The following is a 69616-nucleotide window of genomic DNA, read 5'->3' on the forward strand; positions in this document are numbered from 1 at the left end:
GCAGCTGCAGAAATGAAGGACTCTGTTGAAGTGTGGAGAAGCAAGAACGTAGACAGCGCCTTGTGTTTGGGAGTCAGCAGCTGCTGGACTTTTGCGATTGCTTTCACTGTGCACTGAATGCCAGGACGGCACGTGCACGCTGAAACAACGAGCTGGGCAAGAGTAATCGAAAGATCACGGCCGTCAGAAAACAGCTTATATATTGCCCTGGAAAGAGTACTGTTTTTGGAGTTTGCAATAAAATCGTGTTTCTGGGCAAGGGAGGCATAAGTGCGCTGCGCTCCTAAGCTATCTCCCTGCGAGACACACTGCCAAAGCTTTTCGCTATGATGCAGTCTAGTGCAGACGCACACTACGGCTCTCCGGAGCTGTCCGAAGCGAAGAGCCGGTGGTCGGCGTCTTTCGGCTGAAGCGGCGCTTCGGAGCGTACGGCTGCCGCTCCGCTGTTGTGTGCGCGAAGCAGCCGCTTCTCCTGCTCCGGGAGCCGGACAGAGCGGTAGCTTGCACGAGGGCGAAGAACGTTGCCGCAGGGAGATGACATTGTGTGCACAGCCTTGCGACTGCTAGAGGACGGTGGCTAAAGCTCCATGCCTTTTCAATGCACTGCTGGCATGCTTTATTGAAGTTGTTCCGAGACAACTTTCCTGGGTTTTGGCTTAGTCCTGATGCAGCCCCTCCTGGGAAATTGGTGCTCGTCCCAGAAGGCTCGAGATGCAGAAAACTCGATGGCAGCTGCAGAAATGAAGGACTCTGTTGAAGTGTGGAGAAGCAAGAACGTAGACAGCGCCTTGTGTTTGGGAGTCAGCAGCTGCTGGACTTTTGCGATTGCTTTCACTGTGCACTGAATGCCAGGACGGCACGTGCACGCTGAAACAACGAGCTGGGCAAGAGTAATCGAAAGATCACGGCCGTCAGAAAACAGCTTATATATTGCCCTGGAAAGAGTACTGTTTTTGGAGTTTGCAATAAAATCGTGTTTCTGGGCAAGGGAGGCATAAGTGCGCTGCGCTCCTAAGCTATCTCCCTGCGAGACACACTGCCAAAGCTTTTCGCTATGATGCAGTCTAGTGCAGACGCACACTACGGCTCTCCGGAGCTGTCCGAAGCGAAGAGCCGGTGGTCGGCGTCTTTCGGCTGAAGCAGCGCTTCGGAGCGTACGGCTGCCGCTCCGCTGTTGTGTGCGCGAAGCAGCCGCTTCTCCTGCTCCGGGAGCCGGACAGAGCGGTAGCTTGCACGAGGGCGAAGAACGTTGCCGCAGGGAGACGACATTGTGTGCACAGCCTTGCGACTGCTAGAGGACGGTGGCTAAAGCTACCTGCCTTTTCAATGCACTGCTGGCATGCTTTATTGAAGGTGTTCCGAGACAACTTTCCTGGGTTTTGACTTCGTCCTGATTCAGCCCCTCTTGGGAAATTGGTGCTCGTCCCAGAAGGCTCGAGATACAGAAAACTCGATGGCAGCTGCAGAAATGAAGGGCTGCGTTGAGTTGTCGAGAAGCAAGAACGTTGACAAGCGCCTTGTGTTTGGGAGTCAGCAGCTGCTGGACTTTTGCGATTGCTTTCACTGTGCACTGAATGCCAGGACGGCACGTGCACGCTGAAACAACGAGCTGCGCAAGAGTAATCGAAAGATCACGGCCGTCAGAAAACAGCTTATATATTGCCCTGGAAAGAGTAGTGTTTTTAGAGTGTGCAGCAAATCCGTGTTTCTGGGCAAGGGAGGCATAAGTGCGCTGCGCTCCTAAGCTATCTCCCTGCGAGACACACTGCCAAAGCTTTTCGCTATGATGCAGTCTAGTGCAGACGCACACTACGGCTCTCCGAAGCTTTCCGAAGCGAAGAGCCGGTGGTCGGCGTCTTTCGGCCGAAGCAGCGCTTCGGAGCGTACGGCTGCCGCTCCGCTGTTGTGTGCGCGAAGCAGCCGCTTCTCCTGCTCTCGGAGCCGGACAGAGCGGTAGCTTGTACGGGGGCGAAGAACGAAGCCGAAGAGCACCGGGCTTTTGCGCAGACCCTAAGGACTGCTACTGGACGGTGGTGGCCGCTCGCCTGCCTCTTCAATTCCCTTCTAGCATCCTTATGGAAGGTGTTCCAGGACAATTTTCTGGAGTTTTGAATTCCTCCTGATGCAGCCCCTCCTGGGAAACTCGTGCTCGTCCTCTGAGTCTCCGACATGCAGAGACCTCGATGGCAACTGCAGAAATGAAGGGCTGCGTTGAGTTGTCGAGAAGCAAGAACATAGCCAGCGCCTTGTGTTTGGGAGTCAGCAGCTGCTGGACTTTTGCGATTGCTTTCACTGTGCACTGAATGCCAGGACGGCATGTGCACGTTAAAGCAACGAGCTGGGCAAGAGCAGGGAGAGAGCACGGCCATCAGAGAGCATCTGGCATCTTGCCCTGGAAAGGGCAGTGTTTTTAGTGTGTGCTGTAAAATCGTGTTTCTGGGCAAGGGAGGCATAAGTGCGCTGCGCTCCTAAGCTATCTCCCTGCGAGACACACTGCCATAGCTTTTCGCTATGATGCAGTCTAGTGCAGACGCACACTACGGCTCTCCGGAGCTGTCCGAAGCAAAGCGCCGGTGGCCGGCGTCTTTCGGCTGAAGCAGCGCTTCGGAGCGTAGGGCTGCCGCTCCGCTGTTGTGTGCGCGAAGCAGCCGCTTCTCCTGCTCCTGGAGCCGGACAGAGCGGTAGCTTGTACGAGGGCGAAGAACGTTGCCGCAGGGAGACGACGTTGTGTGCACAGCCTTGCGACTGCTAGAGGACGGTGGCTAAAGCTACCTGCCTTTTCAATGCACTGCTGGCATGCTTTATTGAAGGTGTTCCGAGACAACTTTCCTGGGTTTTGACTTCGTCCTGATGCAGCCCCTCCTGGGAAATTGGTGCTCGTCCCAGAAGGCTCGAGATGCAGAAAACTCGATGGCAGCTGCAGAAATGAAGGACTCTGTTGAAGTGTGGAGAAGCAAGAACGTAGACAGCGCCTTGTGTTTGGGAGTCAGCAGCTGCTGGACTTTTGCGATTGCTTTCACTGTGCACTGAATGCCAGGACGGCACATGCACGCTGAAACAACGAGCTGGGCAAGAGTGGGCAGAAGTGAACGGGCGTCAGACAGCAGCTTACATAGTACCATGGAAAGAGCAGTGTTTTTAGAGTGTGCAGCAAATCCGTGTTTCTGGGCAAGGGAGGCATAAGTGCGCTGCGCTCCTAAGGTATCTCCCTGCGAGACACACTGTCAAAGCTTTTCGCTATGATGCAGTCTAGTGCAGACGCACACTACGGCTCTCGGCTGCTGTCCGAAGCGAAGAGCCGGTGGTCGGCGTCTTTCGGCTGAAGCAGCGCTTCGGAGCGTACGGCTGCCGCTCCGCTGTTGTGTGCGCGAAGCAGCCGCTTCTCCTGCTCCGGGAGCCGGACAGAGCGGTAGCTTGCACGAGGGCGAAGAACGTTGCCGCAGGGAGACGACATTGTGTGCACAGCCTTGCGACTGCTAGAGGACGGTGGCTAAAGCTCCATGCCTTTTCAATGCACTGCTGGCATGCTTTATTGAAGGTGTTCCGAGACAACTTTCCTGGGTTTTGGCTTAGTCCTGATGCAGCCCCTCTTGGGAAATTGGTGCTCGTCCCAGAAGGCTCGAGATGCAGAAAACTCGATGGCAGCTGCAGAAATGAAGGACTCTGTTGAAGTGTGGAGAAGCAAGAACGTAGACAGCGCCTTGTGTTTGGGAGTCAGCAGCTGCTGGACTTTTGCGATTGCTTTCACTGTGCACTGAATGCCAGGACGGCACATGCACGCTGAAACAACGAGCTGGGCAAGAGTAATCGAAAGATCACGGCCGTCAGAAAACAGCTTATATATTGCCCTGGAAAGAGTACTGTTTTTGGAGTTTGCAATAAAATCGTGTTTCTGGGCAAGGGAGGCATAAGTGCGCTGCGCTCCTAAGCTATCTCCCTGCGAGACACACTGCCAAAGCTTTTCGCTATGATGCAGTCTAGTGCAGACGCACACTACGGCTCTCCGAAGCTTTCCGAAGCGAAGAGCCGGTGGTCGGCGTCTTTCGGCTGAAGCAGCGCTTCGGATCGTAGGGCTGCCGCTCCGCTGTTGTGTGCGCGAAGCAGCCGCTTCTCCTGCTCTCGGAGCCGGACAGAGCGGTAGCTTGTACGGGGGCGAAGAACGAAGCCGAAGAGCACCGGGCTTTTGCGCAGACCCTAAGGACTGCTACTGGACGGTGGTGGCCGCTCGCCTGCCTCTTCAATTCCCTTCTAGCATCCTTATGGAAGGTGTTCCAGGACAATTTTCTGGAGTTTTGAATTCCTCCTGATGCAGCCCCTCCTGGGAAACTCGTGCTCGTCCTCTGAGTCTCCGACATGCAGAGACCTCGATGGCAACTGCAGAAATGAAGGGCTGCGTTGAGTTGTCGAGAAGCAAGAACATAGCCAGCGCCTTGTGTTTGGGAGTCAGCAGCTGCTGGACTTTTGCGATTGCTTTCACTGTGCACTGAATGCCAGGACGGCATGTGCACGTTAAAACAACGAGCTGGGCAAGAGCAGGGAGAGAGCACGGCCATCAGAGAGCATCTGGCATCTTGCCCTGGAAAGGGCAGTGTTTTTAGTGTGTGCTGTAAAATCGTGTTTCTGGGCAAGGGAGGCATAAGTGCGCTGCGCTCCTAAGCTATCTCCCTGCGAGACACACTGCCAAAGCTTTTCGCTATGATGCAGTCTAGTGCAGACGCACACTACGGCTCTCCGGAGCTGTCCGAAGCGAAGAGCCGGTGGTCGGCGTCTTTCGGCTGAAGCTGCGCTTCCGAGCGTACGGTTGCCGCTCCGCTGTTGTGTGCGCGAAGCAGCCGCTTCTCCTGCTCCGGGAGCCGGACAGAGCGGTAGCTTGCACGAGGGCGAAGAACGTTGCCGCAGGGAGACGACATTGTGTGCACAGCCTTGCGACTGCTAGAGGACGGTGGCTAAAGCTACCTGCCTTTTCAAAGCACTGCTGGCATGCTTTATTGAAGGTGTTCCGAGACAACTTTCCTGGGTTTTGACTTCGTCCTGATTCAGCCCCTCTTGGGAAATTGGTGCTCGTCCCAGAAGGCTCGAGATACAGAAAACTCGATGGCAGCTGCAGAAATGAAGGGCTGCGTTGAGTTGTCGAGAAGCAAGAACGTTGACAAGCGCCTTGTGTTTGGGAGTCAGCAGCTGCTGGACTTTTGCGATTGCTTTCACTGTGCACTGAATGCCAGGACGGCACGTGCACGCTGAAACAACGAGCTGCGCAAGAGTAATCGAAAGATCACGGCCGTCAGAAAACAGCTTATATATTGCCCTGGAAAGAGTACTGTTTTTAGAGTGTGCAGCAAATCCGTGTTTCTGGGCAAGGGAGGCATAAGTGCGCTGCGCTCCTAAGCTATCTCCCTGCGAGACACACTGCCAAAGCTTTTCGCTATGATGCAGTCTAGTGCAGACGCACACTACGGCTCTCCGAAGCTTTCCGAAGCGAAGAGCCGGTGGTCGGCGTCTTTCGGCTGAAGCAGCGCTTCGGAGCGTAGGGCTGCCGCTCCGCTGTTGTGTGCGCGAAGCAGCCGCTTCTCCTGCTCTCGGAGCCGGACAGAGCGGTAGCTTGTACGGGGGCGAAGAACGAAGCCGAAGAGCACCGGGCTTTTGCGCAGACCCTAAGGACTGCTACTGGACGGTGGTGGCCGCTCGCCTGCCTCTTCAATTCCCTTCTAGCATCCTTATGGAAGGTGTTCCAGGACAATTTTCTGGAGTTTTGAATTCCTCCTGATGCAGCCCCTCGTGGGAAACTCGTGCTCGTCCTCTGAGTCTCCGACATGCAGAGACCTCGATGGCAACTGCAGAAATGAAGGGCTGCGTTGAGTTGTCGAGAAGCAAGAACATAGCCAGCGCCTTGTGTTTGGGAGTCAGCAGCTGCTGGACTTTTGCGATTGCTTTCACTGTGCACTGAATGCCAGGACGGCATGTGCACGTTAAAACAACGAGCTGGGCAAGAGCAGGGAGAGAGCACGGCCATCAGAGAGCATCTGGCATCTTGCCCTGGAAAGGGCAGTGTTTTTAGTGTGTGCTGTAAAATCGTGTTTCTGGGCAAGGGAGGCATAAGTGCGCTGCGCTCCTAAGCTATCTCCCTGCGAGACACACTGCCATAGCTTTTCGCTATGATGCAGTCTAGTGCAGACGCACACTACGGCTCTCCGGAGCTGTCCGAAGCAAAGCGCCGGTGGCCGGCGTCTTTCGGCTGAAGCAGCGCTTCGGAGCGTAGGGCTGCCGCTCCGCTGTTGTGTGCGCGAAGCAGCCGCTTCTCCTGCTCCTGGAGCCGGACAGAGCGGTAGCTTGTACGAGGGCGAAGAACGTTGCCGCAGGGAGACGACGTTGTGTGCACAGCCTTGCGACTGCTAGAGGACGGTGGCTAAAGCTACCTGCCTTTTCAATGCACTGCTGGCATGCTTTATTGAAGGTGTTCCGAGACAACTTTCCTGGGTTTTGACTTCGTCCTGATGCAGCCCCTCCTGGGAAATTGGTGCTCGTCCCAGAAGGCTCGAGATGCAGAAAACTCGATGGCAGCTGCAGAAATGAAGGACTCTGTTGAAGTGTGGAGAAGCAAGAACGTAGACAACGCCTTGTGTTTGGGAGTCAGCAGCTGCTGGACTTTTGCGATTGCTTTCACTGTGCACTGAATGCCAGGACGGCACATGCACGCTGAAACAACGAGCTGGGCAAGAGTGGGCAGAAGTGAACGGGCGTCAGACAGCAGCTTACATAGTACCATGGAAAGAGCAGTGTTTTTAGAGTGTGCAGCAAATCCGTGTTTCTGGGCAAGGGAGGCATAAGTGCGCTGCGCTCCTAAGGTATCTCCCTGCGAGACACACTGTCAAAGCTTTTCGCTATGATGCAGTCTAGTGCAGACGCACACTACGGCTCTCGGCTGCTGTCCGAAGCCAAGCGCCGGTGGCCGGCGTCTTTCGTCTGAAGCAGCGCTTCGGAGCGTACGGCTGCCGCTCCGCTGTTGTGTGCGCGAAGCAGCCGCTTCTCCTGCTCTCGGAGCCGGACAGAGCGGTAGCTTGTACGGGGGCGAAGAACGAAGCCGAAGAGCACCGGGCTTTTGCGCAGACCCTAAGGACTGCTACTGGACGGTGGTGGCCGCTCGCCTGCCTCTTCAATTCCCTTCTAGCATCCTTATGGAAGGTGTTCCAGGACAATTTTCTGGAGTTTTGAATTCCTCCTGATGCAGCCCCTCGTGGGAAACTCGTGCTCGTCCTCTGAGTCTCCGACATGCAGAGACCTCGATGGCAACTGCAGAAATGAAGGGCTGCGTTGAGTTGTCGAGAAGCAAGAACATAGCCAGCGCCTTGTGTTTGGGAGTCAGCAGCTGCTGGACTTTTGCGATTGCTTTCACTGTGCACTGAATGCCAGGACGGCATGTGCACGTTAAAGCAACGAGCTGGGCAAGAGTAATCGAAAGATCACGGCCGTCAGAAAGCAGCTTATATATTGCCCTGGAAAGAGTACTGTTTTTGGAGTGTGCAGTAAAATCGTGTTTCTGGGCAAGGGAGGCATAAGTGCGCTGCGCTCCTAAGGTATCTCCCTGCGCGACACAATGCCAAAGCTTTTCGCTATGATGCAGTCTAGTGCAGACGCACACTACGGCTCTCCGGAGCTGTCCGAAGCGAAGAGCCGGTGGTCGGCGTCTTTCGGCTGAAGCAGCGCTTCGGATCGTAGGGCTGCCGCTCCGCTGTTGTGTGCGCGAAGCAGCCGCTTCTCCTGCTCCGGGAGCCGGACAGAGCGGTAGCTTGTACGAGGGCGAAGAACGTTGCCGCAGGGAGACGACATTGTGTGCACAGCCTTGAGACTGCTAGAGGACGGTGGCTAAAGCTACCTGCCTTTTCAATGCACTGCTGGCATGCTTTATTGAAGGTGTTCCGAGACAACTTTCCTGGGTTTTGACTTCGTCCTGATGCAGCCCCTCCTGGGAAATTGGTGCTCGTCCCAGAAGGCTCGAGATGCAGAAAACTCGATGGCAGCTGCAGAAATGAAGGACTCTGTTGAAGTGTGGAGAAGCAAGAACGTAGACAGCGCCTTGTGTTTGGGAGTCAGCAGCTGCTGGACTTTTGCGATTGCTTTCACTGTGCACTGAATGCCAGGACGGCACGTGCACGCTGAAACAACGAGCTGGGCAAGAGTAATCGAAAGATCACGGCCGTCAGAAAACAGCTTATATATTGCCCTGGAAAGAGTACTGTTTTTGGAGTTTGCAATAAAATCGTGTTTCTGGGCAAGGGAGGCATAAGTGCGCTGCGCTCCTAAGCTATCTCCCTGCGAGACACACTGCCAAAGCTTTTCGCTATGATGCAGTCTAGTGCAGACGCACACTACGGCTCTCCGAAGCTTTCCGAAGCGAAGAGCCGGTGGTCGGCGTCTTTCGGCTGAAGCAGCGCTTCGGAGCGTACGGCTGCCGCTCCGCTGTTGTGTGCGCGAAGCAGCCGCTTCTCCTGCTCTCGGAGCCGGACAGAGCGGTAGCTTGTACGGGGGCGAAGAACGAAGCCGAAGAGCACCGGGCTTTTGCGCAGACCCTAAGGACTGCTACTGGACGGTGGTGGCCGCTCGCCTGCCTCTTCAATTCCCTTCTAGCATCCTTATGGAAGGTGTTCCAGGACAATTTTCTGGAGTTTTGAATTCCTCCTGATGCAGCCCCTCCTGGGAAACTCGTGCTCGTCCTCTGAGTCTCCGACATGCAGAGACCTCGATGGCAACTGCAGAAATGAAGGGCTGCGTTGAGTTGTCGAGAAGCAAGAACATAGCCAGCGCCTTGTGTTTGGGAGTCAGCAGCTGCTGGACTTTTGCGATTGCTTTCACTGTGCACTGAATGCCAGGACGGCATGTGCACGTTAAAGCAACGAGCTGGGCAAGAGTAATCGAAAGATCACGGCCGTCAGAAAGCAGCTTATATATTGCCCTGGAAAGAGTACTGTTTTTGGAGTGTGCAGTAAAATCGTGTTTCTGGGCAAGGGAGGCATAAGTGCGCTGCGCTCCTAAGGTATCTCCCTGCGCGACACAATGCCAAAGCTTTTCGCTATGATGCAGTCTAGTGCAGACGCACACTACGGCTCTCCGGAGCTGTCCGAAGCGAAGAGCCGGTGGTCGGCGTCTTTCGGCTGAAGCAGCGCTTCGGATCGTAGGGCTGCCGCTCCGCTGTTGTGTGCGCGAAGCAGCCGCTTCTCCTGCTCCGGGAGCCGGACAGAGCGGTAGCTTGTACGAGGGCGAAGAACGTTGCCGCAGGGAGACGACATTGTGTGCACAGCCTTGAGACTGCTAGAGGACGGTGGCTAAAGCTACCTGCCTTTTCAATGCACTGCTGGCATGCTTTATTGAAGGTGTTCCGAGACAACTTTCCTGGGTTTTGACTTCGTCCTGATGCAGCCCCTCCTGGGAAATTGGTGCTCGTCCCAGAAGGCTCGAGATGCAGAAAACTCGATGGCAGCTGCAGAAATGAAGGACTCTGTTGAAGTGTGGAGAAGCAAGAACGTAGACAGCGCCTTGTGTTTGGGAGTCAGCAGCTGCTGGACTTTTGCGATTGCTTTCACTGTGCACTGAATGCCAGGACGGCACGTGCACGCTGAAACAACGAGCTGGGCAAGAGTAATCGAAAGATCACGGCCGTCAGAAAACAGCTTATATATTGCCCTGGAAAGAGTACTGTTTTTGGAGTTTGCAATAAAATCGTGTTTCTGGGCAAGGGAGGCATAAGTGCGCTGCGCTCCTAAGCTATCTCCCTGCGAGACACAATGCCAAAGCTTTTCGCTATGATGCAGTCTAGTGCAGACGCACACTACGGCTCTCCGGAGCTGTCCGAAGCGAAGAGCCGGTGGTCGGCGTCTTTCGGCTGAAGCAGCGCTTCGGAGCGTACGGCTGCCGCTCCGCTGTTGTGTGCGCGAAGCAGCCGCTTCTCCTGCTCCGGGAGCCGGACAGAGCGGTAGCTTGCACGAGGGCGAAGAACGTTGCCGCAGGGAGACGACATTGTGTGCACAGCCTTGCGACTGCTAGAGGACGGTGGCTAAAGCTCCATGCCTTTTCAATGCACTGCTGGCATGCTTTATTGAAGGTGTTCCGAGACAACTTTCCTGGGTTTTGGCTTAGTCCTGATGCAGCCCCTCTTGGGAAATTGGTGCTCGTCCCAGAAGGCTCGAGATGCAGAAAACTCGATGGCAGCTGCAGAAATGAAGGACTCTGTTGAAGTGTGGAGAAGCAAGAACGTAGACAGCGCCTTGTGTTTGGGAGTCAGCAGCTGCTGGACTTTTGCGATTGCTTTCACTGTGCACTGAATGCCAGGACGGCACATGCACGCTGAAACAACGAGCTGGGCAAGAGTAATCGAAAGATCACGGCCGTCAGAAAACAGCTTATATATTGCCCTGGAAAGAGTACTGTTTTTGGAGTTTGCAATAAAATCGTGTTTCTGGGCAAGGGAGGCATAAGTGCGCTGCGCTCCTAAGCTATCTCCCTGCGAGACACACTGCCAAAGCTTTTTGCTATGATGCAGTCTAGTGCAGACGCACACTACGGCTCTCCGGAGCTGTCCGAAGCGAAGAGCCGGTGGTCGGCGTCTTTCGGCTGAAGCAGCGCTTCGGAGCGTACGGCTGCCGCTCCGCTGTTGTGTGCGCGAAGCAGCCGCTTCTCCTGCTCCGGGAGCCGGACTGAGCGGTAGCTTGCACGAGGGCGAAGAACGTTGCCGCAGGGAGACGACATTGTGTGCACAGCCTTGCGACTGCTAGAGGACGGTGGCTAAAGCTACCTGCCTTTTCAAAGCACTGCTGGCATGCTTTATTGAAGGTGTTCCGAGACAACTTTCCTGGGTTTTGACTTCGTCCTGATTCAGCCCCTCTTGGGAAATTGGTGCTCGTCCCAGAAGGCTCGAGATACAGAAAACTCGATGGCAGCTGCAGAAATGAAGGGCTGCGTTGAGTTGTCGAGAAGCAAGAACGTTGACAAGCGCCTTGTGTTTGGGAGTCAGCAGCTGCTGGACTTTTGCGATTGCTTTCACTGTGCACTGAATGCCAGGACGGCACGTGCACGCTGAAACAACGAGCTGGGCAAGAGTAATCGAAAGATCACGGCCGTCAGAAAACAGCTTATATATTGCCCTGGAAAGAGTAGTGTTTTTAGAGTGTGCAGCAAATCCGTGTTTCTGGGCAAGGGAGGCATAAGTGCGCTGCGCTCCTAAGCTATCTCCCTGCGAGACACACTGCCAAAGCTTTTCGCTATGATGCAGTCTAGTGCAGACGCACACTACGGCTCTCCGAAGCTTTCCGAAGCGAAGAGCCGGTGGTCGGCGTCTTTCGGCTGAAGCAGCGCTTCGGAGCGTACGGCTGCCGCTCCGCTGTTGTGTGCGCGAAGCAGCCGCTTCTCCTGCTCTCGGAGCCGGACAGAGCGGTAGCTTGTACGGGGGCGAAGAACGAAGCCGAAGAGCACCGGGCTTTTGCGCAGACCCTAAGGACTGCTACTGGACGGTGGTGGCCGCTCGCCTGCCTCTTCAATTCCCTTCTAGCATCCTTATGGAAGGTGTTCCAGGACAATTTTCTGGAGTTTTGAATTCCTCCTGATGCAGCCCCTCCTGGGAAACTCGTGCTCGTCCTCTGAGTCTCCGACATGCAGAGACCTCGATGGCAACTGCAGAAATGAAGGGCTGCGTTGAGTTGTCGAGAAGCAAGAACATAGCTAGCGCCTTGTGTTTGGGAGTCAGCAGCTGCTGGACTTTTGCGATTGCTTTCACTGTGCACTGAATGCCAGGACGGCATGTGCACGTTAAAACAACGAGCTGGGCAAGAGCAGGGAGAGAGCACGGCCATCAGAGAGCATCTGGCATCTTGCCCTGGAAAGGGCAGTGTTTTTAGTGTGTGCTGTAAAATCGTGTTTCTGGGCAAGGGAGGCATAAGTGCGCTGCGCTCCTAAGCTATCTCCCTGCGAGACACACTGCCATAGCTTTTCGCTATGATGCAGTCTAGTGCAGACGCACACTACGGCTCTCCGGAGCTGTCCGAAGCAAAGCGCCGGTGGCCGGCGTCTTTCGGCTGAAGCAGCGCTTCGGAGCGTAGGGCTGCCGCTCCGCTGTTGTGTGCGCGAAGCAGCATCTTCTCCTGCTCCTGGAGCCGGACAGAGCGGTAGCTTGTACGAGGACGAAGAACGTTGCCGCAGGGAGACGACGTTGTGTGCACAGCCTTGCGACTGCTAGAGGACGGTGGCTAAAGCTACCTGCCTTTTCAATGCACTGCTGGCATGCTTTATTGAAGGTGTTCCGAGACAACTTTCCTGGGTTTTGACTTCGTCCTGATGCAGCCCCTCCTGGGAAATTGGTGCTCGTCCCAGAAGGCTCGAGATGCAGAAAACTCGATGGCAGCTGCAGAAATGAAGGACTCTGTTGAAGTGTGGAGAAGCAAGAACGTAGACAGCGCCTTGTGTTTGGGAGTCAGCAGCTGCTGGACTTTTGCGATTGCTTTCACTGTGCACTGAATGCCAGGACAGCACATGCACGCTGAAACAACGAGCTGGGCAAGAGTGGGCAGAAGTGAACGGGCGTCAGACAGCAGCTTACATAGTACCATGGAAAGAGCAGTGTTTTTAGAGTGTGCAGCAAATCCGTGTTTCTGGGCAAGGGAGGCATAAGTGCGCTGCGCTCCTAAGGTATCTCCCTGCGAGACACACTGTCAAAGCTTTTCGCTATGATGCAGTCTAGTGCAGACGCACACTACGGCTCTCGGCTGCTGTCCGAAGCCAAGCGCCGGTGGCCGGCGTCTTTCGTCTGAAGCAGCGCTTCGGAGCGTACGGCTGCCGCTCCGCTGTTGTGTGCGCGAAGCAGCCGCTTCTCCTGCTCTCGGAGCCGGACAGAGCGGTAGCTTGTACGGGGGCGAAGAACGAAGCCGAAGAGCACCGGGCTTTTGCGCAGACCCTAAGGACTGCTACTGGACGGTGGTGGCCGCTCGCCTGCCTCTTCAATTCCCTTCTAGCATCCTTATGGAAGGTGTTCCAGGACAATTTTCTGGAGTTTTGAATTCCTCCTGATGCAGCCCCTCGTGGGAAACTCGTGCTCGTCCTCTGAGTCTCCGACATGCAGAGACCTCGATGGCAACTGCAGAAATGAAGGGCTGCGTTGAGTTGTCGAGAAGCAAGAACATAGCCAGCGCCTTGTGTTTGGGAGTCAGCAGCTGCTGGACTTTTGCGATTGCTTTCACTGTGCACTGAATGCCAGGACGGCATGTGCACGTTAAAGCAACGAGCTGGGCAAGAGCAGGGAGAGAGCACGGCCATCAGAGAGCATCTGGCATCTTGCCCTGGAAAGGGCAGTGTTTTTAGTGTGTGCTGTAAAATCGTGTTTCTGGGCAAGGGAGGCATAAGTGCGCTGCGCTCCTAAGCTATCTCCCTGCGAGACACACTGCCATAGCTTTTCGCTATGATGCAGTCTAGTGCAGACGCACACTACGGCTCTCCGGAGCTGTCCGAAGCAAAGCGCCGGTGGCCGGCGTCTTTCGGCTGAAGCAGCGCTTCGGATCGTAGGGCTGCCGCTCCGCTGTTGTGTGCGCGAAGCAGCCGCTTCTCCTGCTCCGGGAGCCGGACAGAGCGGTAGCTTGTACGAGGGCGAAGAACGTTGCCGCAGGGAGACGACGTTGTGTGCACAGCCTTGCGACTGCTAGAGGACGGTGGCTAAAGCTACCTGCCTTTTCAATGCACTGCTGGCATGCTTTATTGAAGGTGTTCCGAGACAACTTTCCTGGGTTTTGACTTAGTCCTGATGCAGCCCCTCTTGGGAAATTGGTGCTCGTCCCAGAAGGCTCGAGATGCAGAAAACTCGATGGCAGCTGCAGAAATGAAGGACTCTGTTGAAGTGTGGAGAAGCAAGAACGTAGACAGCGCCTTGTGTTTGGGAGTCAGCAGCTGCTGGACTTTTGCGATTGCTTTCACTGTGCACTGAATGCCAGGACGGCACGTGCACGCTGAAACAACGAGCTGGGCAAGAGTGGGCAGAAGTGAACGGGCGTCAGACAGCAGCTTACATAGTACCATGGAAAGAGCAGTGTTTTTAGAGTGTGCAGCAAATCCGTGTTTCTGGGCAAGGGAGGCATAAGTGCGCTGCGCTCCTAAGGTATCTCCTGCGAGACACACTGTCAAAGCTTTTCGCTATGATGCAGTCTAGTGCAGACGCACACTACGGCTCTCGGCTGCTGTCCGAAGCCAAGCGCCGGTGGCCGGCGTCTTTCGTCTGAAGCAGCGCTTCGGAGCGTACGGCTGCCGCTCCGCTGTTGTGTGCGCGAAGCAGCCGCTTCTCCTGCTCTCGGAGCCGGACAGAGCGGTAGCTTGTACGGGGGCGAAGAACGAAGCCGAAGAGCACCGGGCTTTTGCGCAGACCCTAAGGACTGCTACTGGACGGTGGTGGCCGCTCGCCTGCCTCTTCAATTCCCTTCTAGCATCCTTATGGAAGGTGTTCCAGGACAATTTTCTGGAGTTTTGAATTCCTCCTGATGCAGCCCCTCGTGGGAAACTCGTGCTCGTCCTCTGAGTCTCCGACATGCAGAGACCTCGATGGCAACTGCAGAAATGAAGGGCTGCGTTGAGTTGTCGAGAAGCAAGAACATAGCCAGCGCCTTGTGTTTGGGAGTCAGCAGCTGCTGGACTTTTGCGATTGCTTTCACTGTGCACTGAATGCCAGGACGGCATGTGCACGTTAAAGCAACGAGCTGGGCAAGAGTAATCGAAAGATCACGGCCGTCAGAAAGCAGCTTATATATTGCCCTGGAAAGAGTACTGTTTTTGGAGTGTGCAGTAAAATCGTGTTTCTGGGCAAGGGAGGCATAAGTGCGCTGCGCTCCTAAGGTATCTCCCTGCGCGACACAATGCCAAAGCTTTTCGCTATGATGCAGTCTAGTGCAGACGCACACTACGGCTCTCCGGAGCTGTCCGAAGCGAAGAGCCGGTGGTCGGCGTCTTTCGGCTGAAGCAGCGCTTCGGATCGTAGGGCTGCCGCTCCGCTGTTGTGTGCGCGAAGCAGCCGCTTCTCCTGCTCCGGGAGCCGGACAGAGCGGTAGCTTGTACGAGGGCGAAGAACGTTGCCGCAGGGAGACGACATTGTGTGCACAGCCTTGCGACTGCTAGAGGACGGTGGCTAAAGCTCCATGCCTTTTCAATGCACTGCTGGCATGCTTTATTGAAGGTGTTCCGAGACAACTTTCCTGGGTTTTGGCTTAGTCCTGATGCAGCCCCTCTTGGGAAATTGGTGCTCGTCCCAGAAGGCTCGAGATGCAGAAAACTCGATGGCAGCTGCAGAAATGAAGGACTCTGTTGAAGTGTGGAGAAGCAAGAACGTAGACAGCGCCTTGTGTTTGGGAGTCAGCAGCTGCTGGACTTTTGCGATTGCTTTCACTGTGCACTGAATGCCAGGACGGCACATGCACGCTGAAACAACGAGCTGGGCAAGAGTAATCGAAAGATCACGGCCGTCAGAAAACAGCTTATATATTGCCCTGGAAAGAGTACTGTTTTTGGAGTTTGCAATAAAATCGTGTTTCTGGGCAAGGGAGGCATAAGTGCGCTGCGCTCCTAAGCTATCTCCCTGCGAGACACACTGCCAAAGCTTTTCGCTATGATGCAGTCTAGTGCAGACGCACACTACGGCTCTCCGGAGCTGTCCGAAGCGAAGAGCCGGTGGTCGGCGTCTTTCGGCTGAAGCAGCGCTTCGGAGCGTACGGCTGCCGCTCCGCTGTTGTGTGCGCGAAGCAGCCGCTTCTCCTGCTCCGGGAGCCGGACAGAGCGGTAGCTTGCACGAGGGCGAAGAACGTTGCCGCAGGGAGACGACATTGTGTGCACAGCCTTGCGACTGCTAGAGGACGGTGGCTAAAGCTACCTGCCTTTTCAATGCACTGCTGGCATGCTTTATTGAAGGTGTTCCGAGACAACTTTCCTGGGTTTTGACTTCGTCCTGATTCAGCCCCTCTTGGGAAATTGGTGCTCGTCCCAGAAGGCTCGAGATACAGAAAACTCGATGGCAGCTGCAGAAATGAAGGGCTGCGTTGAGTTGTCGAGAAGCAAGAACGTTGACAAGCGCCTTGTGTTTGGGAGTCAGCAGCTGCTGGACTTTTGCGATTGCTTTCACTGTGCACTGAATGCCAGGACGGCACGTGCACGCTGAAACAACGAGCTGCGCAAGAGTAATCGAAAGATCACGGCCGTCAGAAAACAGCTTATATATTGCCCTGGAAAGAGTAGTGTTTTTAGAGTGTGCAGCAAATCCGTGTTTCTGGGCAAGGGAGGCATAAGTGCGCTGCGCTCCTAAGCTATCTCCCTGCGAGACACACTGCCAAAGCTTTTCGCTATGATGCAGTCTAGTGCAGACGCACACTACGGCTCTCCGAAGCTTTCCGAAGCGAAGAGCCGGTGGTCGGCGTCTTTCGGCTGAAGCAGCGCTTCGGAGCGTACGGCTGCCGCTCCGCTGTTGTGTGCGCGAAGCAGCCGCTTCTCCTGCTCTCGGAGCCGGACAGAGCGGTAGCTTGTACGGGGGCGAAGAACGAAGCCGAAGAGCACCGGGCTTTTGCGCAGACCCTAAGGACTGCTACTGGACGGTGGTGGCCGCTCGCCTGCCTCTTCAATTCCCTTCTAGCATCCTTATGGAAGGTGTTCCAGGACAATTTTCTGGAGTTTTGAATTCCTCCTGATGCAGCCCCTCGTGGGAAACTCGTGCTCGTCCTCTGAGTCTCCGACATGCAGAGACCTCGATGGCAACTGCAGAAATGAAGGGCTGCGTTGAGTTGTCGAGAAGCAAGAACATAGCCAGCGCCTTGTGTTTGGGAGTCAGCAGCTGCTGGACTTTTGCGATTGCTTTCACTGTGCACTGAATGCCAGGACGGCATGTGCACGTTAAAGCAACGAGCTGGGCAAGAGTAATCGAAAGATCACGGCCGTCAGAAAGCAGCTTATATATTGCCCTGGAAAGAGTACTGTTTTTGGAGTGTGCAGTAAAATCGTGTTTCTGGGCAAGGGAGGCATAAGTGCGCTGCGCTCCTAAGGTATCTCCCTGCGCGACACAATGCCAAAGCTTTTCGCTATGATGCAGTCTAGTGCAGACGCACACTACGGCTCTCCGGAGCTGTCCGAAGCGAAGAGCCGGTGGTCGGCGTCTTTCGGCTGAAGCAGCGCTTCGGATCGTAGGGCTGCCGCTCCGCTGTTGTGTGCGCGAAGCAGCCGCTTCTCCTGCTCCGGGAGCCGGACAGAGCGGTAGCTTGTACGAGGGCGAAGAACGTTGCCGCAGGGAGACGACATTGTGTGCACAGCCTTGCGACTGCTAGAGGACGGTGGCTAAAGCTCCATGCCTTTTCAATGCACTGCTGGCATGCTTTATTGAAGGTGTTCCGAGACAACTTTCCTGGGTTTTGGCTTAGTCCTGATGCAGCCCCTCTTGGGAAATTGGTGCTCGTCCCAGAAGGCTCGAGATGCAGAAAACTCGATGGCAGCTGCAGAAATGAAGGACTCTGTTGAAGTGTGGAGAAGCAAGAACGTAGACAGCGCCTTGTGTTTGGGAGTCAGCAGCTGCTGGACTTTTGCGATTGCTTTCACTGTGCACTGAATGCCAGGACGGCACATGCACGCTGAAACAACGAGCTGGGCAAGAGTAATCGAAAGATCACGGCCGTCAGAAAACAGCTTATATATTGCCCTGGAAAGAGTACTGTTTTTGGAGTTTGCAATAAAATCGTGTTTCTGGGCAAGGGAGGCATAAGTGCGCTGCGCTCCTAAGCTATCTCCCTGCGAGACACACTGCCAAAGCTTTTCGCTATGATGCAGTCTAGTGCAGACGCACACTACGGCTCTCCGGAGCTGTCCGAAGCGAAGAGCCGGTGGTCGGCGTCTTTCGGCTGAAGCAGCGCTTCGGAGCGTACGGCTGCCGCTCCGCTGTTGTGTGCGCGAAGCAGCCGCTTCTCCTGCTCCGGGAGCCGGACAGAGCGGTAGCTTGCACGAGGGCGAAGAACGTTGCCGCAGGGAGACGACATTGTGTGCACAGCCTTGCGACTGCTAGAGGACGGTGGCTAAAGCTACCTGCCTTTTCAATGCACTGCTGGCATGCTTTATTGAAGGTGTTCCGAGACAACTTTCCTGGGTTTTGACTTCGTCCTGATTCAGCCCCTCTTGGGAAATTGGTGCTCGTCCCAGAAGGCTCGAGATACAGAAAACTCGATGGCAGCTGCAGAAATGAAGGGCTGCGTTGAGTTGTCGAGAAGCAAGAACGTTGACAAGCGCCTTGTGTTTGGGAGTCAGCAGCTGCTGGACTTTTGCGATTGCTTTCACTGTGCACTGAATGCCAGGACGGCACGTGCACGCTGAAACAACGAGCTGCGCAAGAGTAATCGAAAGATCACGGCCGTCAGAAAACAGCTTATATATTGCCCTGGAAAGAGTAGTGTTTTTAGAGTGTGCAGCAAATCCGTGTTTCTGGGCAAGGGAGGCATAAGTGCGCTGCGCTCCTAAGCTATCTCCCTGCGAGACACACTGCCAAAGCTTTTCGCTATGATGCAGTCTAGTGCAGACGCACACTACGGCTCTCCGAAGCTTTCCGAAGCGAAGAGCCGGTGGTCGGCGTCTTTCGGCTGAAGCAGCGCTTCGGAGCGTACGGCTGCCGCTCCGCTGTTGTGTGCGCGAAGCAGCCGCTTCTCCTGCTCTCGGAGCCGGACAGAGCGGTAGCTTGTACGGGGGCGAAGAACGAAGCCGAAGAGCACCGGGCTTTTGCGCAGACCCTAAGGACTGCTACTGGACGGTGGTGGCCGCTCGCCTGCCTCTTCAATTCCCTTCTAGCATCCTTATGGAAGGTGTTCCAGGACAATTTTCTGGAGTTTTGAATTCCTCCTGATGCAGCCCCTCGTGGGAAACTCGTGCTCGTCCTCTGAGTCTCCGACATGCAGAGACCTCGATGGCAACTGCAGAAATGAAGGGCTGCGTTGAGTTGTCGAGAAGCAAGAACATAGCCAGCGCCTTGTGTTTGGGAGTCAGCAGCTGCTGGACTTTTGCGATTGCTTTCACTGTGCACTGAATGCCAGGACGGCATGTGCACGTTAAAGCAACGAGCTGGGCAAGAGCAGGGAGAGAGCACGGCCATCAGAGAGCATCTGGCATCTTGCCCTGGAAAGGGCAGTGTTTTTAGTGTGTGCTGTAAAATCGTGTTTCTGGGCAAGGGAGGCATAAGTGCGCTGCGCTCCTAAGCTATCTCCCTGCGAGACACACTGCCATAGCTTTTCGCTATGATGCAGTCTAGTGCAGACGCACACTACGGCTCTCCGGAGCTGTCCGAAGCAAAGCGCCGGTGGCCGGCGTCTTTCGGCTGAAGCAGCGCTTCGGATCGTAGGGCTGCCGCTCCGCTGTTGTGTGCGCGAAGCAGCCGCTTCTCCTGCTCCGGGAGCCGGACAGAGCGGTAGCTTGTACGAGGGCGAAGAACGTTGCCGCAGGGAGACGACGTTGTGTGCACAGCCTTGCGACTGCTAGAGGACGGTGGCTAAAGCTACCTGCCTTTTCAATGCACTGCTGGCATGCTTTATTGAAGGTGTTCCGAGACAACTTTCCTGGGTTTTGACTTAGTCCTGATGCAGCCCCTCTTGGGAAATTGGTGCTCGTCCCAGAAGGCTCGAGATGCAGAAAACTCGATGGCAGCTGCAGAAATGAAGGACTCTGTTGAAGTGTGGAGAAGCAAGAACGTAGACAGCGCCTTGTGTTTGGGAGTCAGCAGCTGCTGGACTTTTGCGATTGCTTTCACTGTGCACTGAATGCCAGGACGGCACGTGCACGCTGAAACAACGAGCTGGGCAAGAGTGGGCAGAAGTGAACGGGCGTCAGACAGCAGCTTACATAGTACCATGGAAAGAGCAGTGTTTTTAGAGTGTGCAGCAAATCCGTGTTTCTGGGCAAGGGAGGCATAAGTGCGCTGCGCTCCTAAGGTATCTCCTGCGAGACACACTGTCAAAGCTTTTCGCTATGATGCAGTCTAGTGCAGACGCACACTACGGCTCTCGGCTGCTGTCCGAAGCCAAGCGCCGGTGGCCGGCGTCTTTCGTCTGAAGCAGCGCTTCGGAGCGTACGGCTGCCGCTCCGCTGTTGTGTGCGCGAAGCAGCCGCTTCTCCTGCTCTCGGAGCCGGACAGAGCGGTAGCTTGTACGGGGGCGAAGAACGAAGCCGAAGAGCACCGGGCTTTTGCGCAGACCCTAAGGACTGCTACTGGACGGTGGTGGCCGCTCGCCTGCCTCTTCAATTCCCTTCTAGCATCCTTATGGAAGGTGTTCCAGGACAATTTTCTGGAGTTTTGAATTCCTCCTGATGCAGCCCCTCGTGGGAAACTCGTGCTCGTCCTCTGAGTCTCCGACATGCAGAGACCTCGATGGCAACTGCAGAAATGAAGGGCTGCGTTGAGTTGTCGAGAAGCAAGAACATAGCCAGCGCCTTGTGTTTGGGAGTCAGCAGCTGCTGGACTTTTGCGATTGCTTTCACTGTGCACTGAATGCCAGGACGGCATGTGCACGTTAAAGCAACGAGCTGGGCAAGAGTAATCGAAAGATCACGGCCGTCAGAAAGCAGCTTATATATTGCCCTGGAAAGAGTACTGTTTTTGGAGTGTGCAGTAAAATCGTGTTTCTGGGCAAGGGAGGCATAAGTGCGCTGCGCTCCTAAGGTATCTCCCTGCGCGACACAATGCCAAAGCTTTTCGCTATGATGCAGTCTAGTGCAGACGCACACTACGGCTCTCCGGAGCTGTCCGAAGCGAAGAGCCGGTGGTCGGCGTCTTTCGGCTGAAGCAGCGCTTCGGATCGTAGGGCTGCCGCTCCGCTGTTGTGTGCGCGAAGCAGCCGCTTCTCCTGCTCCGGGAGCCGGACAGAGCGGTAGCTTGTACGAGGGCGAAGAACGTTGCCGCAGGGAGACGACATTGTGTGCACAGCCTTGAGACTGCTAGAGGACGGTGGCTAAAGCTACCTGCCTTTTCAATGCACTGCTGGCATGCTTTATTGAAGGTGTTCCGAGACAACTTTCCTGGGTTTTGACTTCGTCCTGATGCAGCCCCTCCTGGGAAATTGGTGCTCGTCCCAGAAGGCTCGAGATGCAGAAAACTCGATGGCAGCTGCAGAAATGAAGGACTCTGTTGAAGTGTGGAGAAGCAAGAACGTAGACAGCGCCTTGTGTTTGGGAGTCAGCAGCTGCTGGACTTTTGCGATTGCTTTCACTGTGCACTGAATGCCAGGACGGCACGTGCACGCTGAAACAACGAGCTGGGCAAGAGTAATCGAAAGATCACGGCCGTCAGAAAACAGCTTATATATTGCCCTGGAAAGAGTACTGTTTTTGGAGTTTGCAATAAAATCGTGTTTCTGGGCAAGGGAGGCATAAGTGCGCTGCGCTCCTAAGCTATCTCCCTGCGAGACACACTGCCATAGCTTTTCGCTATGATGCAGTCTAGTGCAGACGCACACTACGGCTCTCCGGAGCTGTCCGAAGCAAAGCGCCGGTGGCCGGCGTCTTTCGGCTGAAGTAGCGCTTCGGAGCGTAGGGCTGCCGCTCCGCTGTTGTGTGCGCGAAGCAGCCGCTTCTCCTGCTCCGGGAGCCGGACAGAGCGGTAGCTTGCACGAGGGCGAAGAACGTTGCCGCAGGGAGACGACATTGTGTGCACAGCCTTGCGACTGCTAGAGGACGGTGGCTAAAGCTCCATGCCTTTTCAATGCACTGCTGGCATGCTTTATTGAAGGTGTTCCGAGACAACTTTCCTGGGTTTTGGCTTAGTCCTGATGCAGCCCCTCTTGGGAAATTGGTGCTCGTCCCAGAAGGCTCGAGATGCAGAAAACTCGATGGCAGCTGCAGAAATGAAGGACTCTGTTGAAGTGTGGAGAAGCAAGAACGTAGACAGCGCCTTGTGTTTGGGAGTCAGCAGCTGCTGGACTTTTGCGATTGCTTTCACTGTGCACTGAATGCCAGGACGGCACATGCACGCTGAAACAACGAGCTGGGCAAGAGTAATCGAAAGATCACGGCCGTCAGAAAACAGCTTATATATTGCCCTGGAAAGAGTACTGTTTTTGGAGTTTGCAATAAAATCGTGTTTCTGGGCAAGGGAGGCATAAGTGCGCTGCGCTCCTAAGCTATCTCCCTGCGAGACACACTGCCAAAGCTTTTCGCTATGATGCAGTCTAGTGCAGACGCACACTACGGCTCTCCGGAGCTGTCCGAAGCGAAGAGCCGGTGGTCGGCGTCTTTCGGCTGAAGCAGCGCTTCGGAGCGTACGGCTGCCGCTCCGCTGTTGTGTGCGCGAAGCAGCCGCTTCTCCTGCTCCGGGAGCCGGACAGAGCGGTAGCTTGCACGAGGGCGAAGAACGTTGCCGCAGGGAGACGACATTGTGTGCACAGCCTTGCGACTGCTAGAGGACGGTGGCTAAAGCTACCTGCCTTTTCAATGCACTGCTGGCATGCTTTATTGAAGGTGTTCCGAGACAACTTTCCTGGGTTTTGACTTCGTCCTGATTCAGCCCCTCTTGGGAAATTGGTGCTCGTCCCAGAAGGCTCGAGATACAGAAAACTCGATGGCAGCTGCAGAAATGAAGGGCTGCGTTGAGTTGTCGAGAAGCAAGAACGTTGACAAGCGCCTTGTGTTTGGGAGTCAGCAGCTGCTGGACTTTTGCGATTGCTTTCACTGTGCACTGAATGCCAGGACGGCACGTGCACGCTGAAACAACGAGCTGCGCAAGAGTAATCGAAAGATCACGGCCGTCAGAAAACAGCTTATATATTGCCCTGGAAAGAGTAGTGTTTTTAGAGTGTGCAGCAAATCCGTGTTTCTGGGCAAGGGAGGCATAAGTGCGCTGCGCTCCTAAGGTATCTCCCTGCGAGACACACTGCCAAAGCTTTTCGCTATGATGCAGTCTAGTGCAGACGCACACTACGGCTCTCTGAAGCTTTCCGAAGCGAAGAGCCGGTGGTCGGCGTCTTTCGTCTGAAGCAGCGCTTCGGAGCGTACGGCTGCCGCTCCGCTGTTGTGTGCGCGAAGCAGCCGCTTCTCCTGCTCTCGGAGCCGGACAGAGCGGTAGCTTGTACGGGGGCGAAGAACGAAGCCGAAGAGCACCGGGCTTTTGCGCAGACCCTAAGGACTGCTACTGGACGGTGGTGGCCGCTCGCCTGCCTCTTCAATTCCCTTCTAGCATCCTTATGGAAGGTGTTCCAGGACAATTTTCTGGAGTTTTGAATTCCTCCTGATGCAGCCCCTCCTGGGAAACTCGTGCTCGTCCTCTGAGTCTCCGACATGCAGAGACCTCGATGGCAACTGCAGAAATGAAGGGCTGCGTTGAGTTGTCGAGAAGCAAGAACATAGCCAGCGCCTTGTGTTTGGGAGTCAGCAGCTGCTGGACTTTTGCGATTGCTTTCACTGTGCACTGAATGCCAGGACGGCATGTGCACGTTAAAACAACGAGCTGGGCAAGAGCAGGGAGAGAGCACGGCCATCAGAGAGCATCTGGCATCTTGCCCTGGAAAGGGCAGTGTTTTTAGTGTGTGCTGTAAAATCGTGTTTCTGGGCAAGGGAGGCATAAGTGCGCTGCGCTCCTAAGCTATCTCCCTGCGAGACACACTGCCATAGCTTTTCGCTATGATGCAGTCTAGTGCAGACGCACACTACGGCTCTCCGGAGCTGTCCGAAGCAAAGCGCCGGTGGCCGGCGTCTTTCGGCTGAAGCAGCGCTTCGGAGCGTAGGGCTGCCGCTCCGCTGTTGTGTGCGCGAAGCAGCCGCTTCTCCTGCTCCTGGAGCCGGACAGAGCGGTAGCTTGTACGAGGGCGAAGAACGTTGCCGCAGGGAGACGACGTTGTGTGCACAGCCTTGCGACTGCTAGAGGACGGTGGCTAAAGCTACCTGCCTTTTCAATGCACTGCTGGCATGCTTTATTGAAGGTGTTCCGAGACAACTTTCCTGGGTTTTGACTTCGTCCTGATGCAGCCCCTCCTGGGAAATTGGTGCTCGTCCCAGAAGGCTCGAGATGCAGAAAACTCGATGGCAGCTGCAGAAATGAAGGATTCTGTTGAAGTGTGGAGAAGCAAGAACGTAGACAGCGCCTTGTGTTTGGGAGTCAGCAGCTGCTGGACTTTTGCGATTGCTTTCACTGTGCACTGAATGCCAGGACGGCACGTGCACGCTGAAACAACGAGCTGGGCAAGAGTGGGCAGAAGTGAACGGGCGTCAGACAGCAGCTTACATAGTACCATGGAAAGAGCAGTGTTTTTAGAGTGTGCAGCAAATCCGTGTTTCTGGGCAAGGGAGGCATAAGTGCGCTGCGCTCCTAAGGTATCTCCCTGCGAGACACACTGTCAAAGCTTTTCGCTATGATGCAGTCTAGTGCAGACGCACACTACGGCTCTCGGCTGCTGTCCGAAGCCAAGCGCCGGTGGCCGGCGTCTTTCGTCTGAAGCAGCGCTTCGGAGCGTACGGCTGCCGCTCCGCTGTTGTGTGCGCGAAGCAGCCGCTTCTCCTGCTCTCGGAGCCGGACAGAGCGGTAGCTTGTACGGGGGCGAAGAACGAAGCCGAAGAGCACCGGGCTTTTGCGCAGACCCTAAGGACTGCTACTGGACGGTGGTGGCCGCTCGCCTGCCTCTTCAATTCCCTTCTAGCATCCTTATGGAAGGTGTTCCAGGACAATTTTCTGGAGTTTTGAATTCCTCCTGATGCAGCCCCTCGTGGGAAACTCGTGCTCGTCCTCTGAGTCTCCGACATGCAGAGACCTCGATGGCAACTGCAGAAATGAAGGGCTGCGTTGAGTTGTCGAGAAGCAAGAACATAGCCAGCGCCTTGTGTTTGGGAGTCAGCAGCTGCTGGACTTTTGCGATTGCTTTCACTGTGCACTGAATGCCAGGACGGCATGTGCACGTTAAAGCAACGAGCTGGGCAAGAGCAGGGAGAGAGCACGGCCATCAGAGAGCATCTGGCATCTTGCCCTGGAAAGGGCAGTGTTTTTAGTGTGTGCTGTAAAATCGTGTTTCTGGGCAAGGGAGGCATAAGTGCGCTGCGCTCCTAAGCTATCTCCCTGCGAGACACACTGCCATAGCTTTTCGCTATGATGCAGTCTAGTGCAGACGCACACTACGGCTCTCCGGAGCTGTCCGAAGCAAAGCGCCGGTGGCCGGCGTCTTTCGGCTGAAGCAGCGCTTCGGATCGTAGGGCTGCCGCTCCGCTGTTGTGTGCGCGAAGCAGCCGCTTCTCCTGCTCCGGGAGCCGGACAGAGCGGTAGCTTGTACGAGGGCGAAGAACGTTGCCGCAGGGAGACGACGTTGTGTGCACAGCCTTGCGACTGCTAGAGGACGGTGGCTAAAGCTACCTGCCTTTTCAATGCACTGCTGGCATGCTTTATTGAAGGTGTTCCGAGACAACTTTCCTGGGTTTTGACTTAGTCCTGATGCAGCCCCTCTTGGGAAATTGGTGCTCGTCCCAGAAGGCTCGAGATGCAGAAAACTCGATGGCAGCTGCAGAAATGAAGGACTCTGTTGAAGTGTGGAGAAGCAAGAACGTAGACAGCGCCTTGTGTTTGGGAGTCAGCAGCTGCTGGACTTTTGCGATTGCTTTCACTGTGCACTGAATGCCAGGACGGCACGTGCACGCTGAAACAACGAGCTGGGCAAGAGTGGGCAGAAGTGAACGGGCGTCAGACAGCAGCTTACATAGTACCATGGAAAGAGCAGTGTTTTTAGAGTGTGCAGCAAATCCGTGTTTCTGGGCAAGGGAGGCATAAGTGCGCTGCGCTCCTAAGGTATCTCCCTGCGAGACACACTGTCAAAGCTTTTCGCTATGATGCAGTCTAGTGCAGACGCACACTACGGCTCTCGGCTGCTGTCCGAAGCCAAGCGCCGGTGGCCGGCGTCTTTCGTCTGAAGCAGCGCTTCGGAGCGTACGGCTGCCGCTCCGCTGTTGTGTGCGCGAAGCAGCCGCTTCTCCTGCTCTCGGAGCCGGACAGAGCGGTAGCTTGTACGGGGGCGAAGAACGAAGCCGAAGAGCACCGGGCTTTTGCGCAGACCCTAAGGACTGCTACTGGACGGTGGTGGCCGCTCGCCTGCCTCTTCAATTCCCTTCTAGCATCCTTATGGAAGGTGTTCCAGGACAATTTTCTGGAGTTTTGAATTCCTCCTGATGCAGCCCCTCGTGGGAAACTCGTGCTCGTCCTCTGAGTCTCCGACATGCAGAGACCTCGATGGCAACTGCAGAAATGAAGGGCTGCGTTGAGTTGTCGAGAAGCAAGAACATAGCCAGCGCCTTGTGTTTGGGAGTCAGCAGCTGCTGGACTTTTGCGATTGCTTTCACTGTGCACTGAATGCCAGGACGGCATGTGCACGTTAAAACAACGAGCTGGGCAAGAGCAGGGAGAGAGCACGGCCATCAGAGAGCATCTGGCATCTTGCCCTGGAAAGGGCAGTGTTTTTAGTGTGTGCTGTAAAATCGTGTTTCTGGGCAAGGGAGGCATAAGTGCGCTGCGCTCCTAAGCTATCTCCCTGCGAGACACACTGCCATAGCTTTTCGCTATGATGCAGTCTAGTGCAGACGCACACTACGGCTCTCCGGAGCTGTCCGAAGCAAAGCGCCGGTGGCCGGCGTCTTTCGGCTGAAGCAGCGCTTCGGAGCGTAGGGCTGCCGCTCCGCTGTTGTGTGCGCGAAGCAGCCGCTTCTCCTGCTCCTGGAGCCGGACAGAGCGGTAGCTTGTACGAGGGCGAAGAACGTTGCCGCAGGGAGACGACGTTGTGTGCACAGCCTTGCGACTGCTAGAGGACGGTGGCTAAAGCTACCTGCCTTTTCAATGCACTGCTGGCATGCTTTATTGAAGGTGTTCCGAGACAACTTTCCTGGGTTTTGACTTCGTCCTGATGCAGCCCCTCCTGGGAAATTGGTGCTCGTCCCAGAAGGCTCGAGATGCAGAAAACTCGATGGCAGCTGCAGAAATGAAGGACTCTGTTGAAGTGTGGAGAAGCAAGAACGTAGACAGCGCCTTGTGTTTGGGAGTCAGCAGCTGCTGGACTTTTGCGATTGCTTTCACTGTGCACTGAATGCCAGGACGGCACGTGCACGCTGAAACAACGAGCTGGGCAAGAGTGGGCAGAAGTGAACGGGCGTCAGACAGCAGCTTACATAGTACCATGGAAAGAGCAGTGTTTTTAGAGTGTGCAGCAAATCCGTGTTTCTGGGCAAGGGAGGCATAAGTGCGCTGCGCTCCTAAGGTATCTCCCTGCGAGACACACTGTCAAAGCTTTTCGCTATGATGCAGTCTAGTGCAGACGCACACTACGGCTCTCGGCTGCTGTCCGAAGCCAAGCGCCGGTGGCCGGCGTCTTTCGTCTGAAGCAGCGCTTCGGAGCGTACGGCTGCCGCTCCGCTGTTGTGTGCGCGAAGCAGCCGCTTCTCCTGCTCTCGGAGCCGGACAGAGCGGTAGCTTGTACGGGGGCGAAGAACGAAGCCGAAGAGCACCGGGCTTTTGCGCAGACCCTAAGGACTGCTACTGGACGGTGGTGGCCGCTCGCCTGCCTCTTCAATTCCCTTCTAGCATCCTTATGGAAGGTGTTCCAGGACAATTTTCTGGAGTTTTGAATTCCTCCTGATGCAGCCCCTCGTGGGAAACTCGTGCTCGTCCTCTGAGTCTCCGACATGCAGAGACCTCGATGGCAACTGCAGAAATGAAGGGCTGCGTTGAGTTGTCGAGAAGCAAGAACATAGCCAGCGCCTTGTGTTTGGGAGTCAGCAGCTGCTGGACTTTTGCGATTGCTTTCACTGTGCACTGAATGCCAGGACGGCATGTGCACGTTAAAGCAACGAGCTGGGCAAGAGCAGGGAGAGAGCACGGCCATCAGAGAGCATCTGGCATCTTGCCCTGGAAAGGGCAGTGTTTTTAGTGTGTGCTGTAAAATCGTGTTTCTGGGCAAGGGAGGCATAAGTGCGCTGCGCTCCTAAGCTATCTCCCTGCGAGACACACTGCCATAGCTTTTCGCTATGATGCAGTCTAGTGCAGACGCACACTACGGCTCTCCGGAGCTGTCCGAAGCGAAGAGCCGGTGGTCGGCGTCTTTCGGCTGAAGCAGCGCTTCGGAGCGTACGGCTGCCGCTCCGCTGTTGTGTGCGCGAAGCAGCCGCTTCTCCTGCTCCGGGAGCCGGACAGAGCGGTAGCTTGCACGAGGGCGAAGAACGTTGCCGCAGGGAGACGACATTGTGTGCACAGCCTTGCGACTGCTAGAGGACGGTGGCTAAAGCTCCATGCCTTTTCAATGCACTGCTGGCATGCTTTATTGAAGGTGTTCCGAGACAACTTTCCTGGGTTTTGGCTTAGTCCTGATGCAGCCCCTCTTGGGAAATTGGTGCTCGTCCCAGAAGGCTCGAGATGCAGAAAACTCGATGGCAGCTGCAGAAATGAAGGACTCTGTTGAAGTGTGGAGAAGCAAGAACGTAGACAGCGCCTTGTGTTTGGGAGTCAGCAGCTGCTGGACTTTTGCGATTGCTTTCACTGTGCACTGAATGCCAGGACGGCACATGCACGCTGAAACAACGAGCTGGGCAAGAGTAATCGAAAGATCACGGCCGTCAGAAAACAGCTTATATATTGCCCTGGAAAGAGTACTGTTTTTGGAGTTTGCAATAAAATCGTGTTTCTGGGCAAGGGAGGCATAAGTGCGCTGCGCTCCTAAGCTATCTCCCTGCGAGACACACTGCCAAAGCTTTTTGCTATGATGCAGTCTAGTGCAGACGCACACTACGGCTCTCCGGAGCTGTCCGAAGCGAAGAGCCGGTGGTCGGCGTCTTTCGGCTGAAGCAGCGCTTCGGAGCGTACGGCTGCCGCTCCGCTGTTGTGTGCGCGAAGCAGCCGCTTCTCCTGCTCCGGGAGCCGGACAGAGCGGTAGCTTGCACGAGGGCGAAGAACGTTGCCGCAGGGAGACGACATTGTGTGCACAGCCTTGCGACTGCTAGAGGACGGTGGCTAAAGCTACCTGCCTTTTCAAAGCACTGCTGGCATGCTTTATTGAAGGTGTTCCGAGACAACTTTCCTGGGTTTTGACTTCGTCCTGATTCAGCCCCTCTTGGGAAATTGGTGCTCGTCCCAGAAGGCTCGAGATACAGAAAACTCGATGGCAGCTGCAGAAATGAAGGGCTGCGTTGAGTTGTCGAGAAGCAAGAACGTTGACAAGCGCCTTGTGTTTGGGAGTCAGCAGCTGCTGGACTTTTGCGATTGCTTTCACTGTGCACTGAATGCCAGGACGGCACGTGCACGCTGAAACAACGAGCTGCGCAAGAGTAATCGAAAGATCACGGCCGTCAGAAAACAGCTTATATATTGCCCTGGAAAGAGTAGTGTTTTTAGAGTGTGCAGCAAATCCGTGTTTCTGGGCAAGGGAGGCATAAGTGCGCTGCGCTCCTAAGCTATCTCCCTGCGAGACACACTGCCAAAGCTTTTCGCTATGATGCAGTCTAGTGCAGACGCACACTACGGCTCTCCGAAGCTTTCCGAAGCGAAGAGCCGGTGGTCGGCGTCTTTCGGCTGAAGCAGCGCTTCGGAGCGTACGGCTGCCGCTCCGCTGTTGTGTGCGCGAAGCAGCCGCTTCTCCTGCTCTCGGAGCCGGACAGAGCGGTAGCTTGTACGGGGGCGAAGAACGAAGCCGAAGAGCACCGGGCTTTTGCGCAGACCCTAAGGACTGCTACTGGACGGTGGTGGCCGCTCGCCTGCCTCTTCAATTCCCTTCTAGCATCCTTATGGAAGGTGTTCCAGGACAATTTTCTGGAGTTTTGAATTCCTCCTGATGCAGCCCCTCCTGGGAAACTCGTGCTCGTCCTCTGAGTCTCCGACATGCAGAGACCTCGATGGCAACTGCAGAAATGAAGGGCTGCGTTGAGTTGTCGAGAAGCAAGAACATAGCCAGCGCCTTGTGTTTGGGAGTCAGCAGCTGCTGGACTTTTGCGATTGCTTTCACTGTGCACTGAATGCCAGGACGGCATGTGCACGTTAAAGCAACGAGCTGGGCAAGAGCAGGGAGAGAGCACGGCCATCAGAGAGCATCTGGCATCTTGCCCTGGAAAGGGCAGTGTTTTTAGTGTGTGCTGTAAAATCGTGTTTCTGGGCAAGGGAGGCATAAGTGCGCTGCGCTCCTAAGCTATCTCCCTGCGAGACACACTGCCATAGCTTTTCGCTATGATGCAGTCTAGTGCAGACGCACACTACGGCTCTCCGGAGCTGTCCGAAGCAAAGCGCCGGTGGCCGGCGTCTTTCGGCTGAAGCAGTGCTTCGGAGCGTAGGGCTGCCGCTCCGCTGTTGTGTGCGCGAAGCAGCCGCTTCTCCTGCTCCTGGAGCCGGACAGAGCGGTAGCTTGTACGAGGGCGAAGAACGTTGCCGCAGGGAGACGACGTTGTGTGCACAGCCTTGCGACTGCTAGAGGACGGTGGCTAAAGCTACCTGCCTTTTCAATGCACTGCTGGCATGCTTTATTGAAGGTGTTCCGAGACAACTTTCCTGGGTTTTGACTTCGTCCTGATGCAGCCCCTCCTGGGAAATTGGTGCTCGTCCCAGAAGGCTCGAGATGCAGAAAACTCGATGGCAGCTGCAGAAATGAAGGACTCTGTTGAAGTGTGGAGAAGCAAGAACGTAGACAGCGCCTTGTGTTTGGGAGTCAGCAGCTGCTGGACTTTTGCGATTGCTTTCACTGTGCACTGAATGCCAGGACGGCACATGCACGCTGAAACAACGAGCTGGGCAAGAGTGGGCAGAAGTGAACGGGCGTCAGACAGCAGCTTACATAGTACCATGGAAAGAGCAGTGTTTTTAGAGTGTGCAGCAAATCCGTGTTTCTGGGCAAGGGAGGCATAAGTGCGCTGCGCTCCTAAGGTATCTCCCTGCGAGACACACTGTCAAAGCTTTTCGCTATGATGCAGTCTAGTGCAGACGCACACTACGGCTCTCGGCTGCTGTCCGAAGCCAAGCGCCGGTGGCCGGCGTCTTTCGTCTGAAGCAGCGCTTCGGAGCGTACGGCTGCCGCTCCGCTGTTGTGTGCGCGAAGCAGCCGCTTCTCCTGCTCTCGGAGCCGGACAGAGCAGTAGCTTGTACGGGGGCGAAGAACGAAGCCGAAGAGCACCGGGCTTTTGCGCAGACCCTAAGGACTGCTACTGGACGGTGGTGGCCGCTCGCCTGCCTCTTCAATTCCCTTCTAGCATCCTTATGGAAGGTGTTCCAGGACAATTTTCTGGAGTTTTGAATTCCTCCTGATGCAGCCCCTCGTGGGAAACTCGTGCTCGTCCTCTGAGTCTCCGACATGCAGAGACCTCGATGGCAACTGCAGAAATGAAGGGCTGCGTTGAGTTGTCGAGAAGCAAGAACATAGCCAGCGCCTTGTGTTTGGGAGTCAGCAGCTGCTGGACTTTTGCGATTGCTTTCACTGTGCACTGAATGCCAGGACGGCATGTGCACGTTAAAGCAACGAGCTGGGCAAGAGCAGGGAGAGAGCACGGCCATCAGAGAGCATCTGGCATCTTGCCCTGGAAAGGGCAGTGTTTTTAGTGTGTGCTGTAAAATCGTGTTTCTGGGCAAGGGAGGCATAAGTGCGCTGCGCTCCTAAGCTATCTCCCTGCGAGACACACTGCCATAGCTTTTCGCTATGATGCAGTCTAGTGCAGACGCACACTACGGCTCTCCGGAGCTGTCCGAAGCAAAGCGCCGGTGGCCGGCGTCTTTCGGCTGAAGCAGCGCTTCGGAGCGTACGGCTGCCGCTCCGCTGTTGTGTGCGCGAAGCAGCCGCTTCTCCTGCTCCTGGAGCCGGACAGAGCGGTAGCTTGTACGAGGGCGAAGAACGTTGCCGCAGGGAGACGACGTTGTGTGCACAGCCTTGCGACTGCTAGAGGACGGTGGCTAAAGCTACCTGCCTTTTCAATGCACTGCTGGCATGCTTTATTGAAGGTGTTCCGAGACAACTTTCCTGGGTTTTGACTTAGTCCTGATGCAGCCCCTCTTGGGAAATTGGTGCTCGTCCCAGAAGGCTCGAGATGCAGAAAACTCGATGGCAGCTGCAGAAATGAAGGACTCTGTTGAAGTGTGGAGAAGCAAGAACGTAGACAGCGCCTTGTGTTTGGGAGTCAGCAGCTGCTGGACTTTTGCGATTGCTTTCACTGTGCACTGAATGCCAGGACGGCACGTGCACGCTGAAACAACGAGCTGGGCAAGAGTGGGCAGAAGTGAACGGGCGTCAGACAGCAGCTTACATAGTACCATGGAAAGAGCAGTGTTTTTAGAGTGTGCAGCAAATCCGTGTTTCTGGGCAAGGGAGGCATAAGTGCGCTGCGCTCCTAAGGTATCTCCCTGCGAGACACACTGTCAAAGCTTTTCGCTATGATGCAGTCTAGTGCAGACGCACACTACGGCTCTCGGCTGCTGTCCGAAGCCAAGCGCCGGTGGCCGGCGTCTTTCGTCTGAAGCAGCGCTTCGGAGCGTACGGCTGCCGGCTCCGCTGTTGTGTGCGCGAAGCAGCCGCTTCTCCTGCTCTCGGAGCCGGACAGAGCGGTAGCTTGTACGGGGGCGAAGAACGAAGCCGAAGAGCACCGGGCTTTTGCGCAGACCCTAAGGACTGCTACTGGACGGTGGTGGCCGCTCGCCTGCCTCTTCAATTCCCTTCTAGCATCCTTATGGAAGGTGTTCCAGGACAATTTTCTGGAGTTTTGAATTCCTCCTGATGCAGCCCCTCGTGGGAAACTCGTGCTCGTCCTCTGAGTCTCCGACATGCAGAGACCTCGATGGCAACTGCAGAAATGAAGGGCTGCGTTGAGTTGTCGAGAAGCAAGAACATAGCCAGCGCCTTGTGTTTGGGAGTCAGCAGCTGCTGGACTTTTGCGATTGCTTTCACTGTGCACTGAATGCCAGGACGGCATGTGCACGTTAAAGCAACGAGCTGGGCAAGAGTAATCGAAAGATCACGGCCGTCAGAAAGCAGCTTATATATTGCCCTGGAAAGAGTACTGTTTTTGGAGTGTGCAGTAAAATCGTGTTTCTGGGCAAGGGAGGCATAAGTGCGCTGCGCTCCTAAGGTATCTCCCTGCGCGACACAATGCCAAAGCTTTTCGCTATGATGCAGTCTAGTGCAGACGCACACTACGGCTCTCCGGAGCTGTCCGAAGCGAAGAGCCGGTGGTCGGCGTCTTTCGGCTGAAGCAGCGCTTCGGATCGTAGGGCTGCCGCTCCGCTGTTGTGTGCGCGAAGCAGCCGCTTCTCCTGCTCCGGGAGCCGGACAGAGCGGTAGCTTGTACGAGGGCGAAGAACGTTGCCGCAGGGAGACGACATTGTGTGCACAGCCTTGAGACTGCTAGAGGACGGTGGCTAAAGCTACCTGCCTTTTCAATGCACTGCTGGCATGCTTTATTGAAGGTGTTCCGAGACAACTTTCCTGGGTTTTGACTTCGTCCTGATGCAGCCCCTCCTGGGAAATTGGTGCTCGTCCCAGAAGGCTCGAGATGCAGAAAACTCGATGGCAGCTGCAGAAATGAAGGACTCTGTTGAAGTGTGGAGAAGCAAGAACGTAGACAGCGCCTTGTGTTTGGGAGTCAGCAGCTGCTGGACTTTTGCGATTGCTTTCACTGTGCACTGAATGCCAGGACGGCACGTGCACGCTGAAACAACGAGCTGGGCAAGAGTAATCGAAAGATCACGGCCGTCAGAAAACAGCTTATATATTGCCCTGGAAAGAGTACTGTTTTTGGAGTTTGCAATAAAATCGTGTTTCTGGGCAAGGGAGGCATAAGTGCGCTGCGCTCCTAAGCTATCTCCCTGCGAGACACGCTGCCAAAGCTTTTCGCTATGATGCAGTCTAGTGCAGACGCACACTACGGCTCTCCGGAGCTGTCCGAAGCGAAGAGCCGGTGGTCGGCGTCTTTCGGCTGAAGCAGCGCTTCGGAGCGTACGGCTGCCGCTCCGCTGTTGTGTGCGCGAAGCAGCCGCTTCTCCTGCTCCGGGAGCCGGACAGAGCGGTAGCTTGCACGAGGGCGAAGAACGTTGCCGCAGGGAGACGACATTGTGTGCACAGCCTTGCGACTGCTAGAGGACGGTGGCTAAAGCTCCATGCCTTTTCAATGCACTGCTGGCATGCTTTATTGAAGGTGTTCCGAGACAACTTTCCTGGGTTTTGGCTTAGTCCTGATGCAGCCCCTCTTGGGAAATTGGTGCTCGTCCCAGAAGGCTCGAGATGCAGAAAACTCGATGGCAGCTGCAGAAATGAAGGACTCTGTTGAAGTGTGGAGAAGCAAGAACGTAGACAGCGCCTTGTGTTTGGGAGTCAGCAGCTGCTGGACTTTTGCGATTGCTTTCACTGTGCACTGAATGCCAGGACGGCACATGCACGCTGAAACAACGAGCTGGGCAAGAGTAATCGAAAGATCACGGCCGTCAGAAAACAGCTTATATATTGCCCTGGAAAGAGTACTGTTTTTGGAGTTTGCAATAAAATCGTGTTTCTGGGCAAGGGAGGCATAAGTGCGCTGCGCTCCTAAGCTATCTCCCTGCGAGACACACTGCCAAAGCTTTTCGCTATGATGCAGTCTAGTGCAGACGCACACTACGGCTCTCCGAAGCTTTCCGAAGCGAAGAGCCGGTGGTCGGCGTCTTTCGTCTGAAGCAGCGCTTCGGAGCGTACGGCTGCCGCTCCGCTGTTGTGTGCGCGAAGCAGCCGCTTCTCCTGCTCTCGGAGCCGGACAGAGCGGTAGCTTGTACGGGGGCGAAGAACGAAGCCGAAGAGCACCGGGCTTTTGCGCAGACCCTAAGGACTGCTACTGGACGGTGGTGGCCGCTCGCCTGCCTCTTCAATTCCCTTCTAGCATCCTTATGGAAGGTGTTCCAGGACAATTTTCTGGAGTTTTGAATTCCTCCTGATGCAGCCCCTCGTGGGAAACTCGTGCTCGTCCTCTGAGTCTCCGACATGCAGAGACCTCGATGGCAACTGCAGAAATGAAGGGCTGCGTTGAGTTGTCGAGAAGCAAGAACATAGCCAGCGCCTTGTGTTTGGGAGTCAGCAGCTGCTGGACTTTTGCGATTGCTTTCACTGTGCACTGAATGCCAGGACGGCATGTGCACGTTAAAACAACGAGCTGGGCAAGAGCAGGGAGAGAGCACGGCCATCAGAGAGCATCTGGCATCTTGCCCTGGAAAGGGCAGTGTTTTTAGTGTGTGCTGTAAAATCGTGTTTCTGGGCAAGGGAGGCATAAGTGCGCTGCGCTCCTAAGCTATCTCCCTGCGAGACACACTGCCATAGCTTTTCGCTATGATGCAGTCTAGTGCAGACGCACACTACGGCTCTCCGGAGCTGTCCGAAGCAAAGCGCCGGTGGCCGGCGTCTTTCGGCTGAAGCAGCGCTTCGGAGCGTAGGGCTGCCGCTCCGCTGTTGTGTGCGCGAAGCAGCCGCTTCTCCTGCTCCTGGAGCCGGACAGAGCGGTAGCTTGTACGAGGGCGAAGAACGTTGCCGCAGGGAGACGACGTTGTGTGCACAGCCTTGCGACTGCTAGAGGACGGTGGCTAAAGCTACCTGCCTTTTCAATGCACTGCTGGCATGCTTTATTGAAGGTGTTCCGAGACAACTTTCCTGGGTTTTGACTTAGTCCTGATGCAGCCCCTCTTGGGAAATTGGTGCTCGTCCCAGAAGGCTCGAGATGCAGAAAACTCGATGGCAGCTGCAGAAATGAAGGACTCTGTTGAAGTGTGGAGAAGCAAGAACGTAGACAGCGCCTTGTGTTTGGGAGTCAGCAGCTGCTGGACTTTTGCGATTGCTTTCACTGTGCACTGAATGCCAGGACGGCACGTGCACGCTGAAACAACGAGCTGGGCAAGAGTGGGCAGAAGTGAACGGGCGTCAGACAGCAGCTTACATAGTACCATGGAAAGAGCAGTGTTTTTAGAGTGTGCAGCAAATCCGTGTTTCTGGGCAAGGGAGGCATAAGTGCGCTGCGCTCCTAAGGTATCTCCCTGCGAGACACACTGTCAAAGCTTTTCGCTATGATGCAGTCTAGTGCAGACGCACACTACGGCTCTCGGCTGCTGTCCGAAGCCAAGCGCCGGTGGCCGGCGTCTTTCGTCTGAAGCAGCGCTTCGGAGCGTACGGCTGCCGCTCCGCTGTTGTGTGCGCGAAGCAGCCGCTTCTCCTGCTCTCGGAGCCGGACAGAGCGGTAGCTTGTACGGGGGCGAAGAACGAAGCCGAAGAGCACCGGGCTTTTGCGCAGACCCTAAGGACTGCTACTGGACGGTGGTGGCCGCTCGCCTGCCTCTTCAATTCCCTTCTAGCATCCTTATGGAAGGTGTTCCAGGACAATTTTCTGGAGTTTTGAATTCCTCCTGATGCAGCCCCTCCTGGGAAACTCGTGCTCGTCCTCTGAGTCTCCGACATGCAGAGACCTCGATGGCAACTGCAGAAATGAAGGGCTGCGTTGAGTTGTCGAGAAGCAAGAACATAGCCAGCGCCTTGTGTTTGGGAGTCAGCAGCTGCTGGACTTTTGCGATTGCTTTCACTGTGCACTGAATGCCAGGACGGCATGTGCACGTTAAAGCAACGAGCTGGGCAAGAGTAATCGAAAGATCACGGCCGTCAGAAAGCAGCTTATATATTGCCCTGGAAAGAGTACTGTTTTTGGAGTGTGCAGTAAAATCGTGTTTCTGGGCAAGGGAGGCATAAGTGCGCTGCGCTCCTAAGGTATCTCCCTGCGCGACACAATGCCAAAGCTTTTCGCTATGATGCAGTCTAGTGCAGACGCACACTACGGCTCTCCGGAGCTGTCCGAAGCGAAGAGCCGGTGGTCGGCGTCTTTCGGCTGAAGCAGCGCTTCGGATCGTAGGGCTGCCGCTCCGCTGTTGTGTGCGCGAAGCAGCCGCTTCTCCTGCTCCGGGAGCCGGACAGAGCGGTAGCTTGCACGAGGGCGAAGAACGTTGCCGCAGGGAGACGACGTTGTGTGCACAGCCTTGAGACTGCTAGAGGACGGTGGCTAAAGCTACCTGCCTTTTCAATGCACTGCTGGCATGCTTTATTGAAGGTGTTCCGAGACAACTTTCCTGGGTTTTGACTTCGTCCTGATGCAGCCCCTCTTGGGAAATTGGTGCTCGTCCCAGAAGGCTCGAGATGCAGAAAACTCGATGGCAGCTGCAGAAATGAAGGACTCTGTTGAAGTGTGGAGAAGCAAGAACGTAGACAGCGCCTTGTGTTTGGGAGTCAGCAGCTGCTGGACTTTTGCGATTGCTTTCACTGTGCACTGAATGCCAGGACGGCACGTGCACGCTGAAACAACGAGCTGGGCAAGAGTAATCGAAAGATCACGGCCGTCAGAAAACAGCTTATATATTGCCCTGGAAAGAGTACTGTTTTTGGAGTTTGCAATAAAATCGTGTTTCTGGGCAAGGGAGGCATAAGTGCGCTGCGCTCCTAAGCTATCTCCCTGCGAGACACACTGCCAAAGCTTTTCGCTATGATGCAGTCTAGTGCAGACGCACACTACGGCTCTCCGGAGCTGTCCGAAGCGAAGAGCCGGTGGTCGGCGTCTTTCGGCTGAAGCAGCGCTTCGGAGCGTACGGCTGCCGCTCCGCTGTTGTGTGCGCGAAGCAGCCGCTTCTCCTGCTCCGGGAGCCGGACAGAGCGGTAGCTTGCACGAGGGCGAAGAACGTTGCCGCAGGGAGACGACATTGTGTGCACAGCCTTGCGACTGCTAGAGGACGGTGGCTAAAGCTCCATGCCTTTTCAATGCACTGCTGGCATGCTTTATTGAAGGTGTTCCGAGACAACTTTCCTGGGTTTTGGCTTAGTCCTGATGCAGCCCCTCTTGGGAAATTGGTGCTCGTCCCAGAAGGCTCGAGATGCATAAAACTCGATGGCAGCTGCAGAAATGAAGGACTCTGTTGAAGTGTGGAGAAGCAAGAACGTAGACAGCGCCTTGTGTTTGGGAGTCAGCAGCTGCTGGACTTTTGCGATTGCTTTCACTGTGCACTGAATGCCAGGACGGCACATGCACGCTGAAACAACGAGCTGGGCAAGAGTAATCGAAAGATCACGGCCGTCAGAAAACATCTTATATATTGCCCTGGAAAGAGTACTGTTTTTGGAGTTTTCAATAAAATCGTGTTTCTGGGCAAGGGAGGCATAAGTGCGCTGCGCTCCTAAGCTATCTCCCTGCGAGACACACTGCCAAAGCTTTTCGCTATGATGCAGTCTAGTGCAGACGCACACTAAGGCTCTCCGGAGCTGTCCGAAGCGAAGAGCCGGTGGTCGGCGTCTTTCGGCTGAAGCTGCGCTTCGGAGCGTACGGCTGCCGCTCCGCTGTTGTGTGCGCGAAGCAGCCGCTTCTCCTGCTCCGGGAGCCGGACAGAGCGGTAGCTTGCACGAGGGCGAAGAACGTTGCCGCAGGGAGACGACATTGTGTGCACAGCCTTGCGACTGCTAGAGGACGGTGGCTAAAGCTACCTGCCTTTTCAATGCACTGCTGGCATGCTTTATTGAAGGTGTTCCGAGACAACTTTCCTGGGTTTTGACTTCGTCCTGATGCAGCCCCTCTTGGGAAATTGGTGCTCGTCCCAGAAGGCTCGAGATACAGAAAACTCGATGGCAGCTGCAGAAATGAAGGGCTGCGTTGAGTTGTCGAGAAGCAAGAACGTAGACAAGCGCCTTGTGTTTGGGAGTCAGCAGCTGCTGGACTTTTGCGATTGCTTTCACTGTGCACTGAATGCCAGGACGGCACGTGCACGCTGAAACAACGAGCTGCGCAAGAGTAATCGAAAGATCACGGCCGTCAGAAAACAGCTTATATATTGCCCTGGAAAGAGTACTGTTTTTAGAGTGTGCAGCAAATCCGTGTTTCTGGGCAAGGGAGGCATAAGTGCGCTGCGCTCCTAAGCTATCTCCCTGCGAGACACACTGCCAAAGCTTTTCGCTATGATGCAGTCTAGTGCAGACGCACACTACGGCTCTCCGGAGCTTTCCGAAGCGAAGAGCCGGTGGTCAGCGTCTTTCGGCTGAAGCAGCGCTTCGGAGCGTACGGCTGCCGCTCCGCTGTTGTGTGCGCGAAGCAGCCGCTTCTCCTGCTCTCGGAGCCGGACAGAGCGGTAGCTTGTACGGGGGCGAAGAACGAAGCCGAAGAGCACCGGGCTTTTGCGCAGACCCTAAGGACTGCTACTGGACGGTGGTGGCCGCTCGCCTGCCTCTTCAATTCCCTTCTAGCATCCTTATGGAAGGTGTTCCAGGACAATTTTCTGGAGTTTTGAATTCCTCCTGATGCAGCCCCTCCTGGGAAACTCGTGCTCGTCCTCTGAGTCTCCGACATGCAGAGACCTCGATGGCAACTGCAGAAATGAAGGGCTGCGTTGAGTTGTCGAGAAGCAAGAACATAGCCAGCGCCTTGTGTTTGGGAGTCAGCAGCTGCTGGACTTTTGCGATTGCTTTCACTGTGCACTGAATGCCAGGACGGCATGTGCACGTTAAAACAACGAGCTGGGCAAGAGCAGGGAGAGAGCACGGCCATCAGAGAGCATCTGGCATCTTGCCCTGGAAAGGGCAGTGTTTTTAGTGTGTGCTGTAAAATCGTGTTTCTGGGCAAGGGAGGCATAAGTGCGCTGCGCTCCTAAGCTATCTCCCTGCGAGACACACTGCCATAGCTTTTCGCTATGATGCAGTCTAGTGCAGACGCACACTACGGCTCTCCGGAGCTGTCCGAAGCAAAGCGCCGGTGGCCGGCGTCTTTCGGCTGAAGCAGCGCTTCGGAGCGTACGGCTGCCGCTCCGCTGTTGTGTGCGCGAAGCAGCCGCTTCTCCTGCTCCTGGAGCCGGACAGAGCGGTAGCTTGTACGAGGGCGAAGAACGTTGCCGCAGGGAGACGACATTGTGTGCACAGCCTTGCGACTGCTAGAGGACGGTGGCTAAAGCTACCTGCCTTTTCAATGCACTGCTGGCATGCTTTATTGAAGGTGTTCCGAGACAACTTTCCTGGGTTTTGACTTAGTCCTGATGCAGCCCCTCTTGGGAAATTGGTGCTCGTCCCAGAAGGCTCGAGATGCAGAAAACTCGATGGCAGCTGCAGAAATGAAGGACTCTGTTGAAGTGTGGAGAAGCAAGAACGTAGACAGCGCCTTGTGTTTGGGAGTCAGCAGCTGCTGGACTTTTGCGATTGCTTTCACTGTGCACTGAATGCCAGGACGGCACGTGCACGCTGAAACAACGAGCTGGGCAAGAGTGGGCAGAAGTGAACGGGCGTCAGACAGCAGCTTACATAGTACCATGGAAAGAGCAGTGTTTTTAGAGTGTGCAGCAAATCCGTGTTTCTGGGCAAGGGAGGCATAAGTGCGCTGCGCTCCTAAGGTATCTCCCTGCGAGACACACTGTCAAAGCTTTTCGCTATGATGCAGTCTAGTGCAGACGCACACTACGGCTCTCGGCTGCTGTCCGAAGCCAAGCGCCGGTGGCCGGCGTCTTTCGTCTGAAGCAGCGCTTCGGAGCGTACGGCTGCCGCTCCGCTGTTGTGTGCGCGAAGCAGCCGCTTCTCCTGCTCTCGGAGCCGGACAGAGCGGTAGCTTGTACGGGGGCGAAGAACGAAGCCGAAGAGCACCGGGCTTTTGCGCAGACCCTAAGGACTGCTACTGGACGGTGGTGGCCGCTCGCCTGCCTCTTCAATTCCCTTCTAGCATCCTTATGGAAGGTGTTCCAGGACAATTTTCTGGAGTTTTGAATTCCTCCTGATGCAGCCCCTCGTGGGAAACTCGTGCTCGTCCTCTGAGTCTCCGACATGCAGAGACCTCGATGGCAACTGCAGAAATGAAGGGCTGCGTTGAGTTGTCGAGAAGCAAGAACATAGCCAGCGCCTTGTGTTTGGGAGTCAGCAGCTGCTGGACTTTTGCGATTGCTTTCACTGTGCACTGAATGCCAGGACGGCATGTGCACGTTAAAACAACGAGCTGGGCAAGAGCAGGGAGAGAGCACGGCCATCAGAGAGCATCTGGCATCTTGCCCTGGAAAGGGCAGTGTTTTTAGTGTGTGCTGTAAAATCGTGTTTCTGGGCAAGGGAGGCATAAGTGCGCTGCGCTCCTAAGCTATCTCCCTGTGAGACACACTGCCATAGCTTTTCGCTATGATGCAGTCTAGTGCAGACGCACACTACGGCTCTCCGGGGCTGTCCGAAGCAAAGCGCCGGTGGCCGGCGTCTTTCGGCTGAAGCAGCGCTTCGGAGCGTACGGCTGCCGCTCCGCTGTTGTGTGCGCGAAGCAGCCGCTTCTCCTGCTCCTGGAGCCGGACAGAGCGGTAGCTTGTACGAGGGCGAAGAACGTTGCCGCAGGGAGACGACATTGTGTGCACAGCCTTGCGACTGCTAGAGGACGGTGGCTAAAGCTACCTGCCTTTTCAATGCACTGCTGGCATGCTTTATTGAAGGTGTTCCGAGACAACTTTCCTGGGTTTTGACTTAGTCCTGATGCAGCCCCTCTTGGGAAATTGGTGCTCGTCCCAGAAGGCTCGAGATGCAGAAAACTCGATGGCAGCTGCAGAAATGAAGGACTCTGTTGAAGTGTGGAGAAGCAAGAACGTAGACAGCGCCTTGTGTTTGGGAGTCAGCAGCTGCTGGACTTTTGCGATTGCTTTCACTGTGCACTGAATGCCAGGACGGCACGTGCACGCTGAAACAACGAGCTGGGCAAGAGTGGGCAGAAGTGAACGGGCGTCAGACAGCAGCTTACATAGTACCATGGAAAGAGCAGTGTTTTTAGAGTGTGCAGCAAATCCGTGTTTCTGGGCAAGGGAGGCATAAGTGCGTCGCGCTCCTAAGGTATCTCCCTGCGAGACACACTGTCAAAGCTTTTCGCTATGATGCAGTCTAGTGCAGACGCACACTACGGCTCTTGGCTGCTGTCCGAAGCCAAGCGCCGGTGGCCGGCGTCTTTCGTCTGAAGCAGCGCTTCGGAGCGTACGGCTGCCGCTCCGCTGTTGTGTGCGCGAAGCAGCCGCTTCTCCTGCTCTCGGAGCCGGACAGAGCGGTAGCTTGTACGGGGGCGAAGAACGAAGCCGAAGAGCACCGGGCTTTTGCGCAGACCCTAAGGACTGCTACTGGACGGTGGTGGCCGCTCGCCTGCCTCTTCAATTCCCTTCTAGCATCCTTATGGAAGGTGTTCCAGGACAATTTTCTGGAGTTTTGAATTCCTCCTGATGCAGCCCCTCGTGGGAAACTCGTGCTCGTCCTCTGAGTCTCCGACATACAGAGACCTCGATGGCAACTGCAGAAATGAAGGGCTGCGTTGAGTTGTCGAGAAGCAAGAACATAGCCAGCGCCTTGTGTTTGGGAGTCAGCAGCTGCTGGACTTTTGCGATTGCTTTCACTGTGCACTGAATGCCAGGACGGCATGTGCACGTTAAAGCAACGAGCTGGGCAAGAGTAATCGAAAGATCACGGCCGTCGGAAAGCAGCTTATATATTGCCCTGGAAAGAGTACTGTTTTTGGAGTGTGCAGTAAAATCGTGTTTCTGGGCAAGGGAGGCATAAGTGCGCTGCGCTCCTAAGGTATCTCCCTGCGCGACACAATGCCAAAGCTTTTCGCTATGATGCAGTCTAGTGCAGACGCACACTACGGCTCTCCGGAGCTGTCCGAAGCCAAGCGCCGGTGGCCGGCGTCTTTCGGCTGAAGCAGCGCTTCGGATCGTAGGGCTGCCGCTCCGCTGTTGTGTGCGCGAAGCAGCCGCTTCTCCTGCTCCGGGAGCCGGACAGAGCGGTAGCTTGTACGAGGGCGAAGAACGTTGCCGCAGGGAGACGACATTGTGTGCACAGCCTTGATACTGCTAGAGGACGGTGGCTAAAGCTACCTGCCTTTTCAATGCACTGCTGGCATGCTTTATTGAAGGTGTTCCGAGACAACTTTCCTGGGTTTTGACTTCGTCCTGATGCAGGCCCTCTTGGGAAATTGGTGCTCGTCCCAGAAGGCTCGAGATGCAGAAAACTCGATGGCAGCTGCAGAAATGAAGGACTCTGTTGAAGTGTGGAGAAGCAAGAACGTAGACAGCGCCTTGTGTTTGGGAGTCAGCAGCTGCTGGACTTTTGCGATTGCTTTCACTGTGCACTGAATGCCAGGACGGCACGTGCACGCTGAAACAACGAGCTGGGCAAGAGTGGGCAGAAGTGAACGGGCGTCAGACAGCAGCTTACATAGTACCATGGAAAGAGCAGTGTTTTTAGAGTGTGCAGCAAATCCGTGTTTCTGGGCAAGGGAGGCATAAGTGCGTCGCGCTCCTAAGGTATCTCCCTGCGAGACACACTGTCAAAGCTTTTCGCTATGATGCAGTCTAGTGCAGACGCACACTACGGCTCTCGGCTGCTGTCCGAAGCCAAGCGCCGGTGGCCGGCGTCTTTCGTCTGAAGCAGCGCTTCGGAGCGTACGGCTGCCGCTCCGCTGTTGTGTGCGCGAAGCAGCCGCTTCTCCTGCTCTCGGAGCCGGACAGAGCGGTAGCTTGTACGGGGGCGAAGAACGAAGCCGAAGAGCACCGGGCTTTTGCGCAGACCCTAAGGACTGCTACTGGACGGTGGTGGCCGCTCGCCTGCCTCTTCAATTCCCTTCTAGCATCCTTATGGAAGGTGTTCCAGGACAATTTTCTGGAGTTTTGAATTCCTCCTGATGCAGCCCCTCCTGGGAAACTCGTGCTCGTCCTCTGAGTCTCCGACATGCAGAGACCTCGATGGCAACTGCAGAAATGAAGGGCTGCGTTGAGTTGTCGAGAAGCAAGAACATAGCCAGCGCCTTGTGTTTGGGAGTCAGCAGCTGCTGGACTTTTGCGATTGCTTTCACTGTGCACTGAATGCCAGGACGGCATGTGCACGTTAAAACAACGAGCTGGGCAAGAGCAGGGAGAGAGCACGGCCATCAGAGAGCATCTGGCATCTTGCCCTGGAAAGGGCAGTGTTTTTAGTGTGTGCTGTAAAATCGTGTTTCTGGGCAAGGGAGGCATAAGTGCGCTGCGCTCCTAAGCTATCTCCCTGCGAGACACACTGCCATAGCTTTTCGCTATGATGCAGTCTAGTGCAGACGCACACTACGGCTCTCCGGAGCTGTCCGAAGCAAAGCGCCGGTGGCCGGCGTCTTTCGGCTGAAGCAGCGCTTCGGAGCGTAGGGCTGCCGCTCCGCTGTTGTGTGCGCGAAGCAGCCGCTTCTCCTGCTCCTGGAGCCGGACAGAGCGGTAGCTTGTACGAGGGCGAAGAACGTTGCCGCAGGGAGACGACGTTGTGTGCACAGCCTTGCGACTGCTAGAGGACGGTGGCTAAAGCTACCTGCCTTTTCAATGCACTGCTGGCATGCTTTATTGAAGGTGTTCCGAGACAACTTTCCTGGGTTTTGACTTAGTCCTGATGCAGCCCCTCTTGGGAAATTGGTGCTCGTCCCAGAAGGCTCGAGATGCAGAAAACTCGATGGCAGCTGCAGAAATGAAGGACTCTGTTGAAGTGTGGAGAAGCAAGAACGTAGACAGCGCCTTGTGTTTGGGAGTCAGCAGCTGCTGGACTTTTGCGATTGCTTTCACTGTGCACTGAATGCCAGGACGGCACGTGCACGCTGAAACAACGAGCTGGGCAAGAGTGGGCAGAAGTGAACGGGCGTCAGACAGCAGCTTACATAGTACCATGGAAAGAGCAGTGTTTTTAGAGTGTGCAGCAAATCCGTGTTTCTGGGCAAGGGAGGCATAAGTGCGCTGCGCTCCTAAGGTATCTCCCTGCGAGACACACTGTCAAAGCTTTTCGCTATGATGCAGTCTAGTGCAGACGCACACTACGGCTCTCGGCTGCTGTCCGAAGCCAAGCGCCGGTGGCCGGCGTCTTTCGTCTGAAGCAGCGCTTCGGAGCGTACGGCTGCCGCTCCGCTGTTGTGTGCGCGAAGCAGCCGCTTCTCCTGCTCTCGGAGCCGGACAGAGCGGTAGCTTGTACGGGGGCGAAGAACGAAGCCGAAGAGCACCGGGCTTTTGCGCAGACCCTAAGGACTGCTACTGGACGGTGGTGGCCGCTCGCCTGCCTCTTCAATTCCCTTCTAGCATCCTTATGGAAGGTGTTCCAGGACAATTTTCTGGAGTTTTGAATTCCTCCTGATGCAGCCCCTCGTGGGAAACTCGTGCTCGTCCTCTGAGTCTCCGACATGCAGAGACCTCGATGGCAACTGCAGAAATGAAGGGCTGCGTTGAGTTGTCGAGAAGCAAGAACATAGCCAGCGCCTTGTGTTTGGGAGTCAGCAGCTGCTGGACTTTTGCGATTACTTTCACTGTGCACTGAATGCCAGGACGGCATGTGCACGTTAAAACAACGAGCTGGGCAAGAGCAGGGAGAGAGCACGGCCATCAGAGAGCATCTGGCATCTTGCCCTGGAAAGGGCAGTGTTTTTAGTGTGTGCTGTAAAATCGTGTTTCTGGGCAAGGGAGGCATAAGTGCGCTGCGCTCCTAAGCTATCTCCCTGCGAGACACACTGCCATAGCTTTTCGCTATGATGCAGTCTAGTGCAGACGCACACTACGGCTCTCCGGAGCTGTCCGAAGCAAAGCGCCGGTGGCCGGCGTCTTTCGGCTGAAGCAGCGCTTCGGAGCGTACGGCTGCCGCTCCGCTGTTGTGTGCGCGAAGCAGCCGCTTCTCCTGCTCCTGGAGCCGGACAGAGCGGTAGCTTGTACGAGGGTGAAGAACGTTGCCGCAGGGAGACGACATTGTGTGCACAGCCTTGCGACTGCTAGAGGACGGTGGCTAAAGCTACCTGCCTTTTCAATGCACTGCTGGCATGCTTTATTGAAGGTGTTCCGAGACAACTTTCCTGGGTTTTGACTTAGTCCTGATGCAGCCCCTCTTGGGAAATTGGTGCTCGTCCCAGAAGGCTTGAGATGCAGAAAACTCGATGGCAGCTGCAGAAATGAAGGACTCTGTTGAAGTGTGGAGAAGCAAGAACGTAGACAGCGCCTTGTGTTTGGGAGTCAGCAGCTGCTGGACTTTTGCGATTGCTTTCACTGTGCACTGAATGCCAGGACGGCACGTGCACGCTGAAACAACGAGCTGGGCAAGAGTAATCGAAAGATCACGGCCGTCAGAAAACAGCTTATATATTGCCCTGGAAAGAGTACTGTTTTTGGAGTTTGCAATAAAATCGTGTTTCTGGGCAAGGGAGGCATAAGTGCGCTGCGCTCCTAAGCTATCTCCCTGCGAGACACACTGCCAAAGCTTTTCGCTATGATGCAGTCTAGTGCAGACGCACACTACGGCTCTCCGGAGCTGTCCGAAGCCAAGCGCCGGTGGTCGGCGTCTTTCGGCTGAAGCAGCGCTTCGGATCGTAGGGCTGCCGCTCCGCTGTTGTGTGCGCGAAGCAGCCGCTTCTCCTGCTCCGGGAGCCGGACAGAGCGGTAGCTTGCACGAGGGCGAAGAACGTTGCCGCAGGGAGACGACATTGTGTGCACAGCCTTGCGACTGCTAGAGGACGGTGGCTAAAGCTACCTGCCTTTTCAATGCACTGCTGGCATGCTTTATTGAAGGTGTTCCGAGACAACTTTCCTGGGTTTTGGCTTAGTCCTGATGCAGCCCCTCTTGGGAAATTGGTGCTCGTCCCAGAAGGCTCGAGATACAGAAAACTCGATGGCAGCTGCAGAAATGAAGGACTCTGTTGAAGTGTGGAGAAGCAAGAACGTAGACAGCGCCTTGTGTTTGGGAGTCAGCAGCTGCTGGACTTTTGCGATTGCTTTCACTGTGCACTGAATGCCAGGACGGCACGTGCACGCTGAAACAACGAGCTGGGCAAGAGTGGGCAGAAGTGAACGGGCGTCAGACAGCAGCTTACATAGTACCATGGAAAGAGCAGTGTTTTTAGAGTGTGCAGCAAATCCGTGTTTCTGGGCAAGGGAGGCATAAGTGCGTCGCGCTCCTAAGGTATCTCCCTGCGAGACACACTGTCAAAGCTTTTCGCTATGATGCAGTCTAGTGCAGACGCACACTACGGCTCTCGGCTGCTGTCCGAAGCCAAGCGCCGGTGGCCGGCGTCTTTCGTCTGAAGCAGCGCTTCGGAGCGTACGGCTGCCGCTCCGCTGTTGTGTGCGCGAAGCAGCCGCTTCTCCTGCTCTCGGAGCCGGACAGAGCGGTAGCTTGTACGGGGGCGAAGAACGAAGCCGAAGAGCACCGGGCTTTTGCGCAGACCCTAAGGACTGCTACTGGACGGTGGTGGCCGCTCGCCTGCCTCTTCAATTCCCTTCTAGCATCCTTATGGAAGGTGTTCCAGGACAATTTTCTGGAGTTTTGAATTCCTCCTGATGCAGCCCCTCGTGGGAAACTCGTGCTCGTCCTCTGAGTCTCCGACATGCAGAGACCTCGATGGCAACTGCAGAAATGAAGGGCTGCGTTGAGTTGTCGAGAAGCAAGAACATAGCCAGCGCCTTGTGTTTGGGAGTCAGCAGCTGCTGGACTTTTGCGATTGCTTTCACTGTGCACTGAATGCCAGGACGGCATGTGCACGTTAAAGCAACGAGCTGGGCAAGAGTAATCGAAAGATCACGGCCGTCAGAAAGCAGCTTATATATTGCCCTGGAAAGAGTACTGTTTTTGGAGTGTGCAGTAAAATCGTGTTTCTGGGCAAGGGAGGCATAAGTGCGCTGCGCTCCTAAGGTATCTCCCTGCGCGACACAATGCCAAAGCTTTTCGCTATGATGCAGTCTAGTGCAGACGCACACTACGGCTCTCCGGAGCTGTCCGAAGCCAAGCGCCGGTGGCCGGCGTCTTTCGGCTGAAGCAGCGCTTCGGATCGTAGGGCTGCCGCTCCGCTGTTGTGTGCGCGAAGCAGCCGCTTCTCCTGCTCCGGGAGCCGGACAGAGCGGTAGCTTGTACGAGGGCGAAGAACGTTGCCGCAGGGAGACGACATTGTGTGCACAGCCTTGAGACTGCTAGAGGACGGTGGCTAAAGCTACCTGCCTTTTCAATGCACTGCTGGCATGCTTTATTGAAGGTGTTCCGAGACAACTTTCCTGGGTTTTGACTTCGTCCTGATGCAGCCCCTCCTGGGAAATTGGTGCTCGTCCCAGAAGGCTCGAGATGCAGAAAACTCGATGGCAGCTGCAGAAATGAAGGACTCTGTTGAAGTGTGGAGAAGCAAGAACGTAGACAGCGCCTTGTGTTTGGGAGTCAGCAGCTGCTGGACTTTTGCGATTGCTTTCACTGTGCACTGAATGCCAGGACGGCACGTGCACGCTGAAACAACGAGCTGCGCAAGAGTAATCGAAAGATCACGGCCGTCAGAAAACAGCTTATATATTGCCCTGGAAAGAGCAGTGTTTTTAGAGTGTGCAGCAAATCCGTGTTTCTGGGCAAGGGAGGCATAAGTGCGCTGCGCTCCTAAGGTATCTCCCTGCGAGACACACTGCCAAAGCTTTTCGCTATGATGCAGTCTAGTGCAGACGCACACTACGGCTCTCTGAAGCTTTCCGAAGCGAAGAGCCGGTGGTCGGCGTCTTTCGTCTGAAGCAGCGCTTCGGAGCGTACGGCTGCCGCTCCGCTGTTGTGTGCGCGAAGCAGCCGCTTCTCCTGCTCTCGGAGCCGGACAGAGCGGTAGCTTGTACGGGGGCGAAGAACGAAGCCGAAGAGCACCGGGCTTTTGCGCAGACCCTAAGGACTGCTACTGGACGGTGGTGGCCGCTCGCCTGCCTCTTCAATTCCCTTCTAGCATCCTTATGGAAGGTGTTCCAGGACAATTTTCTGGAGTTTTGAATTCCTCCTGATGCAGCCCCTCCTGGGAAACTCGTGCTCGTCCTCTGAGTCTCCGACATGCAGAGACCTCGATGGCAACTGCAGAAATGAAGGGCTGCGTTGAGTTGTCGAGAAGCAAGAACATAGCCAGCGCCTTGTGTTTGGGAGTCAGCAGCTGCTGGACTTTTGCGATTGCTTTCACTGTGCACTGAATGCCAGGACGGCATGTGCACGTTAAAACAACGAGCTGGGCAAGAGCAGGGAGAGAGCACGGCCATCAGAGAGCATCTGGCATCTTGCCCTGGAAAGGGCAGTGTTTTTAGTGTGTGCTGTAAAATCGTGTTTCTGGGCAAGGGAGGCATAAGTGCGCTGCGCTCCTAAGCTATCTCCCTGCGAGACACACTGCCATAGCTTTTCGCTATGATGCAGTCTAGTGCAGACGCACACTACGGCTCTCCGGAGCTGTCCGAAGCAAAGCGCCGGTGGCCGGCGTCTTTCGGCTGAAGCAGCGCTTCGGAGCGTAGGGCTGCCGCTCCGCTGTTGTTTGCGCGAAGCAGCCGCTTCTCCTGCTCCGGGAGCCGGACAGAGCGGTAGCTTGTACGAGGGCGAAGAACGTTGCCGCAGGGAGACGACATTGTGTGCACAGCCTTGAGACTGCTAGAGGACGGTGGCTAAAGCTACCTGCCTTTTCAATGCACTGCTGGCATGCTTTATTGAAGGTGTTCCGAGACAACTTTCCTGGGTTTTGACTTCGTCCTGATGCAGCCCCTCCTGGGAAATTGGTGCTCGTCCCAGAAGGCTCGAGATGCAGAAAACTCGATGGCAGCTGCAGAAATGAAGGACTCTGTTGAAGTGTGGAGAAGCAAGAACGTAGACAGCGCCTTGTGTTTGGGAGTCAGCAGCTGCTGGACTTTTGCGATTGCTTTCACTGTGCACTGAATGCCAGGACGGCACGTGCACGCTGAAACAACGAGCTGGGCAAGAGTGGGCAGAAGTGAACGGGCGTCAGACAGCAGCTTACATAGTACCATGGAAAGAGCAGTGTTTTTAGAGTGTGCAGCAAATCCGTGTTTCTGGGCAAGGGAGGCATAAGTGCGCTGCGCTCCTAAGGTATCTCCCTGCGAGACACACTGTCAAAGCTTTTCGCTATGATGCAGTCTAGTGCAGACGCACACTACGGCTCTCGGCTGCTGTCCGAAGCCAAGCGCCGGTGGCCGGCGTCTTTCGTCTGAAGCAGCGCTTCGGAGCGTACGGCTGCCGCTCCGCTGTTGTGTGCGCGAAGCAGCCGCTTCTCCTGCTCTCGGAGCCGGACAGAGCGGTAGCTTGTACGGGGGCGAAGAACGAAGCCGAAGAGCACCGGGCTTTTGCGCAGACCCTAAGGACTGCTACTGGACGGTGGTGGCCGCTCGCCTGCCTCTTCAATTCCCTTCTAGCATCCTTATGGAAGGTGTTCCAGGACAATTTTCTGGAGTTTTGAATTCCTCCTGATGCAGCCCCTCCTGGGAAACTCGTGCTCGTCCTCTGAGTCTCCGACATGCAGAGACCTCGATGGCAACTGCAGAAATGAAGGGCTGCGTTGAGTTGTCGAGAAGCAAGAACATAGCCAGCGCCTTGTGTTTGGGAGTCAGCAGCTGCTGGACTTTTGCGATTGCTTTCACTGTGCACTGAATGCCAGGACGGCATGTGCACGTTAAAGCAACGAGCTGGGCAAGAGCAGGGAGAGAGCACGGCCATCAGAGAGCATCTGGCATCTTGCCCTGGAAAGGGCAGTGTTTTTAGTGTGTGCTGTAAAATCGTGTTTCTGGGCAAGGGAGGCATAAGTGCGCTGCGCTCCTAAGCTATCTCCCTGCGAGACACACTGCCATAGCTTTTCGCTATGATGCAGTCTAGTGCAGACGCACACTACGGCTCTCCGGAGCTGTCCGAAGCAAAGCGCCGGTGGCCGGCGTCTTTCGGCTGAAGCAGCGCTTCGGATCGTAGGGCTGCCGCTCCGCTGTTGTGTGCGCGAAGCAGCCGCTTCTCCTGCTCCGGGAGCCGGACAGAGCGGTAGCTTGTACGAGGGCGAAGAACGTTGCCGCAGGGAGACGACGTTGTGTGCACAGCCTTGCGACTGCTAGAGGACGGTGGCTAAAGCTACCTGCCTTTTCAATGCACTGCTGGCATGCTTTATTGAAGGTGTTCCGAGACAACTTTCCTGGGTTTTGACTTAGTCCTGATGCAGCCCCTCTTGGGAAATTGGTGCTCGTCCCAGAAGGCTCGAGATGCAGAAAACTCGATGGCAGCTGCAGAAATGAAGGACTCTGTTGAAGTGTGGAGAAGCAAGAACGTAGACAGCGCCTTGTGTTTGGGAGTCAGCAGCTGCTGGACTTTTGCGATTGCTTTCACTGTGCACTGAATGCCAGGACGGCACGTGCACGCTGAAACAACGAGCTGGGCAAGAGTGGGCAGAAGTGAACGGGCGTCAGACAGCAGCTTACATAGTACCATGGAAAGAGCAGTGTTTTTAGAGTGTGCAGCAAATCCGTGTTTCTGGGCAAGGGAGGCATAAGTGCGCTGCGCTCCTAAGGTATCTCCCTGCGAGACACACTGTCAAAGCTTTTCGCTATGATGCAGTCTAGTGCAGACGCACACTACGGCTCTCGGCTGCTGTCCGAAGCCAAGCGCCGGTGGCCGGCGTCTTTCGTCTGAAGCAGCGCTTCGGAGCGTACGGCTGCCGCTCCGCTGTTGTGTGCGCGAAGCAGCCGCTTCTCCTGCTCTCGGAGCCGGACAGAGCGGTAGCTTGTACGGGGGCGAAGAACGAAGCCGAAGAGCACCGGGCTTTTGCGCAGACCCTAAGGACTGCTACTGGACGGTGGTGGCCGCTCGCCTGCCTCTTCAATTCCCTTCTAGCATCCTTATGGAAGGTGTTCCAGGACAATTTTCTGGAGTTTTGAATTCCTCCTGATGCAGCCCCTCGTGGGAAACTCGTGCTCGTCCTCTGAGTCTCCGACATGCAGAGACCTCGATGGCAACTGCAGAAATGAAGGGCTGCGTTGAGTTGTCGAGAAGCAAGAACATAGCCAGCGCCTTGTGTTTGGGAGTCAGCAGCTGCTGGACTTTTGCGATTGCTTTCACTGTGCACTGAATGCCAGGACGGCATGTGCACGTTAAAACAACGAGCTGGGCAAGAGCAGGGAGAGAGCACGGCCATCAGAGAGCATCTGGCATCTTGCCCTGGAAAGGGCAGTGTTTTTAGTGTGTGCTGTAAAATCGTGTTTCTGGGCAAGGGAGGCATAAGTGCGCTGCGCTCCTAAGCTATCTCCCTGCGAGACACACTGCCATAGCTTTTCGCTATGATGCAGTCTAGTGCAGACGCACACTACGGCTCTCCGGAGCTGTCCGAAGCAAAGCGCCGGTGGCCGGCGTCTTTCGGCTGAAGCAGCGCTTCGGAGCGTAGGGCTGCCGCTCCGCTGTTGTGTGCGCGAAGCAGCCGCTTCTCCTGCTCCTGGAGCCGGACAGAGCGGTAGCTTGTACGAGGGCGAAGAACGTTGCCGCAGGGAGACGACGTTGTGTGCACAGCCTTGCGACTGCTAGAGGACGGTGGCTAAAGCTACCTGCCTTTTCAATGCACTGCTGGCATGCTTTATTGAAGGTGTTCCGAGACAACTTTCCTGGGTTTTGACTTCGTCCTGATGCAGCCCCTCCTGGGAAATTGGTGCTCGTCCCAGAAGGCTCGAGATGCAGAAAACTCGATGGCAGCTGCAGAAATGAAGGACTCTGTTGAAGTGTGGAGAAGCAAGAACGTAGACAGCGCCTTGTGTTTGGGAGTCAGCAGCTGCTGGACTTTTGCGATTGCTTTCACTGTGCACTGAATGCCAGGACGGCACGTGCACGCTGAAACAACGAGCTGGGCAAGAGTGGGCAGAAGTGAACGGGCGTCAGACAGCAGCTTACATAGTACCATGGAAAGAGCAGTGTTTTTAGAGTGTGCAGCAAATCCGTGTTTCTGGGCAAGGGAGGCATAAGTGCGCTGCGCTCCTAAGGTATCTCCCTGCGAGACACACTGTCAAAGCTTTTCGCTATGATGCAGTCTAGTGCAGACGCACACTACGGCTCTCGGCTGCTGTCCGAAGCCAAGCGCCGGTGGCCGGCGTCTTTCGTCTGAAGCAGCGCTTCGGAGCGTACGGCTGCCGCTCCGCTGTTGTGTGCGCGAAGCAGCCGCTTCTCCTGCTCTCGGAGCCGGACAGAGCGGTAGCTTGTACGGGGGCGAAGAACGAAGCCGAAGAGCACCGGGCTTTTGCGCAGACCCTAAGGACTGCTACTGGACGGTGGTGGCCGCTCGCCTGCCTCTTCAATTCCCTTCTAGCATCCTTATGGAAGGTGTTCCAGGACAATTTTCTGGAGTTTTGAATTCCTCCTGATGCAGCCCCTCGTGGGAAACTCGTGCTCGTCCTCTGAGTCTCCGACATGCAGAGACCTCGATGGCAACTGCAGAAATGAAGGGCTGCGTTGAGTTGTCGAGAAGCAAGAACATAGCCAGCGCCTTGTGTTTGGGAGTCAGCAGCTGCTGGACTTTTGCGATTGCTTTCACTGTGCACTGAATGCCAGGACGGCATGTGCACGTTAAAGCAACGAGCTGGGCAAGAGCAGGGAGAGAGCACGGCCATCAGAGAGCATCTGGCATCTTGCCCTGGAAAGGGCAGTGTTTTTAGTGTGTGCTGTAAAATCGTGTTTCTGGGCAAGGGAGGCATAAGTGCGCTGCGCTCCTAAGCTATCTCCCTGCGAGACACACTGCCATAGCTTTTCGCTATGATGCAGTCTAGTGCAGACGCACACTACGGCTCTCCGGAGCTGTCCGAAGCGAAGAGCCGGTGGTCGGCGTCTTTCGGCTGAAGCAGCGCTTCGGAGCGTACGGCTGCCGCTCCGCTGTTGTGTGCGCGAAGCAGCCGCTTCTCCTGCTCCGGGAGCCGGACAGAGCGGTAGCTTGCACGAGGGCGAAGAACGTTGCCGCAGGGAGACGACATTGTGTGCACAGCCTTGCGACTGCTAGAGGACGGTGGCTAAAGCTCCATGCCTTTTCAATGCACTGCTGGCATGCTTTATTGAAGGTGTTCCGAGACAACTTTCCTGGGTTTTGACTTAGTCCTGATGCAGCCCCTCTTGGGAAATTGGTGCTCGTCCCAGAAGGCTTGAGATGCAGAAAACTCGATGGCAGCTGCAGAAATGAAGGACTCTGTTGAAGTGTGGAGAAGCAAGAACGTAGACAGCGCCTTGTGTTTGGGAGTCAGCAGCTGCTGGACTTTTGCGATTGCTTTCACTGTGCACTGAATGCCAGGACGGCACGTGCACGCTGAAACAACGAGCTGGGCAAGAGTAATCGAAAGATCACGGCCGTCAGAAAACAGCTTATATATTGCCCTGGAAAGAGTACTGTTTTTGGAGTTTGCAATAAAATCGTGTTTCTGGGCAAGGGAGGCATAAGTGCGCTGCGCTCCTAAGCTATCTCCCTGCGAGACACACTGCCAAAGCTTTTCGCTATGATGCAGTCTAGTGCAGACGCACACTACGGCTCTCCGGAGCTGTCCGAAGCCAAGCGCCGGTGGTCGGCGTCTTTCGGCTGAAGCAGCGCTTCGGATCGTAGGGCTGCCGCTCCGCTGTTGTGTGCGCGAAGCAGCCGCTTCTCCTGCTCCGGGAGCCGGACAGAGCGGTAGCTTGCACGAGGGCGAAGAACGTTGCCGCAGGGAGACGACATTGTGTGCACAGCCTTGCGACTGCTAGAGGACGGTGGCTAAAGCTACCTGCCTTTTCAATGCACTGCTGGCATGCTTTATTGAAGGTGTTCCGAGACAACTTTCCTGGGTTTTGGCTTAGTCCTGATGCAGCCCCTCTTGGGAAATTGGTGCTCGTCCCAGAAGGCTCGAGATACAGAAAACTCGATGGCAGCTGCAGAAATGAAGGACTCTGTTGAAGTGTGGAGAAGCAAGAACGTAGACAGCGCCTTGTGTTTGGGAGTCAGCAGCTGCTGGACTTTTGCGATTGCTTTCACTGTGCACTGAATGCCAGGACGGCACGTGCACGCTGAAACAACGAGCTGGGCAAGAGTGGGCAGAAGTGAACGGGCGTCAGACAGCAGCTTACATAGTACCATGGAAAGAGCAGTGTTTTTAGAGTGTGCAGCAAATCCGTGTTTCTGGGCAAGGGAGGCATAAGTGCGTCGCGCTCCTAAGGTATCTCCCTGCGAGACACACTGTCAAAGCTTTTCGCTATGATGCAGTCTAGTGCAGACGCACACTACGGCTCTCGGCTGCTGTCCGAAGCCAAGCGCCGGTGGCCGGCGTCTTTCGTCTGAAGCAGCGCTTCGGAGCGTACGGCTGCCGCTCCGCTGTTGTGTGCGCGAAGCAGCCGCTTCTCCTGCTCTCGGAGCCGGACAGAGCGGTAGCTTGTACGGGGGCGAAGAACGAAGCCGAAGAGCACCGGGCTTTTGCGCAGACCCTAAGGACTGCTACTGGACGGTGGTGGCCGCTCGCCTGCCTCTTCAATTCCCTTCTAGCATCCTTATGGAAGGTGTTCCAGGACAATTTTCTGGAGTTTTGAATTCCTCCTGATGCAGCCCCTCGTGGGAAACTCGTGCTCGTCCTCTGAGTCTCCGACATGCAGAGACCTCGATGGCAACTGCAGAAATGAAGGGCTGCGTTGAGTTGTCGAGAAGCAAGAACATAGCCAGCGCCTTGTGTTTGGGAGTCAGCAGCTGCTGGACTTTTGCGATTGCTTTCACTGTGCACTGAATGCCAGGACGGCATGTGCACGTTAAAGCAACGAGCTGGGCAAGAGTAATCGAAAGATCACGGCCGTCAGAAAGCAGCTTATATATTGCCCTGGAAAGAGTACTGTTTTTGGAGTGTGCAGTAAAATCGTGTTTCTGGGCAAGGGAGGCATAAGTGCGCTGCGCTCCTAAGGTATCTCCCTGCGCGACACAATGCCAAAGCTTTTCGCTATGATGCAGTCTAGTGCAGACGCACACTACGGCTCTCCGGAGCTGTCCGAAGCCAAGCGCCGGTGGCCGGCGTCTTTCGGCTGAAGCAGCGCTTCGGATCGTAGGGCTGCCGCTCCGCTGTTGTGTGCGCGAAGCAGCCGCTTCTCCTGCTCCGGGAGCCGGACAGAGCGGTAGCTTGTACGAGGGCGAAGAACGTTGCCGCAGGGAGACGACATTGTGTGCACAGCCTTGAGACTGCTAGAGGACGGTGGCTAAAGCTACCTGCCTTTTCAATGCACTGCTGGCATGCTTTATTGAAGGTGTTCCGAGACAACTTTCCTGGGTTTTGACTTCGTCCTGATGCAGCCCCTCCTGGGAAATTGGTGCTCGTCCCAGAAGGCTCGAGATGCAGAAAACTCGATGGCAGCTGCAGAAATGAAGGACTCTGTTGAAGTGTGGAGAAGCAAGAACGTAGACAGCGCCTTGTGTTTGGGAGTCAGCAGCTGCTGGACTTTTGCGATTGCTTTCACTGTGCACTGAATGCCAGGACGGCACGTGCACGCTGAAACAACGAGCTGCGCAAGAGTAATCGAAAGATCACGGCCGTCAGAAAACAGCTTATATATTGCCCTGGAAAGAGTAGTGTTTTTAGAGTGTGCAGCAAATCCGTGTTTCTGGGCAAGGGAGGCATAAGTGCGCTGCGCTCCTAAGGTATCTCCCTGCGAGACACACTGCCAAAGCTTTTCGCTATGATGCAGTCTAGTGCAGACGCACACTACGGCTCTCTGAAGCTTTCCGAAGCGAAGAGCCGGTGGTCGGCGTCTTTCGTCTGAAGCAGCGCTTCGGAGCGTACGGCTGCCGCTCCGCTGTTGTGTGCGCGAAGCAGCCGCTTCTCCTGCTCTCGGAGCCGGACAGAGCGGTAGCTTGTACGGGGGCGAAGAACGAAGCCGAAGAGCACCGGGCTTTTGCGCAGACCCTAAGGACTGCTACTGGACGGTGGTGGCCGCTCGCCTGCCTCTTCAATTCCCTTCTAGCATCCTTATGGAAGGTGTTCCAGGACAATTTTCTGGAGTTTTGAATTCCTCCTGATGCAGCCCCTCGTGGGAAACTCGTGCTCGTCCTCTGAGTCTCCGACATGCAGAGACCTCGATGGCAACTGCAGAAATGAAGGGCTGCGTTGAGTTGTCGAGAAGCAAGAACATAGCCAGCGCCTTGTGTTTGGGAGTCAGCAGCTGCTGGACTTTTGCGATTGCTTTCACTGTGCACTGAATGCCAGGACGGCATGTGCACGTTAAAACAACGAGCTGGGCAAGAGCAGGGAGAGAGCACGGCCATCAGAGAGCATCTGGCATCTTGCCCTGGAAAGGGCAGTGTTTTTAGTGTGTGCTGTAAAATCGTGTTTCTGGGCAAGGGAGGCATAAGTGCGCTGCGCTCCTAAGCTATCTCCCTGCGAGACACACTGCCATAGCTTTTCGCTATGATGCAGTCTAGTGCAGACGCACACTACGGCTCTCCGGAGCTGTCCGAAGCAAAGCGCCGGTGGCCGGCGTCTTTCGGCTGAAGCAGCGCTTCGGAGCGTAGGGCTGCCGCTCCGCTGTTGTTTGCGCGAAGCAGCCGCTTCTCCTGCTCCGGGAGCCGGACAGAGCGGTAGCTTGTACGAGGGCGAAGAACGTTGCCGCAGGGAGACGACATTGTGTGCACAGCCTTGAGACTGCTAGAGGACGGTGGCTAAAGCTACCTGCCTTTTCAATGCACTGCTGGCATGCTTTATTGAAGGTGTTCCGAGACAACTTTCCTGGGTTTTGACTTCGTCCTGATGCAGCCCCTCCTGGGAAATTGGTGCTCGTCCCAGAAGGCTCGAGATGCAGAAAACTCGATGGCAGCTGCAGAAATGAAGGACTCTGTTGAAGTGTGGAGAAGCAAGAACGTAGACAGCGCCTTGTGTTTGGGAGTCAGCAGCTGCTGGACTTTTGCGATTGCTTTCACTGTGCACTGAATGCCAGGACGGCACGTGCACGCTGAAACAACGAGCTGGGCAAGAGTGGGCAGAAGTGAACGGGCGTCAGACAGCAGCTTACATAGTACCATGGAAAGAGCAGTGTTTTTAGAGTGTGCAGCAAATCCGTGTTTCTGGGCAAGGGAGGCATAAGTGCGCTGCGCTCCTAAGGTATCTCCCTGCGAGACACACTGTCAAAGCTTTTCGCTATGATGCAGTCTAGTGCAGACGCACACTACGGCTCTCGGCTGCTGTCCGAAGCCAAGCGCCGGTGGCCGGCGTCTTTCGTCTGAAGCAGCGCTTCGGAGCGTACGGCTGCCGCTCCGCTGTTGTGTGCGCGAAGCAGCCGCTTCTCCTGCTCTCGGAGCCGGACAGAGCGGTAGCTTGTACGGGGGCGAAGAACGAAGCCGAAGAGCACCGGGCTTTTGCGCAGACCCTAAGGACTGCTACTGGACGGTGGTGGCCGCTCGCCTGCCTCTTCAATTCCCTTCTAGCATCCTTATGGAAGGTGTTCCAGGACAATTTTCTGGAGTTTTGAATTCCTCCTGATGCAGCCCCTCCTGGGAAACTCGTGCTCGTCCTCTGAGTCTCCGACATGCAGAGACCTCGATGGCAACTGCAGAAATGAAGGGCTGCGTTGAGTTGTCGAGAAGCAAGAACATAGCCAGCGCCTTGTGTTTGGGAGTCAGCAGCTGCTGGACTTTTGCGATTGCTTTCACTGTGCACTGAATGCCAGGACGGCATGTGCACGTTAAAGCAACGAGCTGGGCAAGAGCAGGGAGAGAGCACGGCCATCAGAGAGCATCTGGCATCTTGCCCTGGAAAGGGCAGTGTTTTTAGTGTGTGCTGTAAAATCGTGTTTCTGGGCAAGGGAGGCATAAGTGCGCTGCGCTCCTAAGCTATCTCCCTGCGAGACACACTGCCATAGCTTTTCGCTATGATGCAGTCTAGTGCAGACGCACACTACGGCTCTCCGGAGCTGTCCGAAGCAAAGCGCCGGTGGCCGGCGTCTTTCGGCTGAAGCAGCGCTTCGGATCGTAGGGCTGCCGCTCCGCTGTTGTGTGCGCGAAGCAGCCGCTTCTCCTGCTCCGGGAGCCGGACAGAGCGGTAGCTTGTACGAGGGCGAAGAACGTTGCCGCAGGGAGACGACGTTGTGTGCACAGCCTTGCGACTGCTAGAGGACGGTGGCTAAAGCTACCTGCCTTTTCAATGCACTGCTGGCATGCTTTATTGAAGGTGTTCCGAGACAACTTTCCTGGGTTTTGGCTTAGTCCTGATGCAGCCCCTCTTGGGAAATTGGTGCTCGTCCCAGAAGGCTCGAGATGCAGAAAACTCGATGGCAGCTGCAGAAATGAAGGACTCTGTTGAAGTGTGGAGAAGCAAGAACGTAGACAGCGCCTTGTGTTTGGGAGTCAGCAGCTGCTGGACTTTTGCGATTGCTTTCACTGTGCACTGAATGCCAGGACGGCACGTGCACGCTGAAACAACGAGCTGGGCAAGAGTGGGCAGAAGTGAACGGGCGTCAGACAGCAGCTTACATAGTACCATGGAAAGAGCAGTGTTTTTAGAGTGTGCAGCAAATCCGTGTTTCTGGGCAAGGGAGGCATAAGTGCGCTGCGCTCCTAAGGTATCTCCCTGCGAGACACACTGTCAAAGCTTTTCGCTATGATGCAGTCTAGTGCAGACGCACACTACGGCTCTCGGCTGCTGTCCGAAGCCAAGCGCCGGTGGCCGGCGTCTTTCGTCTGAAGCAGCGCTTCGGAGCGTACGGCTGCCGCTCCGCTGTTGTGTGCGCGAAGCAGCCGCTTCTCCTGCTCTCGGAGCCGGACAGAGCGGTAGCTTGTACGGGGGCGAAGAACGAAGCCGAAGAGCACCGGGCTTTTGCGCAGACCCTAAGGACTGCTACTGGACGGTGGTGGCCGCTCGCCTGCCTCTTCAATTCCCTTCTAGCATCCTTATGGAAGGTGTTCCAGGACAATTTTCTGGAGTTTTGAATTCCTCCTGATGCAGCCCCTCGTGGGAAACTCGTGCTCGTCCTCTGAGTCTCCGACATGCAGAGACCTCGATGGCAACTGCAGAAATGAAGGGCTGCGTTGAGTTGTCGAGAAGCAAGAACATAGCCAGCGCCTTGTGTTTGGGAGTCAGCAGCTGCTGGACTTTTGCGATTGCTTTCACTGTGCACTGAATGCCAGGACGGCATGTGCACGTTAAAACAACGAGCTGGGCAAGAGCAGGGAGAGAGCACGGCCATCAGAGAGCATCTGGCATCTTGCCCTGGAAAGGGCAGTGTTTTTAGTGTGTGCTGTAAAATCGTGTTTCTGGGCAAGGGAGGCATAAGTGCGCTGCGCTCCTAAGCTATCTCCCTGCGAGACACACTGCCATAGCTTTTCGCTATGATGCAGTCTAGTGCAGACGCACACTACGGCTCTCCGGAGCTGTCCGAAGCAAAGCGCCGGTGGCCGGCGTCTTTCGGCTGAAGCAGCGCTTCGGAGCGTAGGGCTGCCGCTCCGCTGTTGTGTGCGCGAAGCAGCCGCTTCTCCTGCTCCTGGAGCCGGACAGAGCGGTAGCTTGTACGAGGGCGAAGAACGTTGCCGCAGGGAGACGACGTTGTGTGCACAGCCTTGCGACTGCTAGAGGACGGTGGCTAAAGCTACCTGCCTTTTCAATGCACTGCTGGCATGCTTTATTGAAGGTGTTCCGAGACAACTTTCCTGGGTTTTGACTTCGTCCTGATGCAGCCCCTCCTGGGAAATTGGTGCTCGTCCCAGAAGGCTCGAGATGCAGAAAACTCGATGGCAGCTGCAGAAATGAAGGACTCTGTTGAAGTGTGGAGAAGCAAGAACGTAGACAGCGCCTTGTGTTTGGGAGTCAGCAGCTGCTGGACTTTTGCGATTGCTTTCACTGTGCACTGAATGCCAGGACGGCACGTGCACGCTGAAACAACGAGCTGGGCAAGAGTGGGCAGAAGTGAACGGGCGTCAGACAGCAGCTTACATAGTACCATGGAAAGAGCAGTGTTTTTAGAGTGTGCAGCAAATCCGTGTTTCTGGGCAAGGGAGGCATAAGTGCGCTGCGCTCCTAAGGTATCTCCCTGCGAGACACACTGTCAAAGCTTTTCGCTATGATGCAGTCTAGTGCAGACGCACACTACGGCTCTCGGCTGCTGTCCGAAGCCAAGCGCCGGTGGCCGGCGTCTTTCGTCTGAAGCAGCGCTTCGGAGCGTACGGCTGCCGCTCCGCTGTTGTGTGCGCGAAGCAGCCGCTTCTCCTGCTCTCGGAGCCGGACAGAGCGGTAGCTTGTACGGGGGCGAAGAACGAAGCCGAAGAGCACCGGGCTTTTGCGCAGACCCTAAGGACTGCTACTGGACGGTGGTGGCCGCTCGCCTGCCTCTTCAATTCCCTTCTAGCATCCTTATGGAAGGTGTTCCAGGACAATTTTCTGGAGTTTTGAATTCCTCCTGATGCAGCCCCTCGTGGGAAACTCGTGCTCGTCCTCTGAGTCTCCGACATGCAGAGACCTCGATGGCAACTGCAGAAATGAAGGGCTGCGTTGAGTTGTCGAGAAGCAAGAACATAGCCAGCGCCTTGTGTTTGGGAGTCAGCAGCTGCTGGACTTTTGCGATTGCTTTCACTGTGCACTGAATGCCAGGACGGCATGTGCACGTTAAAGCAACGAGCTGGGCAAGAGCAGGGAGAGAGCACGGCCATCAGAGAGCATCTGGCATCTTGCCCTGGAAAGGGCAGTGTTTTTAGTGTGTGCTGTAAAATCGTGTTTCTGGGCAAGGGAGGCATAAGTGCGCTGCGCTCCTAAGCTATCTCCCTGCGAGACACACTGCCATAGCTTTTCGCTATGATGCAGTCTAGTGCAGACGCACACTACGGCTCTCCGGAGCTGTCCGAAGCGAAGAGCCGGTGGTCGGCGTCTTTCGGCTGAAGCAGCGCTTCGGAGCGTACGGCTGCCGCTCCGCTGTTGTGTGCGCGAAGCAGCCGCTTCTCCTGCTCCGGGAGCCGGACAGAGCGGTAGCTTGCACGAGGGCGAAGAACGTTGCCGCAGGGAGACGACATTGTGTGCACAGCCTTGCGACTGCTAGAGGACGGTGGCTAAAGCTCCATGCCTTTTCAATGCACTGCTGGCATGCTTTATTGAAGGTGTTCCGAGACAACTTTCCTGGGTTTTGGCTTAGTCCTGATGCAGCCCCTCTTGGGAAATTGGTGCTCGTCCCAGAAGGCTCGAGATGCAGAAAACTCGATGGCAGCTGCAGAAATGAAGGACTCTGTTGAAGTGTGGAGAAGCAAGAACGTAGACAGCGCCTTGTGTTTGGGAGTCAGCAGCTGCTGGACTTTTGCGATTGCTTTCACTGTGCACTGAATGCCAGGACGGCACATGCACGCTGAAACAACGAGCTGGGCAAGAGTAATCGAAAGATCACGGCCGTCAGAAAACAGCTTATATATTGCCCTGGAAAGAGTACTGTTTTTGGAGTTTGCAATAAAATCGTGTTTCTGGGCAAGGGAGGCATAAGTGCGCTGCGCTCCTAAGCTATCTCCCTGCGAGACACACTGCCAAAGCTTTTTGCTATGATGCAGTCTAGTGCAGACGCACACTACGGCTCTCCGGAGCTGTCCGAAGCGAAGAGCCGGTGGTCGGCGTCTTTCGGCTGAAGCAGCGCTTCGGAGCGTACGGCTGCCGCTCCGCTGTTGTGTGCGCGAAGCAGCCGCTTCTCCTGCTCCGGGAGCCGGACAGAGCGGTAGCTTGCACGAGGGCGAAGAACGTTGCCGCAGGGAGACGACATTGTGTGCACAGCCTTGCGACTGCTAGAGGACGGTGGCTAAAGCTACCTGCCTTTTCAAAGCACTGCTGGCATGCTTTATTGAAGGTGTTCCGAGACAACTTTCCTGGGTTTTGACTTCGTCCTGATTCAGCCCCTCTTGGGAAATTGGTGCTCGTCCCAGAAGGCTCGAGATACAGAAAACTCGATGGCAGCTGCAGAAATGAAGGGCTGCGTTGAGTTGTCGAGAAGCAAGAACGTTGACAAGCGCCTTGTGTTTGGGAGTCAGCAGCTGCTGGACTTTTGCGATTGCTTTCACTGTGCACTGAATGCCAGGACGGCACGTGCACGCTGAAACAACGAGCTGCGCAAGAGTAATCGAAAGATCACGGCCGTCAGAAAACAGCTTATATATTGCCCTGGAAAGAGTAGTGTTTTTAGAGTGTGCAGCAAATCCGTGTTTCTGGGCAAGGGAGGCATAAGTGCGCTGCGCTCCTAAGCTATCTCCCTGCGAGACACACTGCCAAAGCTTTTCGCTATGATGCAGTCTAGTGCAGACGCACACTACGGCTCTCCGAAGCTTTCCGAAGCGAAGAGCCGGTGGTCGGCGTCTTTCGGCTGAAGCAGCGCTTCGGAGCGTACGGCTGCCGCTCCGCTGTTGTGTGCGCGAAGCAGCCGCTTCTCCTGCTCTCGGAGCCGGACAGAGCGGTAGCTTGTACGGGGGCGAAGAACGAAGCCGAAGAGCACCGGGCTTTTGCGCAGACCCTAAGGACTGCTACTGGACGGTGGTGGCCGCTCGCCTGCCTCTTCAATTCCCTTCTAGCATCCTTATGGAAGGTGTTCCAGGACAATTTTCTGGAGTTTTGAATTCCTCCTGATGCAGCCCCTCCTGGGAAACTCGTGCTCGTCCTCTGAGTCTCCGACATGCAGAGACCTCGATGGCAACTGCAGAAATGAAGGGCTGCGTTGAGTTGTCGAGAAGCAAGAACATAGCCAGCGCCTTGTGTTTGGGAGTCAGCAGCTGCTGGACTTTTGCGATTGCTTTCACTGTGCACTGAATGCCAGGACGGCATGTGCACGTTAAAACAACGAGCTGGGCAAGAGCAGGGAGAGAGCACGGCCATCAGAGAGCATCTGGCATCTTGCCCTGGAAAGGGCAGTGTTTTTAGTGTGTGCTGTAAAATCGTGTTTCTGGGCAAGGGAGGCATAAGTGCGCTGCGCTCCTAAGCTATCTCCCTGCGAGACACACTGCCATAGCTTTTCGCTATGATGCAGTCTAGTGCAGACGCACACTACGGCTCTCCGGAGCTGTCCGAAGCAAAGCGCCGGTGGCCGGCGTCTTTCGGCTGAAGCAGCGCTTCGGAGCGTAGGGCTGCCGCTCCGCTGTTGTGTGCGCGAAGCAGCCGCTTCTCCTGCTCCTGGAGCCGGACAGAGCGGTAGCTTGTACGAGGGCGAAGAACGTTGCCGCAGGGAGACGACGTTGTGTGCACAGCCTTGCGACTGCTAGAGGACGGTGGCTAAAGCTACCTGCCTTTTCAATGCACTGCTGGCATGCTTTATTGAAGGTGTTCCGAGACAACTTTCCTGGGTTTTGACTTAGTCCTGATGCAGCCCCTCCTGGGAAATTGGTGCTCGTCCCAGAAGGCTCGAGATGCAGAAAACTCGATGGCAGCTGCAGAAATGAAGGACTCTGTTGAAGTGTGGAGAAGCAAGAACGTAGACAGTGCCTTGTGTTTGGGAGTCAGCAGCTGCTGGACTTTTGCGATTGCTTTCACTGTGCACTGAATGCCAGGACGGCACATGCACGCTGAAACAACGAGCTGGGCAAGAGTGGGCAGAAGTGAACGGGCGTCAGACAGCAGCTTACATAGTACCATGGAAAGAGCAGTGTTTTTAGAGTGTGCAGCAAATCCGTGTTTCTGGGCAAGGGAGGCATAAGTGCGCTGCGCTCCTAAGGTATCTCCCTGCGAGACACACTGTCAAAGCTTTTCGCTATGATGCAGTCTAGTGCAGACGCACACTACGGCTCTCGGCTGCTGTCCGAAGCCAAGCGCCGGTGGCCGGCGTCTTTCGTCTGAAGCAGCGCTTCGGAGCGTACGGCTGCCGCTCCGCTGTTGTGTGCGCGAAGCAGCCGCTTCTCCTGCTCTCGGAGCCGGACAGAGCGGTAGCTTGTACGGGGGCGAAGAACGAAGCCGAAGAGCACCGGGCTTTTGCGCAGACCCTAAGGACTGCTACTGGACGGTGGTGGCCGCTCGCCTGCCTCTTCAATTCCCTTCTAGCATCCTTATGGAAGGTGTTCCAGGACAATTTTCTGGAGTTTTGAATTCCTCCTGATGCAGCCCCTCGTGGGAAACTCGTGCTCGTCCTCTGAGTCTCCGACATGCAGAGACCTCGATGGCAACTGCAGAAATGAAGGGCTGCGTTGAGTTGTCGAGAAGCAAGAACATAGCCAGCGCCTTGTGTTTGGGAGTCAGCAGCTGCTGGACTTTTGCGATTGCTTTCACTGTGCACTGAATGCCAGGACGGCATGTGCACGTTAAAGCAACGAGCTGGGCAAGAGCAGGGAGAGAGCACGGCCATCAGAGAGCATCTGGCATCTTGCCCTGGAAAGGGCAGTGTTTTTAGTGTGTGCTGTAAAATCGTGTTTCTGGGCAAGGGAGGCATAAGTGCGCTGCGCTCCTAAGCTATCTCCCTGCGAGACACACTGCCATAGCTTTTCGCTATGATGCAGTCTAGTGCAGACGCACACTACGGCTCTCCGGAGCTGTCCGAAGCAAAGCGCCGGTGGCCGGCGTCTTTCGGCTGAAGCAGCGCTTCGGATCGTAGGGCTGCCGCTCCGCTGTTGTGTGCGCGAAGCAGCCGCTTCTCCTGCTCCGGGAGCCGGACAGAGCGGTAGCTTGTACGAGGGCGAAGAACGTTGCCGCAGGGAGACGACGTTGTGTGCACAGCCTTGCGACTGCTAGAGGACGGTGGCTAAAGCTACCTGCCTTTTCAATGCACTGCTGGCATGCTTTATTGAAGGTGTTCCGAGACAACTTTCCTGGGTTTTGACTTAGTCCTGATGCAGCCCCTCTTGGGAAATTGGTGCTCGTCCCAGAAGGCTCGAGATGCAGAAAACTCGATGGCAGCTGCAGAAATGAAGGACTCTGTTGAAGTGTGGAGAAGCAAGAACGTAGACAGCGCCTTGTGTTTGGGAGTCAGCAGCTGCTGGACTTTTGCGATTGCTTTCACTGTGCACTGAATGCCAGGACGGCACGTGCACGCTGAAACAACGAGCTGGGCAAGAGTGGGCAGAAGTGAACGGGCGTCAGACAGCAGCTTACATAGTACCATGGAAAGAGCAGTGTTTTTAGAGTGTGCAGCAAATCCGTGTTTCTGGGCAAGGGAGGCATAAGTGCGCTGCGCTCCTAAGGTATCTCCTGCGAGACACACTGTCAAAGCTTTTCGCTATGATGCAGTCTAGTGCAGACGCACACTACGGCTCTCGGCTGCTGTCCGAAGCCAAGCGCCGGTGGCCGGCGTCTTTCGTCTGAAGCAGCGCTTCGGAGCGTACGGCTGCCGCTCCGCTGTTGTGTGCGCGAAGCAGCCGCTTCTCCTGCTCTCGGAGCCGGACAGAGCGGTAGCTTGTACGGGGGCGAAGAACGAAGCCGAAGAGCACCGGGCTTTTGCGCAGACCCTAAGGACTGCTACTGGACGGTGGTGGCCGCTCGCCTGCCTCTTCAATTCCCTTCTAGCATCCTTATGGAAGGTGTTCCAGGACAATTTTCTGGAGTTTTGAATTCCTCCTGATGCAGCCCCTCGTGGGAAACTCGTGCTCGTCCTCTGAGTCTCCGACATGCAGAGACCTCGATGGCAACTGCAGAAATGAAGGGCTGCGTTGAGTTGTCGAGAAGCAAGAACATAGCCAGCGCCTTGTGTTTGGGAGTCAGCAGCTGCTGGACTTTTGCGATTGCTTTCACTGTGCACTGAATGCCAGGACGGCATGTGCACGTTAAAGCAACGAGCTGGGCAAGAGTAATCGAAAGATCACGGCCGTCAGAAAGCAGCTTATATATTGCCCTGGAAAGAGTACTGTTTTTGGAGTGTGCAGTAAAATCGTGTTTCTGGGCAAGGGAGGCATAAGTGCGCTGCGCTCCTAAGGTATCTCCCTGCGCGACACAATGCCAAAGCTTTTCGCTATGATGCAGTCTAGTGCAGACGCACACTACGGCTCTCCGGAGCTGTCCGAAGCGAAGAGCCGGTGGTCGGCGTCTTTCGGCTGAAGCAGCGCTTCGGATCGTAGGGCTGCCGCTCCGCTGTTGTTTGCGCGAAGCAGCCGCTTCTCCTGCTCCGGGAGCCGGACAGAGCGGTAGCTTGTACGAGGGCGAAGAACGTTGCCGCAGGGAGACGACATTGTGTGCACAGCCTTGAGACTGCTAGAGGACGGTGGCTAAAGCTACCTGCCTTTTCAATGCACTGCTGGCATGCTTTATTGAAGGTGTTCCGAGACAACTTTCCTGGGTTTTGAATTCCTCCTGATGCAGCCCCTCCTGGGAAATTGGTGCTCGTCCCAGAAGGCTCGAGATGCAGAAAACTCGATGGCAGCTGCAGAAATGAAGGACTCTGTTGAAGTGTGGAGAAGCAAGAACGTAGACAGCGCCTTGTGTTTGGGAGTCAGCAGCTGCTGGACTTTTGCGATTGCTTTCACTGTGCACTGAATGCCAGGACGGCACGTGCACGCTGAAACAACGAGCTGGGCAAGAGTAATCGAAAGATCACGGCCGTCAGAAAACAGCTTATATATTGCCCTGGAAAGAGTACTGTTTTTGGAGTTTGCAATAAAATCGTGTTTCTGGGCAAGGGAGGCATAAGTGCGCTGCGCTCCTAAGCTATCTCCCTGCGAGACACACTGCCAAAGCTTTTCGCTATGATGCAGTCTAGTGCAGACGCACACTACGGCTCTCCGGAGCTGTCCGAAGCGAAGAGCCGGTGGTCGGCGTCTTTCGGCTGAAGCAGCGCTTCGGAGCGTAGGGCTGCCGCTCCGCTGTTGTGTGCGCGAAGCAGCCGCTTCTCCTGCTCCGGGAGCCGGACAGAGCGGTAGCTTGCACGAGGGCGAAGAACGTTGCCGCAGGGAGACGACATTGTGTGCACAGCCTTGCGACTGCTAGAGGACGGTGGCTAAAGCTCCATGCCTTTTCAATGCACTGCTGGCATGCTTTATTGAAGGTGTTCCGAGACAACTTTCCTGGGTTTTGGCTTAGTCCTGATGCAGCCCCTCTTGGGAAATTGGTGCTCGTCCCAGAAGGCTCGAGATGCAGAAAACTCGATGGCAGCTGCAGAAATGAAGGACTCTGTTGAAGTGTGGAGAAGCAAGAACGTAGACAGCGCCTTGTGTTTGGGAGTCAGCAGCTGCTGGACTTTTGCGATTGCTTTCACTGTGCACTGAATGCCAGGACGGCACATGCACGCTGAAACAACGAGCTGGGCAAGAGTAATCGAAAGATCACGGCCGTCAGAAAACAGCTTATATATTGCCCTGGAAAGAGTACTGTTTTTGGAGTTTGCAATAAAATCGTGTTTCTGGGCAAGGGAGGCATAAGTGCGCTGCGCTCCTAAGCTATCTCCCTGCGAGACACACTGCCAAAGCTTTTCGCTATGATGCAGTCTAGTGCAGACGCACACTACGGCTCTCCGAAGCTTTCCGAAGCGAAGAGCCGGTGGTCGGCGTCTTTCGTCTGAAGCAGCGCTTCGGAGCGTACGGCTGCCGCTCCGCTGTTGTGTGCGCGAAGCAGCCGCTTCTCCTGCTCTCGGAGCCGGACAGAGCGGTAGCTTGTACGGGGGCGAAGAACGAAGCCGAAGAGCACCGGGCTTTTGCGCAGACCCTAAGGACTGCTACTGGACGGTGGTGGCCGCTCGCCTGCCTCTTCAATTCCCTTCTAGCATCCTTATGGAAGGTGTTCCAGGACAATTTTCTGGAGTTTTGAATTCCTCCTGATGCAGCCCCTCGTGGGAAACTCGTGCTCGTCCTCTGAGTCTCCGACATGCAGAGACCTCGATGGCAACTGCAGAAATGAAGGGCTGCGTTGAGTTGTCGAGAAGCAAGAACATAGCCAGCGCCTTGTGTTTGGGAGTCAGCAGCTGCTGGACTTTTGCGATTGCTTTCACTGTGCACTGAATGCCAGGACGGCATGTGCACGTTAAAACAACGAGCTGGGCAAGAGCAGGGAGAGAGCACGGCCATCAGAGAGCATCTGGCATCTTGCCCTGGAAAGGGCAGTGTTTTTAGTGTGTGCTGTAAAATCGTGTTTCTGGGCAAGGGAGGCATAAGTGCGCTGCGCTCCTAAGCTATCTCCCTGCGAGACACACTGCCATAGCTTTTCGCTATGATGCAGTCTAGTGCAGACGCACACTACGGCTCTCCGGAGCTGTCCGAAGCAAAGCGCCGGTGGCCGGCGTCTTTCGGCTGAAGCAGCGCTTCGGAGCGTAGGGCTGCCGCTCCGCTGTTGTGTGCGCGAAGCAGCCGCTTCTCCTGCTCCTGGAGCCGGACAGAGCGGTAGCTTGTACGAGGGCGAAGAACGTTGCCGCAGGGAGACGACGTTGTGTGCACAGCCTTGCGACTGCTAGAGGACGGTGGCTAAAGCTACCTGCCTTTTCAATGCACTGCTGGCATGCTTTATTGAAGGTGTTCCGAGACAACTTTCCTGGGTTTTGACTTAGTCCTGATGCAGCCCCTCTTGGGAAATTGGTGCTCGTCCCAGAAGGCTCGAGATGCAGAAAACTCGATGGCAGCTGCAGAAATGAAGGACTCTGTTGAAGTGTGGAGAAGCAAGAACGTAGACAGCGCCTTGTGTTTGGGAGTCAGCAGCTGCTGGACTTTTGCGATTGCTTTCACTGTGCACTGAATGCCAGGACGGCACGTGCACGCTGAAACAACGAGCTGGGCAAGAGTGGGCAGAAGTGAACGGGCGTCAGACAGCAGCTTACATAGTACCATGGAAAGAGCAGTGTTTTTAGAGTGTGCAGCAAATCCGTGTTTCTGGGCAAGGGAGGCATAAGTGCGCTGCGCTCCTAAGGTATCTCCCTGCGAGACACACTGTCAAAGCTTTTCGCTATGATGCAGTCTAGTGCAGACGCACACTACGGCTCTCGGCTGCTGTCCGAAGCCAAGCGCCGGTGGCCGGCGTCTTTCGTCTGAAGCAGCGCTTCGGAGCGTACGGCTGCCG

This window comes from Lonchura striata, chromosome W (genome assembly GCF_050655825.1).
Source record: "Lonchura striata isolate lonStrDom1 chromosome W, ASM5065582v1, whole genome shotgun sequence".
NCBI lineage: Eukaryota > Metazoa > Chordata > Aves > Passeriformes > Estrildidae > Lonchura > Lonchura striata.